Here is a 72,089-nt window from a genome sequence, read left to right as displayed (position 1 = left end):
AACTGATCAGGAACATTGTTATTTTAACTATATATATATATATATAAAAATGAATGTTAATCTTGCTGAAATTGTACCTAGAATCAGCACTTTAAAACAGACATTTTCATTTTTACTTTTGAATGAGTTACCCAAAAACATACAGCTTATTTTTTTTTTAAAGAACAAAAGCCTTGAAAAGCCAAAACTTAACTAAATATTTTATTCTTATTGTGCAAAAATGTTTCAGTTGATCTTCTATGATAGTTTAAATTTGTTTGATAAAAAATATATTTTTCAAAATTATTCATTCTAATTCAGGACCAAAAAAAATATAAAATTTATTGGTAAATCAAAAATTAATTTTGTGCCCAGATCTACTTAAATTAAGGTTATTGGGATATTCTTTTTGAATACTTATTCCCTCGTGATTCACTGGGCCAAATTAATTCTTATTAATTAGTCTGCATTGATTTCACTGTGCTTCTACTAAAGAAAGATTTTACTTTTATTTCTTTAAAATGCCAGCATATAGCATTAATATTTTTCAGCATTTAGATTAATTCTATTTGTTTAAAAATTGCTACCCAAAAAGAGGAAGAAAAAAGCCCAGACCTCTGGAAAAACATACTTTTTATTCCTAGTGAAAAGATAAAGTAGTTCAGAATCCTGTATTCAAAGCAAATCACTTTTGCTTAGTACATGGTAAAAAATAAATATTAAAATTAAATATATTTATACTTCTTTCGATTATTATAAAATTTCTATTTTAATTAATAGAAATTTTAGCCTGAAGAATCAGATCCCTCAGAGATACTCTTTTCTCAAGATCCTTTTCATCCAGTTGAGTGCAAGACCACTGTGACATGAGTAATAATGCTTTCCTACATATTAGCACAACATTAGGGCATCACATTTTACTAAGAAAATTATAAGACATATGCCATGGTCTCCTTCAATCTCAGCAAGTGAGGTTACATGTCATTCCCTGAAGGCCTTCATCACCCTGGATTTGCTCAGCTACTGTCACATTGAGGCTCTATTGGCAGCTGGAGACAAATGGCATGCTTTGCCCCTTTATACGCTTGTATAAAATGCAGCTCTGAACTGACATGCTTTACAGCATTAAAAACGATGCTGTGATGTTTAAACTCTAACCTGTCCCTCTGATGAGGGCATTGCTTTCACAAGGGTAGTAAAGTTGCTGACAGACCCATTACAGTAGGACAGTTATTAGTGTCTGGCCAGGAGATGGCTCCTCGCAGTCACGTCCAAGGGACGTGCCAAAAGCCAGGATCTTTTAGAAATTAGCCTGCTGGAAAAGTCTTAGCGACAGCTATGGCCATTAAATATTGAGTCTGTGGTACTTTGACAGTTCATTAGCAGGGCTAATTGTACTGTGTCAGCTGAGGTAGGTGGCTGAGTCACCTTTCCTTCCTTACCTAGAGAAAGGACAGCCTCTGCTTTGAGTGGGATGGATGCTGCAGATGGGGAGGAAGCAAAGGCTCAGCAAAGCACCACAGCTCCCTCCCAGGGTGGCAGGAGCCCTGTTCACAATGCTGCATCATAATTTTGTGTACATTTATATAGCTCATTCCCTTACAATGAACGGTGGATGTACCTTTTACATCGTAAAGGTATCTTTCTAATGGTGGTGTTTTCCACATGCACAAGAAACACCAAGAGCTATGTAATGATCATTCTAATCATAAAGCTAAATAATAAAAATCACATTCCTAATAATCCAAGTACACCAATAAGAAATCTGAATTTAGGTATTTTAAAAAAGTTTAACAGACAAGGTAGATGCTCCGTAAGCATGCACATCTCTCTATTATTATTCAGACATTTCATCTAGACTATAGTGAATTACTTTGAGCTGGAGATTTCTGTTGCATTAAATCCCTTGTATATAATAATATTTAAGAGCTGGTTATAGATATACAGAAATCTCATGAAAAAATTCTCTTTGTTTGATGGTTTAGTTTTTCAGAGTTACAATCTCAGAAAATCAGACTGATAGTTATGTCTATCTGCTGGTTTAGTTATATATTTGCTGCTGTAGCACTATCAAATAGAAATATAATGCTACGACGGCCCTTTGATTCACACCTATTTTACAGAGATATATGTTCTTTCCTGCCCTCATTGGCAAAGATGATACTCCAATCCTATGCAAGCATTTGACAAATGATTGCCAAGACTAAAACTGATAATGATTTAATATCAGCCTCATTTGTTCTTCATATTTTAAAAGAAAACAAAAAAAACAAAAAAAACAAAAAAAAAAAGGATTTTTTTCTCGTTGTTTGGGGCTTTTTCTGATACCTTGTGTTCTTTACATGTCTTCAGTTTCTTGAAGAGGAGGATATTGGCAATGACAGATGATCTGTCACACATGTTCAACACCATCTCTCCATGCCTCTGTTTCCACAACCTGAAAATCCATTCAGTGCAAGAAACAACAGAGAAACAAAGAACATAGGACTCCTAAGCAGTACTGAGTCTTAGAATCAAACTAGAAACAAAGATTGAACACCGAACATGTGCTAGTCTCCATTTATTGTATAAGCAAACAGAAAAATCAACATATAACAATATTACTTAACAAAAAATATTGATACTTATGGTCCTACTAGTTTCATCTTCAAAACGGAGCAGCAGTTATTGTATCAGATAGTTAAAGGCAATAAGATGAGAAAGCTCTACAGAAAGAGACATAGAAATAGTAAATCATAGAACAGCATTAAAATACTCAAAAATGGATTTCTTTGCAGTTTAAGACACGTCATACCCACAAGAGTGCAACTGTTAAATACTATTTGTGATTTAAGAAAAACGAATGTGTGCATTTTTTGCTAAACTTTTACATCATGTAGCAGGAAAAAAGCTCTGGTCTTCTACAGAGGTACCTCGGAGCTACTGCAAAATGATTAATAGATAATATCAGCACAGTTATTGGCCTAGATCTACAAAATATTATGCACTTGTGATTAGAGTAACCAATTTATGTTACTTTCAAATACACGCAGAGAATCAGGGAGTTCTGAGAATCTTATTGGAAAAATCATGCAAGTGTTACAGAAGCAAGTACATAAGACTGGACAGTAAAACAGGTGATCTTGCTTGAACTATATCAAAAATTGCCTGTAAAATAAGACCCAGAAATCAAGCACCAAGGTGACCTTTAGCTATAAAGACTTACAGAATATCTACAGTACATTTAATTCAGCACCATCAATAAAGGAACTTAGAGACTTCAAGTAGCATAAGTACTGGCAATTACATACTCTGCACTTTTGTAGGAGGAAGGATTTGTTTGCTTTTTTTTTACAATGACAAAAGAAAGAAGCGTGGCACTATTACATTAACAATCAGTAAATATGCATTTCCTTTCTCTTAATTCAAGATCAGTGTTCTAACATTTAATTGTCTAACCTTTGAGCTTTCCCACCAAAACTGCAAGCAAGCTGAAAATACAATGTCCTTAATAGAAGAAGTAGGTCAACATCATATTTCCTTCATCAAAAGTGCCAAAACCATCAGCTCTCTTTCCCTGTCCCCAGGTCACTGATTGGCAGAAACTGGAAGCAGGGAAGAATCTCTCTATACATAGTCTATTTATGGCAGTCTTTTTTAAAGTGTCTCTTGGTTGCAGCTTCAGATAGGATATTGGGCAAGATGGACCTCAGTGCTGGACTAATACAGCAGTTCTTATAAAAGTTTTCTTAGGAGTCACATGTTTGCATTTATAACATGATAAAATTCACTCTCCTATCTGCCTTTCTTAGCTATGCACTCAAAAATGGGGGTGATTAAGTCAAATGAACAAATATTCCTTTGTCTAACTCTATAATCCCAATATTCAGGCACTACCAGCAAAACTACTTCAAGAATTGTTGTTATTTACTACATGCTACTATTATTGGAATGCCTATCCAGAATTCATCAGACAGATGGAATTTTGCCTGTGACTTGATTCAGCCAGAATCTTTATACATATTTGGCATGACGCTGAGGCCAAGCTCTACTGAGAGGGTGGTCCACTGAGCTGGGCTTGCTACCACATTAGTGGAAGACACAAGAACTCTCATCACTTCAGAGGGTTTATATGTTTACCTCCAAAAATGCTATGTAGAGACACCAAACAATATGTACAATCTGTTATTCTCCTGTATGTCTTTTCACATACCTACTTGGGATTTGTTAGATCATGAAATAGACACTTATCTGATGTTAAACAAATGGGTTTTCAATCTTCAGCAGGAACCTTCCTGACTTGCAGAGATAAGTATTGATCTGTACATTTCCCCATGCATCAAACCATCAAACTATCAACACGTGTGTTGCCTTCTCAGATGTAACTGGAAATAGCAAAATATCCCAACAAATGAATACATGAATCATCTTACAGAACTTGATTCTTTTCCATCACAGACAGAAGAAAAATCCCATTGTCCTCCACGGTGCAAGATCAAGCTGCAGATGGACAGTACAATTGCAGAACAAAAATAATTAAATCTGCCTTGGAACTTCTCCCAACCATTCCCAAGGGAAATAAATTTTTCCCATCTTTTTTCTCCTGCCACACGACACTTTAAATATTGTGTATTTTGGGGCAGATGAAAGACAGACATGGAAGGCAGTATGAACAGGATGTACTTGTACCCTAGGCTTTCTGGCATTCAGCAGTGGACAAGAGACAAATGATAATAGCATGTACAGTTGTGTTATAGTCAAAGATACTCTAGCCAGCAGTTTGCACTGAAGTGGTCTGTGCAGTCCCTTGAGAAAGAAGAAGTTGCCTCACTTTGCCCAGGCACATTATTTGCATCTCAAAAGGGATGTACTTGCGATTTAGATGTAATTTTGTACATTGAAATCTGAAGCATTAAGCCATTTTGATTCTTGTTCTTTACTCCTTTTATTCTCTTTTATTATTGTGAAATCACCCAGCATTCACAAACTGTTTTTATAATAATACCTAGAGCCAGTTTTTAAAAAGTGACGCTGGTTTTGACTGGCACTGCTGGTGGTGCTGCACCAAAGAACCACACACTTCCTTTGAATTCATCTGGACTCCAAAGTGCTGGAGGAAAGCACAATGCTTGAAATCAGGCATGTATTGTTTCCAGCTGAGCACCTTGGTATGAGGCTACTCCCAAAATCGGCATAATACTGATCTAAAATTTCCTGGTTTCCTCTTCCTGGCCCCTCATGCAGTCTGTCCTGTTCATTCTTCTTTACAGCACAAGTTCCTTTAACTATTTGGAGACATATGTTTTCATCTTCTATTCCTATTTGCACATTCACTCATTTTTACTCTGGTAACCTTGCCAAAAGCAAATTTTGTCAGGTGAAGTAATTTCCATCACATTAGAGAGATTAGTTTAGTTGATATGAGTTGTACACAAGAGGCTCAAACAAGCACTAGTAGGCTTGTCTGATAAATGCAGGCTTAAATTCTTCTTTCCTTCAGCTGGATACAGGAGCAAGAGACTGCCAACTACTCACAGAACAATGCAATGAAGCAATCAATTAAAATAAACACAGCTTGTGGCAGAATAAAGACACTGAAAGGTTAATATTTTTTTCTGCTATCTGGTGCATAAATCAAATTATCAGATTTCAGAGAGGGAATTTTTTCTTTAAAGACTTATAAAAACTCCTTGTATAACTGGCATGCTTTCAGTGGCAATGATGCAAAAGCTCTTGTCGCAGCAAACACAGCCTCTCATGCCTGACAATAAAAACATTCTCTTGAACAGTGCCTCTAAAGTCAATGTTACTGAGCAGCAAGAAAACAATGAGGCTAAAAAACTCACCACTGCCTGCACTTATTTTCTTCTTGCCTGCTCCCAGACTTCAAAATATCAAAGAATAGAAGTATACAATATTTGACTTTAGTATCACTACATCTTTCAGCTAAAACCATGTGAATCAGGACATTTATTTTGAAAGCACCATTCCTAGACCATGCCAGTATGTTCTATCTATTGATCTCATTTGAAAACATGAAATGTCCTAAACTATTCTGACATCAGTAATAAAAATCAACCATGTGGACAATAATATATGAAACCATGTAAAGACACCTCCCTGTCGCTCTTTTGATTTTACAGGAATTTCAGCCACATATCCAGTTACAAGTAAAGCTGGCTCATTTTACAACCTTGGCAACAAAAGCATGTTAAATTTGCAATTTCACAAGGTTCTGAAATTTATCCAGGTGAGACTCAGTAGCCAAATTGGGTTTGCACTGTGATTTTATGTTCATGAAACCTCCAAACTCAGGTCAAACTCAGGGTCCTTGAAATCCAATGTACTGAAATCAGAGGAGGGTGGGGTGAAAGTCCGCATCACTTTAGAGTTTTGTACAGTTCTCTCCTTTGCAGATTTTTTTTCCTAGCCCCAAAGAAGCTATAAATTTCAATGATGTGTTGTACCCAGAATTCCTTTATACAATATTACAAAAAGTAAAAGAAATGGATATTTTTTTCCTTCTTATTGCACATGTTTATCTGTGATTCTTTCAGTTTGGACAACTGATATACAAGGAAGTCAGTTAAACTCTTCCCAGTTTCTAGACACTGCTACAGAAGGCTTGTAGGTTTAACTTTTAGGAATTAAATTTAATAAAATACAGAAGATGACAACCATCTGTGGGCAGCTCACTACTATTAGCTTCTTCTATCAATTCCAATACTACCATGTGGTCACTAGGTGCAAAAATTGACTGGCCCCCCAGGGAGACAGAGAAGTCTGAACCTTGGCAGGTGACTGTATCACTTTTTGGTAAATGGCGGTTACTGGCATTGTCTAGCTGGCATAGAAGACTCAATTGGCTGGACACACACCTGAGATCAGTATTTTCCTCTAGTTGGGAATCTGATGTTTCTTCCATTCCTATCACCACAATCAGAGTTCCCTACTCAAGCACTGTATGAAGTTTATGCCTGGAAATTAAGCAGCTCATTCTAATCGTTTCAGTATATAAAGCATCCTGTTACCCTATTCTAGAGTCATCTTCATGTCATCAGCCACGTTCCTGAGGAAAAAGCTATCTGACAGCGTACATGGAGTGATAATGGACGAGGGTACTTCTACTTACTTAACTTTAATTTCTAAGGCAGGAACAACAAATACAGCACTTTGCTTTTGGATTTTTAGTAACTGGATGCCTCTGTAAACAAACAAAAAAAAATTAAAACCATATTTGGAAGAAATGGAATCACCTTGCTGTTGCCCACTGAAGAATATGTTCAGAAAAGTCTCACCGAAGTCTTTCTTTGGCACAAAAAAGATGTTACTTTATTTCTTCACATCTCAAATTTATTTATTTATTCTTTAAAATCACTTTCTTATCCTGACTTAGGTACTACCAAATAATTTAAATTTTGTTTAGAATTATCCACTACAGCTACATCCGCCATCACCCTAAGGGGGCAGTTATGCCACAATCAAGTCACCAAAACAATATATTACGATTAAATGTTTTTGTATTTTCATTACATTTCAGTTTTTATCTTCTATCTCATTTTCAGCCTTCCTATTTATCTTCTGAATAGACAGTTGAGCAGCTGATGCAACTACTTAATTCTTTTCTATCCATCTATTCCATAGGGATTCGTTGGGCAGATAAGCAATTAGATATGCTACTCATGAGTGGTTATTTCTTATTTGGAAGTGGTTTCTACCCACAATTTATTCCAAGCCATTTGTCATACACTTGCACTCATGATTATGTAACTGTAGTATGATAATGCATTCTTCTTCTATAGAATAGCATTTCCCACCATTTGCTCCTAAATTATATTTACAACTATCGCTACAAAGGAATGTTCCTTTAAATGAGAAAACCTACTATTCTTAAAGGATATCTTTAATTGCTACAATTATGATAATTACATGAAACGTATAAATGAAAAAAACATGTGGGAGGTAAATATGCTGGCATATTTACAGCACTTATACATCAGGAATGGGTTAAAGCTCTGATTCATGTTTTGTACATATTGCAATCCAGCCCTTTGGCCAGATTTGCATTTTTGTAAAATACATCCAAACACAAACAGGATGAAGCTTGCTTCAAATGGAAAGAAAAGCCAATTTAAGTAGCTCTGAATCCCTTTATTTTTCCTCCCCTACTGGCATGGCACCTTCTGAATCTTAATCTTTAAATATCTCACAGTTGTTTCCTCTGGCAGCAGTTACATCTGTTGGGAATTAAGACCCTGATCCTTCAAGGAATTACATGCGTTTAAATGGCTGGTCCACTCCAATAGCAAGATAAGGCATTGTGCAAAGTTAAACCTTTGCTAGTCTTTTCAGGCATGGGGTGTGAACCCTGATGGTAAATATCCAACACGTCCTGCAGTGCTGGCTTCAGTGATTTATTCTATTACTCTCTTGGCACAGAACATCCTCCCTGGTTCTAACAACCTTCTACCTTTATGAAAGTTGCCTTCCACTCCACAGTGCCACAGTCACCACCATCACTCTGAGAGCAGTGGACTACGTTTACATTGGAGCCTTGTTAAGGCTGATATAGAAAGGAGGAGGCAGACTGTGTAAATCAGCTCTCACTTTCCAAAAATAAAGGGAAAGGGCTCAAGAACAGTCAGATTTCTATTGATCACACAAGCTCATATTGCATGTCTGCTCCACTGCAGAGAACCAGGAAAGTACTGGTGTGTATGGTAACCATTGGAAGGAAAGAGTTTTTTATTCCCAGTATCCTAGTCCCCCCTCCATAATGTTGCACACAGCTGATATGGAAGGATTTATCATTTTAGTGAAAATTGAACTGCCTTTTAGAAGTGTCTTTGCTAAAAAATAAGAAACTGCCCACAACTTGAAGTTGCATCCCTGCCCACATACTGATAACTTAAGAACTCCTTTTATTCCTACAAACAGAGCCTGAATCAGGTCAGAGACTTGTGTTGCTTTGAAAATCCAATGATTGTCACTGAAGTTGAAACACAGTCAAGGAGCTTTACTATTCCTCTGACACAGAGAAGCATCTCTCATGCTTGTTACTCAGGACATACTTTCCACAGTGCTATCCTAACTGTTGGCCCCATACATTAACACTGTTGTTATATGTTCAATTTAATTTTTGACAGTGGAACACAAAGGTCTCTGTAGTTCACAAAGATTGGCTTTATCATTAGGAATACATGCCTTAATACAAAGTGAGGTGCACTTGTGCTGTACGATATGAATGTTACCATATGCTGGGCATTGATTGTGGTATCAAAACAGCACATAAGGACAGGAATTGATGAAAACAGAAATCAGTTCTGAAAGGAAGCTTCCTGCACATATATTTGTTACTATAAAATAGATTTTAGTTTTGCTTTTTTCTCTCCCCCACCCATCTACCTACTCAAGTCTTACTGATTACAATAGATTCTCCCATTATATTACAAAGACTCTTCTGTAGTTTATCCTCAGTTGGAACTATTCTTTCTTTCCTGAGTTTTTATTTTTAATTTCCTTTTCACACTTGGGTGATATTCCTGTGTATTTGTTTATTACCAAGAATTTCTCAACTATTTTCATATCAACTGTTTTATTATATTTAGGCAGCTTTCATTTTTTTTTTTTTTAAAGCAGATACTGCTGCAGCATAAGAAAAGCTCTATAAAGACTGTAATCTGTATTTAAATTTAGAATGAAAAGTTTTCAGTTCTTTACACTGCATACTGCTGTTTTTTGCCATATAAAGAGTCCATCAATTAACTTTTTCATTTAGATGATGCTTCCTCCTCTTGGGCACTTCCCAGATGAACAGCTCAGAGATGATACAGTCTAGTGATGCACACCAGACTATATAACAAATCTTGACTCATGACTGAGGTTCATCAACTGCTATTTTCTTCCTACACTTGTTCTTCCTGTACTTTTAGTGAGAATTTTTAAAATTATTTTGGGACTTTATTGTGCTTCATTTTCTCTCTCTTCCTGAGCAGCCATATAAGACCTGCTTGGAATTTCTATATGACATAATAGGAAAAGATGCAGAAGTACAAGATGTACATCTAGTACTCCCCTTGGACTGGGGGTCCTCTCCTGTCCTTCAGCTGTTCATTGAGATAACAAGAAATATTGACATATGTTCTCCTCTCTTAGTTAGAAAGGGCATATACTTCATTTCTAAGGAGCCATCCCTTTCTCATTCATTTCCTCAATGAAACTCCAAAGAGTCAGGCAGTACATTATTTAAATCTTATCTTGCATAACAGTATAAGTGATTATTTAATTGTTTGTACCTATTATTTGAGAGCTCCTGTCTCATTCAGTTAGACATATTTAGAGTCTGATATAAAGCTCCTCAAATTTAGTGGGGCCTTTCCAAGGGACTTGTATCTGTTGTCTAATAAACAATTTCACATAATTTTTGTCCCTGTTTCTAAATGCATTCAAAAATATTTGATTTTACATTCTGTTCAGACTTCAGTACTCTTAACATTTTGTAGTGGGCATGAAAATCCCTAATTTTACTCAGGGATTGTGGGAATTGTATTATTTTTCTCTGTTTACACACATTTTTTAAAGGTTAATAATTAATTATATTGTGTTGCCCTTCAGATTGGTACCAGACCCTGACTTCACAAAAAAGTAAATAGCAATTGTTGACCTTTAGTTTGATGTACCAATTTGATGATTTGAGAAATCTTGGTACAACTTATTTTTGTTTGAGATCAGAGTCTCTCTGTTTCAGTATGAAAACTCCATTTTGAGCTTACATCTTGACTGCATTCTCTTTTGCCTTTTTATTTGTATTTTGTGCTAAACGATAGAACATTTCTTCACTTTTATGATCATTTATTTAAGGGCTAACACTCTCAAAAAAGAGCCCAGGGTAAAGCATGTTTAAATTCTGATCTTTTAGAAGATGGAATTAAACACTACTGGCTTGAAGGGAAATGTAACTACAGTGAGGCTGGTCTCAGAATCTCTCCATGAGCTGAAGTTTATAATAGGCAGGTTTCTTAGCCATTTTATGGTAGAAGAACAGGACAGAAGAGAGAAGAAGTTTGACTGTAAAAGAAACCATGCCAGAGAGAAGGGAAGGGATCCCAAAATTTTTAAAGAAAACCTCAGATCTAATTGGAAGATGCTAAAGCTGAAATAGAGAAATATGTAAAAATATTTTGTTTTCTCTAATTTCTGCTAGCTAAAGTAAAGAATAAATCAGTTTTGAAACCTTTACAAAGCTTTTATGCCTATTATTTCCCATGTTGCGTTCTTAATGAAAGTAATACGTAAGGACAGATTGCTCACAGAATTGGAGCTTTAGTAAAAGGTTTATGAGTTCTAATTTCATCACTGTTCAGGAAAATATTTAGGCACATACATAAGCCCCATAGCACCTTTTAATTGGGCTCTAATTCAACCCCTTGATTAAGTGCTTTTCTGGAAGGACTTTGTGGGAGAATCTAAGGTAAACCAATGGTCTGGAAATCAGTATCCTGCCCATTAAGCACCTTGAACAAACCTTTGTTCTAGCAGTGAGCAGCATTTTTCATGTTGTTTAGGAAATATATCATATATTAAATCTTTCAATATTAAGTCCACATAGAGATACTGTCATGACAGGCTACCTCTGCCCTCCTAATCCTCAGAGTCCTCCCTGAACCCTGCATATATGTAAATTCACAGAAAATGTGTCAACAGATACTAGAAGACAGATGATATGTTTATGGCATACCACAAATAACATCTTACGGCAACACATAAACACAAAATGTTCAAATCCTTTGCTCTCTTCAGAAGTGAAAGACACCTCTGAAATTTCTGTCTTTTCCTGCTTTTTAGTCCCAAGCCTGTGGCTGCATGAGTGAAATCTAGGATGGTATGATTAAGTAATGCATTAGTTTAGTGCAATGGTTGAGTAGACCCCAGAAATTGTGACATTTAATCTCTTTCTAGAAAATATTTAACAAATGCAGCAGATCAGTTTCCTGTGAATGGAAAACAAAGACTTATTTCTTCTATGGAACTTCTAGCTAACACCCTTCAAAGCTGAATAGCTTTGAAAACCTTTGTGTGAAGTGGCCTACATAACTCCTTTAACCATTATACATGTATAGACACTGCACATACCTTGAGATACAATCAGAACTATTCCTTTCATATTCAATAAGCCTATCTAATCACAGATGGTAAAAATATTTTTATTATTTTCCAAAATCCCCTTCAAAAACCTTAAAACTACACATTTTTGAAGTTTTCTTCTATCTTCTATCTTCTATTAATGTGTTCAGTTTCCTTGCCGGCTCTTAAATGATGCATTAAAGCTGCTTCACAACATAGAAAAGTGAAAATTGAGATACAAGACTGGTGTCCAAAACTCATGACTCTCCTCTTTTTCAGGACAGGTGGCAACACTAACCAGTAATAAAAAGAAAGAAAATACAAAGACTAAAGAAAAAGGAAATACAACCCATTCTAGATAGCAAACGGTACACCTCTCAAATTTTAAAGCACTCTTAAATAGTTTCCATGGGGACAGAAATTTGGCACAGTTATGAAAAAACTGTTAGGAGGCAGCTTCTACTAAGCCAGATGGTTAATATGTAACAGGGGAATATAACAAGAAGGAAAGTAGGTTGTATAACCTCTTAAACCTTGATAATGGGTCCAAATGGACCTAATCACAGGGCGTATCTCCAAGAAAATGTCATCACCACTACCAAGGGTGACAATATTATCAAAAGCAAGTGGAAACATTCCTGACTAGATGGATTATGAAATTCTGCACAGATCTTTCAGCAGTGCTGTTTTGGATACAGGAAAAAATGAGAGAGTAGATGTGGCCACCGAACGTGGCAATTATTCCCAGGTTGTTTCAGTTAAGTGGGAGAAAACATTTTAAATGTTTTGCTCCAAAACACATGCAGCTATTAACTCCAAAGAGTTAGAGTGGCACATGGGCAAGGAAAGTTTCCAAGTGAGCACAAGCTCCACAAGGTACTACAGTGATCCCACAGTCCAAATAAAAAAAATATTCCAAGTTGTACTGAATAGTTGCAACCAAGACATCACTTGTCATTAATCATCTTATTGATTTTATTTCTCTACCTTGAATACCTCTTGACTTCTACAGCCTTTGAGCACCTTATGATGGCTAACGCGTTTATCCTCCCCCATGTCCCAAGAGGAGGCAATGGCTGTCTCCATCTATCAGAACAAAGTCCCAAGGTGGCAAGTTCAAGATTCTCACAGATAAAATACCTTAGGCACATAACTCCCACTGAAATAAATACAAATGTTTAGATATCTTAGTATATCTGAATCTATGAATTTACCAAAGAACAATAAGGAACTGGATTAATGATGCAAATCTGAACTACAGTGCTTTGCTATGTCATGTAGCTCTAGCAAAGATTGCTTATTAGGCCATTTCCACTGGCTTTGATGAAACTGTATTGATAAGCATAATCACCTTGGTGATAGATGCCTCCCAGATGATGTTCTGAGGAGGCAAACACTCTCATCACAGAGGCATTGTTCTGGAATTTCTTCCAGCCCATACCAAAGAGCTCACCATTAGTGCCTCAACCAACTGGATATTAAAGTTGGAATCCTTTTACTTATGACAACAGCAATGTAATTTAAATTCTAATAATTTAATGCTGCAATAGAAAACATTATGACTATGATGCTGGAGGAAGATTTCTTCCTGATTACAATAATAATCAGCTATGGAAGTTGTATGAAGATTTATTAAATGCCTAGTAAATAATAACTGTAAGACACAGAACCACACATAGTACCGTGTGGTTTCCAAGCCTGCTGGCAAAACGTAACGTGATGGCTCCTGATACTCTCTTGCTCAGTCATATAAAACTTTATGAATGGGATCTAAGACACAAGCAATAACAATGTTTGTTTCATATCTGTTCTGCGTTTACATAGAGTATGAAAAGTGACTCAATGACGTACAGTCAGATAATTACAAAAAGGTACTGAATACATTTGAAAAAATATGTAGATACACAATTCTATATTTAAAACTGAACATCTGCTGTGATCAGGGTAAAAGTACATTTTTTTTTAGGTTTCTAGAACTTGCAAGATCTTCACTAAGTCATATATCTCTTTTGGAAGAGCCAACACAAAAATTCTTCCTAACATTAAACTCGCCCCTGCTCTGCAGAGTACTCATTCAAACAAGGCTCCAACATAGCACATAGTTCTATAACATTACGTGGCTATGGAATAACAATTATATTACATCCAGCATGTTATCTTTGACCTAAACAGAACCTGGAAATTTCATTAAAAGCCCTTGTGCTTCCTTCATCCTCATTGCATCTGAGGGAATACCTTCACTACTTGCAAGAGAATTTTGCATACCTACCCAAGTACTAGGATTGGAAAGGTTCCCTTTTATGTCCTGAAAGTTTTGTATCAATCATCAAGAGTTCATAATGAAACTTCAGTTCATACCTTAGTCATACGGAAGATACTACTAGTCTGTAACACTGTCTTATTTTGACTGACATTTCATTTTGGATTCAAACTAGCTGCTGCTTATCATGTTAGATAAATACATTTTTCTTCAGTCACCTGAGCACAAGTATCTCAAGAAAAATACCCAAAACAATAGAAGTCCAAAAACCTTCAACATCCCAGGTGGTCCAGAAAAATAACACAGGGCATGGAAAGACAGGCTGTTTCATGTCACAAATGCCTTTATTTATTGTGCATAAAGCAGTTTGGACTCTTGTCAGATTAGACAGATTAAGACCTTGCTTAATCAAATCTATGTGAGGCATGTCAGAAACCAGGCACCAATTTTATATGCTGGTTTTATGATCATGATCCAGTACAAAAAAAAAAAAAAAATATTATGATGGCCCTGCATAATCTATTTGGTGATCTAATGCCCATTGCTCCCCTTCTGTTTTAGCTTTTGAGGACTGCACTCTTAGCTAATGACATTTTTATCACGCTTAGAAAATGGGCAGCTATACTTAGCTCCCAAAAAAATGTCATTTCAGGCAACTGGAAATTTTTTTTTTTTCTTTGTTACATGGCAATTTAGCCCAGCTGCTTTGTCTTATTAGTTTGATAAATAACTACTGAATATTTTGGCATTTTTTTCATCTCAAGAAAATAGTAAAGGCCAGGCACATGAAAAATGACCTGTGTATATGAACTCAGGTGGTGCAACACTTCATATTTTAAGGATCTTCCTCTTACAGTAAAATCCAAATCCATAGTCTGTCTCTGGGAACTGTGAAGCCTTCAACCAGACAACAGGTATGGACACATCCCCTCTCCAAAACCTAAGGGCCTCACCTAGGGCTGCCTGCTAGTATTCCTCTCTGTTTAGGAACCTGACTCCAAAATCTTCTCTTTAGAATAAGCATCTACCTAAAATTATATGGGTTTTGATTGCTTGATTTGTTTGAGAAGCAGAAGGATCAGTCCTTTTTATTCAAGCACAGATAGTAGGAGTAAAAATGCCTGTGCTTATCTTCCACCAAAGAGCTTTCTGGCTGAAGCACGGAATCAGGAAGTGGGAAATAAGGCCTCTTTTCCTCCTCAGTTTGAAGGAAACTCTATCTCCTTCTCTCAGTTCCCAGAAGAATGCCCTAATCATCACATTTACACATGGATGCAGCAAGACAGCTTTGTCTGTTTGCAACAGTACATGGCTGCCACCTGTTTAAAAGAAATGCAGTCCCATGTGCAGTTCTTTCCTACAGTGATGACCTTTTCTTGTCTGAGTTCAGTGCCAGAGTTCACACAACGTGTAAAAAGCAGGAGAAGAGAAATGAGCCACCAGATTCTCCACTGTTTCTTTAAAAAGAAAAACAATTATGAGAGAGATAATGTATGTAGAAAATGTGTATGTTGGGTTTTCCCATGAGCTAGAAGCTAGTGAGTCATAATATCACTCCAAATTTGGGTTTCACCAAGGATATACAGTGGTTTAGCTGTTTTACAAAACTACTACTAAAGTCTTAAATGAGAGATCTGAGTGCAGAGCAAATTTTGAAAATAACAATGTATCATTATTCCAGCTGAAACTAAATATATCAGTGCTAGCATAAATTTTGAAGTATCCTTTTGAATATTATCAGGTTCCTAAGTCTCATAAGCACTTTTAAAAACTTTTCCCAATATGCCCTATAGCACCAGCTCAGAAGCCCTAACTGGTGATATAATTAGTTTCAGGTGACATGTGCTCCATTACAATCACTTTCAGAAAAATAAAATGTGATGCACCACTACGAACTAACACAAAGGAAATATTTCACTATCACTTTTTTAAAGAATACTGGAAGAGCTGTAACTTCAGCTGGTTTAAATTGGCAGAACCAAAGTCAGTGGAGCTGTGCTGATTGACACCACCTGAGTACCTTGACTTGAATATTTAAATTTACTAATAGTGGTTAGAGAAATGAAAAGGCAAATAATACATTTTAAAAAATGTATTTTTAAAAGAAAACACATTAAGATTGGAATATAATTTATTTTGATGCATGTCGTGCACATTACAGATATACACCAGGTCAGGTGCATTCATTATACATAGCTAGATGTGTGGCAAAACTTAAAGCCATGTTTGGGTATTTTTATTTTTTTTTAAAAAAAACATCATTAGATTTTGAAGAACCGACACTTTATTTTCTTACACTTTCTCAGAATAGTAATTTATAAATGTCATCAAGTTAACAGATCATATTACCTTAGCTTTTTAATAACAAATCTACAGCATACTAAGAAATACCCAATAGCAGACTAGCTGTTAGGGTTGAGGGTTGGTAACTATACTATTGCTAGTAAAAAAACATACTTATTAGTAGTTATTACAGTATGGTAAAAAATTTTATATTACAGTGCTGTGGTTTGAGCCTACTCAGCAGCTAAATGCCACACAGCCGCTCACCCACCCTCCCCCCACTTGGGAATGTGGAGGGAATAGGAGGGACAAAGGGAGACTCCCGGGTTGAGAGAAAAAACAGTTTAATAATAGTAACAGAATAATACACTGACAGCAATATCAGTAGGTAATGTACAATACAGCTGCTCGCCGACCGACACCTGCCTGCTCCCAGCCAGCAATCCCAAACACAAAGCCACCACAACAACACTCCCAGCCCTCTCCTGCCTTTAAATAGTGAGCATAATGTCACATGACATGGAATATCAGCCAATCCCAGCCCAGCCCTCCAGCTGTGCTCCCCCTGCCCCTGCTCACAGGTGAGGGCACTGGGACCTGGGGAGCCCCTGGGGTCTCAGGGTGCTGCAGCACTCCTCCAGCTACTAAAACAAACAGGAACTCTATTCCAGCCCGAACCAGGACAGTATCCATCCCTTATTCCATATCATTTTACATTATGCTCATGTTCCGTATTTCTAATACATTATTGTTATTTACAATCCTCTTCCTTGGTCAAACATACGCATACATATGTCATTCCCTCAGTCCATGGTCCATCACTGCAGGATGTATCATGAGTTGACTTGGTCCATAGCTTCAGGTTCCATCTGTCATAACAGTCCCTTCAGGCAGGAGAAGCAATGCTCAGTCAGTAGGACAGAGGTGTCCTTGGACTTGACAGGAGGATGGCATGCAGTCTCTGTTGCAGCTGGAGCTGATGCATCTGATGGTGTCTGTATTCACAGTCTGCGGCAGTCGCTGGGCATCAGTTGCTGGAACCAGTTCTATTTTCATCCACGTTCATGTTTGCCATAACAAAGCATTGGTAGGGTGGTGTGGTGACTATTCTAATACAGCTTATTGGCTATTTTCACCTAACATTAAGTCCCCTTGAGGTACACATCGGACTTCCCCATCCTTCTGCATTACCCACCAAGTGCACCCGGGTCCTTGGGCAAAGGTAATCCCACGTATGGGCTTACCTTTACCTGAAGGAGGTATAACCCAGACGATCTTCCCCAGCATGTTTTTAGGGTGCACTACCAGGACTCTGTCTCCATCTACAATATGCAGAATGTTTGACTGTGCAGGGCCAGCCTGGTTGGCATGTGTCCCAGTGCTTAAAAGTTCTGCCTCCCATTGCTCTCAGCATGGTCTTTAGTAACCCATTATACCGCTCAATTTTCCCGGAGGCCGGGTGTCCTGGGTTGAGTGAGTGGTGGAGTTTTTTGGTGGCAGGGGAGGGGGCTATCGGGGCAGCCCCCTGTGAGAAGCTTCTCGAAGCTCCCCCAGCTCCACGTCAGCTCCACTTCTGTTTGGGAAATTGAGCCAATTGGCTGCGCCTCTGCGATAACGTATTTAAGAAGGGACGTGGTGACGTGCAGTGGGACTTGTGAGGAGGAGTTGCTGCAGCTGCATGAACACCAAGGTCAGTGGAGGAACGGAGGAAGAAAGGAGGGGGGAGGCGTGCCGGAGCAGAGACCCTCCTGTATCCTGTGGTGAGATGGCAGGGCGGCCCCCCCCTGCCACCCATGAAGATCTACGGTGGAGCAGACATTGATTTACAGACTGTCGTTCCTGATTGGATGACCAAGGTTCTGTGCCCGAAGAAGGCCGGGGTCTCATGGAAAAAGGTAGCCCCGCTGCTGTAATTCAGTGCTGGGAGGATTGCAGCATGCGGGGGAGTCCCACGCCGGAGCAGCTCGGGAAGGGCTGCAGCCGTGGGAGGGAATCCAGTCGGAGGAAGTTAGTGACCCATGAGGGAGCAGTGTGGGGAACGCTGCGGCCCATGGGAGGAATTCAAGTCAGAGAAAGTTTGTGGAGGACTGTCTCCTGTGAGAGGGGGACCACGATGGAACAGGGGGTAACAAGTTTTGGACACTCCCCTCACCGAAGATGAAGGAAGTGGCAGCACTGACTGCACCCCCCATTCCCTGCCCCTGCGCCGCTGGGGGAGGAGGTAGACATATCAGGAGCAGAACTGAGCCCGGGAAGAAGGGAGGGGTGGGGGGGAAGGTGTTCTCAAGATGTGGCAATGCTTCTCACTGTCCTACTCTGTTATGTGTTGTTAGTGTCTGTAATAAATGTATGTTTTTTTTTCTTCCCCTAACGAGTCTGCCTTTTGCTCATGATCATAAAAGGGGGATTTTTCCCCATCCCAGTCCTATCTTGAACCCCAAGCCTGGCTCTCTGTCCCTTCTCATTGCCGGAGGGGAAGGGAGAGAGAGGTGCTGCATTGTGGTTGGCTGTCAATCAGGCCTAAACCACGACACCGGGGCATGATAGGGGATATGATATATCCATGTTCTTTTGCCCAGGTGTTTATAAGATTATTTCGAAAATGAGTACCATTATCTGACTCAATTCTATCTGGGGTGCCATGCCGCCACAGGACTTGTTTTTCAAGGCCCAGAATAGTGTTCCGAGCAGTGGCATGGGGCACAGCATATGTTTCCAGCCATCCGGTAGTTGCTTCTACCATTGTGAGCACATAACGCTTACCATGCCGAGTTTGTGGGAGCGTGATGTAATCAATCTGCCAGGCTTCCCCATATCTATACTTTAACCACCTCCCTCCATACCAAAGAGGTTTTAACCTCTTGGCCTGCCTGATTGCAGCACATGTCTCACATTCATGGATACCCTGTGATATAATGTCCATAGTTAGGTCCACCCCTCGGTCACGAGCCCATCTATATGTTGCGTCTCTTCCTTGATGGCCCGAGGAGTCATGGGCCCAACAAGCCATAAATTTTTGGCCCTTATGCCACCAGCCCAGATCTACTTGGGCCACCTTAATCTTTGCAGCCTGGTCCACCTGGTGGTTGTTTTCATGTTCTTCTGTTGCTCGATTTTTGGGTATATGAGCATCTACGTGGCATATTTTCACAACCAAGTTCTCTATTCGAGCAGCAATATCTTGCCACAAATCAGCAGCCCAGATGGGTTTGCCTCTACGCTGCCAGCCACTCTGTTTCTACTGCCGCAACCACCCCCACAGGGCATTTGCCACCATCCATGAATCAGTGTAGAGATAAAGGACTGGCCATTTTTCTTGCTCGGCGATACTTAAGGCCAGCTGGATGGCTTTCACTTCTGCAAATTGACTGGATTCACCCTCTTCTTAACAGCTTCTGTGACCCGTCGTGTGGGGCTCCACACAGCAGCCTTCCACTTCCGATGTTTCCCTACAGTGCGACAGGACCCATCGGTAAATAAGGCATAGCACTTTTCATTATCCAGTAGCTCATTATATGGCGGTGCCTCTTCAGCTCGGGTCACCTCTTCCTCTGGTGACATTCCAAAGTCTTTGTTCTCTGGTCAATTTGTAATTACTTCTAGTATTCCTGGGCGGTTGGCGCTTCCTATTTGAGCCCGCTGTGTGATGAGCGCGACCCACTTACTCCATGTAGCATCAGTTGCATGATGTGTTGAGGGGACCTTCCCTTTGAACATCCAGCCCAGTACTGGCAGTCGGGGTGCCAAGAGGAGCTGTGCTTCTGTACCAATCACTTCTGAAGCAGCTCGGACCCCTTCATATGCTGCCAGTATCTCTTTTTCAGTTGGAGTATAACGGGCTTCAGATCCTCTATATCCTCGACTCCAGAATCCCAGGGGTCGACCCCGGGTCTCCCCTGGTGTCCTCTGTCAAAGACTCCAGGTAGGGCCATTCTCCCCGGCTGCAGTGTAGAGCACATTTTTAACATCATGTCCTGCCTGAACTGGCCCAAGGGCTACAGCATGAATGATTTCTTGTTTAATTTGTTCAAAAGCTTGCTTTAGTTCAGGGCCCCATAAAAAGTCATTTTTCTTTCGGGTCACTTGATAAAGAGGGCTTATGATCTGACTGTAATTTGGAATATGCATTCTCCAGAAGCCTATCACACCTAAGAAAGCTTGTACTTCCTTTCTGCTGGTTGGTGGAGACATAGCCGTTATTTTATTAATCACATCCATTGGAATCTGACGACGTCCATCTTGCCATTTGACTCCTAAAAACTGAATCTCCTGTGCAGGGCCCTTGACTTTACCCCGTTTTATGGCGAAGCCAGCTCTCAAAAGAATTTTAACTATTTTCTCTCCCTTCTCAAAAACCTCTTCTGCTGTATTCCCCCATATAATGATGTCATCAATGTATTGTAAATGTTATGGAGCTTCACCCTGTTCCAGCGCAGTGTGGATCAGTCCATGGCAAATAGTGGGACTGTGTTTCCACCCCTGGGGCAGTCTGTTCCAGGTGTATTGGACACCCCTCCAGGTGAAAACAAACTGTGGCCTGCATTCTGCTGCCAGAGGGATGGAGAAAAAGGCATTGGCGATATCAGTTGTGGCGTACCACTTGGCTGCCTTTGACTCCAATTCATACTGAAGCTGTAGCATGTCTGGCACAGCAGCACTTAACAGTGGTGTGATTTCATTCAGGCCCCGATAGTGCACTGTCAGTCTCCACTCTCCATTAGACTTCCGCACTATCCATATAGGGCTGTTGAAGGGTGAGCGAGTCTTGCTGATCATCCCTTGGCTCTCGAGTTGACGAATCAGTTGGTGGATGGGAACTACAGAGTCTCTGTTGGTGCGATATTGCCGTCGGTGCACAGTCGTGGTAGCGATCGGCACCTGTTGCTCTTCAACCTTCAGTAGTCCCACAGCAGAAGGATCCTCTGAGAGCCCCGGCAGAGTGGACAGCTGTTTAATTTCTTCTGTCTCCAAGGCAGCTATGCCAAAAGCCCACCGGTACCCTTTTGGGTCCTTAAAATACTCTATTCTAGCCCAAACCAGGACATACAGGAAGGACGGAAGGACAGATGGAAGGACAGACACAAAGCATTAGGTAAAAGCTCTGTGTTTTGTAAGGCTGAAACAATTTCAATTGATTACACATCAGGTAGTGATGTCTGCAAAATCCACAATTTCAAGAAAACATAGCTAAAGTAGTTTGTAGTAAATCCATCTGGGAAATAAGTAATCAACTCCTTGCCAGTCTATAAAGTCAGCATAATATGGACTACAATAAGTAAATACTCTGGAAAACTAAATCTAGATACTAAAAGGCTCATCTTCAGGCCTACGTATTTATATTTGATAATGACTTTCAGTAATGAACTTTCTTTAGTTAAAACCTCCAGTGTCTTTCAGGCTTTCTGTAATATATTTCTGCCCCAACAACAGTACTTGAGATTTAATTTGCATTTATTAATAATTTATTTTTCCCAAGCTGCATCTGTAAAATTTTAGACTGGAGAAAGGAACAAAGGCACAAAACAGTTGGCTAATGAAGGAAAAACCCTGACTCCCTTCTGGAAGTGTGATGGGGCATAAAAAGGCTGCCCTGCTCCTTCTGCCCCCAGGCAAGGCTGCCAGCACAACCCAATGTGACAATCATGTTGTGAGCTCAATCACAGCACAAGGAGTGTTACCCAGCTGAGAGGGTAAGACAGCAGCCTGCCATTCCTTAGAGAATAACAAATACTGTACTGATAAATGTATCCAGGCATATTCTGTTTTCTGAAAAACAGGGAAGATGAATTCTGTAAGAAGGGCTTTGTTATTTCTGGGTTTATTATTTTTAATACCACAGTCTTCCAAACAGCCTACATTATCTCAGAAGGATCACTAAGGGACCTGACATCACTAATCATTCTTATATTCTAGCTAAAAAGAGTCAGATTCATAACTGCACACACACAAAAACAAAACCAGAAAGCCAGTCAGAAAGAAAACTCCAGCATGTGATGTTACAGATCCTGCAACACCACCTGGCAGGAAAAAATGGTGAGCAAGGACTATACCAGTTCATTGCATATTCAAGTAAAGGAAAGTGTATCTAAAAAAGGTAGATCTTATCCTGTTGAAACAGATCTTCTGTGTTATAAAACTATATGGTATCTACCAGGCATGCTCCAGTGCTGGAAATTACTTGCTTCAGCCCTCTGCATGATTGTTCTTATTTTTTATAGCCTGTATTGCTGTCACTTTTAAACTTTGGAGTACTACTAAAGACAAACATGTCTAAAACAAGCTAAACAGTGAATATAATGTCAGAGCTTTGAAGGATCTTGATCATGTCATTGTGTATGTGAGGCTTGACTGGTCTGTAACCTTCTCTTCTAGAGAACCTCATCCAAAGTGGTGAAGTAAGGGCCAGGTAGACAAATCTAGTCTGTCATTGTTTCTCTTTCAGAAGGGATGGTAATAACTCTAATGTTAACAATACTGGAAAATAATGGTATGATTCAGCCTGTTACAGGAGCCTCTTTCAAATCTTATCCCTGCTGAGTTGCTGCAAGTTTTCCCTACTTTAAAGAGATAGAAATGAGGTCCAAAGACATGACAAACCATATTTTAAAAGTCAATTCAGAGGGAAGAAAAAACAAAAAGCAAAAAAACCCCACATCACCACCATATTTGGCATAAGCTGATTTCTCAAATATGGACCAACATGAAAGCCAATTTCTATGTCAAGTTCACTGCACCAAAGATAAGGATGGCTCTGAAAATCTGAATCCAGAGTCTTTACAGTAGTCTAAGCTTGTCTGACCTAAGCATTCTGTAAGATTATCCCTAAGAGTGAATCTGCTCGACACTGGACAGGGGTATGATGGTGTGCTCTACCCTGCGCCCCCCACACCCCACCTGTATTTCCTGTAACCCTGCTCAAGTGACAGCTCCCAGAGGCGGTAGTAACAGACTCTGGGGAGACAGGTAACAACATAATAGCTAAGGACTAATTTGAGCAATATGCCCACCTAACCACAGTGCTGGTCAATGTCCAACTCAACCCAAATTTTAAAGAAACTCTCTGTAGTCAGTATGTAAATATGACTGTAAGTCAGTTATTTTACTCCATAAATAGTGGACTGCCCAGGGCCTATTGAGCTCTCCTGCATGGCAGCAGGCTGCACATCAGGATCTCCCCTTGAGTAGGGACGACTCTCAAGGTTATTCCTCAACATTGAGAGAGTCCTTGGTGCAATAGATTCTCAGTAAGTGATTAATAGCATGCTAAACTTTGAAATCTTAGCTAAATGATATGAAGGATTGATGGTGCACATATAATGCTTTAGACATTAACCACTGACCAAGTCTGGGACTAAGTCTGCACTTAGACTCTCCTCTGAGAAGGAGTTTAGAATGCAAAGGGGGTCCTTTCTGAATGTCATGACTCAACAAGAGGGTCTCCCTGACATCTTTGTCTGACCCTGTCCTCTGTGAAGTAAATGTCAAGTAAACCTTGCCATTTAATCTTGTTAAACCACTGTTGCATTCACTATCAAACTTTGTTAAATCGTTGTTTTATGTCAATAAAACTCTCTTATGAGTGAAGTGCATCACTCTTTCCAAGACAAAGGGTCACTGTGCAAGCCAGATCCATACTAACAGCACGTATAAACAATCATGAACCTTCAGCAGTGTAGCTCTCGCTGGGGAGGTAACTGGGGTAAAGACCCCTGGGAAAGAAAACAGGCCCGAACAATAGGCTTCAAACCAAAGTTGACTTCTGAGTGAATTCCCTGACCAGCAACCAGCATCTTATCAGCGTGAAATGCAACCCTGGGAACAATCCCTGAAAACTGTAAGTAAACAACAAGAAGTAACTATAAATCCCAGATGTAAAGAAAAACAGAAACTCCTCAGATGTGCCTGGATCTTGGCCAGATGCGGACACGCCTGAGTCTGAGGAATGTCAATCTACCAGATATCTCCCATGCATTTTGTATAGATTTGTTTGTTAAACTGTATAAAAGCCGGACCCTCTCACAGCACAGACGCAGACCTCACCTACGAGCGGATGCCCTGCGTGGGACTTCCCAGCTGCCGGGAAAGGCTCTGCGACCCTTCACTGTGATGGGGCTCCCCAGCTGATGCACGGGTCGGGGGGATGGTAAAGTATGAGGGCAATTGGTGATGTATCTTTCTTAATCACTATAGCTAGCTTTATGTAGTAATGACTAGGTGCATTACCTTGCTTATTGTTTCTGCTGCTTTAAACTAAAGTAAAATAAGCCTATTTCTTTAGCTTGGTGTCTGTGTCCTTTGTGTTAACCCCATCAATTGGCAAAACACCCTGGAGAGTAGAGCACAACATCTTAACAGTTACTGTTCCCTTTATGGAGTTCAACTCCTACCCTCCTTCTGTGGACATGGGTTTTGTCACCTGGGCTAAGGTGGGAATCAAATTCAGATACTGGTTCTCAGCCCAAAGTCTACAAACTGCCTTCCCACTATGCACCATAAAAGTTTAATGTCATAACAAATTTAATGCAAAGTATCTTGGAATGATACTTAAAAAAACCTTAGAAGTTGAAGGCACTTTCTTAGTTACTAAATTAAAATCTAATCCTTTCAGAAATAAGGCAAGATCAATCTTTCTTAGTTTCTCTGCCTTTTGTAACTTGGCTTCAGGCCATTCTATTTCTCCAGTCTAATCTGTCTGTTCTCACTAGAAAGAGGAAAGAGGATTGATTTACACAACTCTAGTCTGATATAAGTACATGCTTCACTTTCTAACAATAAACAATTTTTTCCCTGTAGCTTTGTACATTTTCTTGTAGCTAAAGTACATTAGCATACATTTCCTCTTTGTCAAGATAGTTATAATTACAAAAGCTTTTTTGAGTGAGGGGCACTGATACACACCAAACTCTGGAAGAATCTGAGCTCATTGTTCACAAGCTTAAAATACATTTCTGCAGAGTGGAAAAGGAAGCTTATTTTTTTCACTTTGGTAAAAATTTCAGGTATGTACTATAAGATATCCATAGTTATAAAATTGACTTGGGAACAACTTGTTAAAACCAAGTAATTATATTCTTCAACTGCTTTTCAGTCTGGAGGCAGTTCAGTGGAAGAGAAAGATCCATCAAACCCAGCTGCTGCCTTAAGCAATTCTGAAGTGACTCTTCCTAACATACAAACTACCAACTTGTTTGAGAGATCTGCTGCTTCAGCTAAAGGAGATGGGAATTCCTCTCCTGAATACAAAAACCAAAATCAAAGAGGGCAGAACTTCCCTTTCCATCCTTATTCTCAGTCAGAAAACTCAGAACAGAAAAATCCCAACCTGATGTCCTTTCCTGGCTTTCCTTTGAATAACAGTGTTCTGCTGCATATTCTGCTGCCCTGATATTAAAACAAACTGTTAATATTACAGTCAACGAAAATATCACATAAAATACAGATATCTTTCAGCAGATTGTTCTGATAGTAATAAAATCCCATTGCTGAAGTTTTGCTAAGGAAAAAAAAAATTAAAAAGGACTTCCTGTCAGTTTCATATCTAGTCAGAGATTCACGGAAGGAGGAGAATGGAATAGTATGGGAGTAACAAATGTATAGTATTTTCTACTTGATTTATGTGTATTTGTAATACAAACATATGTATGTTAGACAGGACTAACACTTGAACATTTTAATAATTATAATAAGTCTACTTTCATAATAGCATATGTTATTGCTGTCCATATACCACTGCCCTTGTCTACATAATATGCAGCAGCTTGATCGAATATGCTTGTCCAATTACAACAGAACACTTTGGCATAAGATTTTAGCTTTTGATAACTACTTTGTTGACTGAAGTGAGACTGAAATGTGGGAAAATCAAGTTCATAAAGAAATTTCTACAGTTTTGGGCTATTTTACTTCCCTTACAGAATCTAGACTAAGTGTATGACTGTGTATGAAGTCACAATAGATTTTGTAGTCAGCAATGTCATCTTTGCACCACTGATTAAAAAGCTGGCTTTGAAAAAGAGCCAGGGTATATATGTGATAGTGTCCTTTTGATAGGGATGCTGGTAGCTGTCAATAACAAAGCACCACTAAGTACTAGTCATCTAGAATTGTTGGTTCATTGAGACATGCCATTCTTCGCAACATTAAATCCAAATCTCATTTTCCTCCATCTCAATACACCTTTCACCTCTTAAACAAAAAAATAATAACCACAGTTGCACAAGCAATTTTTCCTCTGTCAAACAAAACCACTGAAGATTAAACTGAAAGTTTCATACCTGCGTACAAAAAGCTGCAGGAAGGATATGCCTATCTACAAACCCTTCTCATAATATTGTGAATATATTCTTTTGTTCTTGGAAACACTCTTGAAAGAGCATCTAATATGAGCCAATGAATCTCATGAAAATCTCAAGTGATAGTATAAAACCACCAGTAGGTAAATTATTTCTTTTAATTAATTAGTATGTGGTGCTACAATAAAATACAGAGAAACTAAGGAACTGAGATTTAAATCAGAGCCAAGAGTCAACTGTGGATCAATGATATATTAAGATTACCTTATATTTGGCCCATACATTAACTTCTGCACCTTCTTAGTTACAATCTGCAGAGATGCTTAACATGCATATGAACTGGTTCTATTTCTGTTTCCTTCTGCAGTTTCCATGCAGACTTTTGGAAACATGACGGAATAACTGAAAACCACTTTTCTCCGTATACAGCACAGTTCATGTGTATCTATAGGAAGCTTGCATTACAATGGACTGACAAATGATGCAGCGTGACAGGCTGCAGACTGGAGCATACTGCACATAACCACTGCCTCTAACGGACACAGCTTTTCTATCTAGAAAAATCTGTTCTTGCAGGATGCCTTTCATACACTTTGCTGTCCTAGACCCACTGCTAGCACTTACTATGTACTTTTCAATGTCAACCAATTATTTTGCTTTCAAATTCTGTTTCAAATAAAAAAAAAAAAACAAAAAACAACAACAACAACAAAAAAAAAAACAACTGAAGAAACCTGTTTTGTTTTGGTTCAATTTTTTAGAATAGAATAGACATGGGAGAAATATGTGATAATCCAATGTCTCATGTCTCCTATTCCTCTCTGTTTCCCCCTCCCCCACATGAAAACAAACAAACAAATGTTAAGAACATTTTACAGTTGAATAAATTTTTATCATGTCACGTGAGACCCCCAACAGGGAGGGGAAGAAAAAGATATTTCCTTCTGTTCGTTTTCCACATAGTGCAGATAGATACTGACTGTGGTTTAAATGCTGCATCTACTAAGAAGGCATTTAATATCAAGGGAACAGGAAAGAAAAAGTCTGTACAGTTTCAAGGACTTAAACAATGAAATATTAATGTAAATGTTTCTGCCATATGTCGTAATAGAGCATAAACAAAGATAAAGGGGACATGAACAAAAAGCAGTAAGTTAGAACATATATCTACCCAGAGATATATCTGATATAATATCTGATATGAGAAGAATACAGCTCTAGATCAGCAGTGAAATTGATTGAACGATGTTATCTGAAAACGAGATTAGCAAAAGAGGAAGGAAAATGAGGAAATATTGTAGAAAGACCCATAATATCTACCTTGTGAATCCCCAATCCTATCAATCATCTCTGCTAAGATTATACATTTTTGGAGAGAAATTGGGCTAAAATGTTAATGACCTCATGATTTACATTCTGCCAGAATCCTTTAACTTTCTTCTGCAGCATCGGAAACAGCATATAAACTCAAGAGTTCAGAAAATGTTGGAGGAGGGGAAATCACAATCTCTTAAAGCCTATCACATTTTACAACACAGGTTGTTACTGTTTGTTCCTGTAGCAGTAGTAAAGCAGGCCTCTTCTGTTGAGTACACCATAATAGCTGTTAAAATGTTTCAAGGACTTCAAATGTATTGGGGTGAAAATTTTAATTCCTTCTAGAACATAAAAACTGTGATAGCAGTAGTCAAGCTTTTAACATAAAAGCAAGCAACTAAACAAAAAAATAAACCTAAAACCAGAATTAAAAATTTCCTGCAGGGAAAATTTTAAGGCTAATCAAATTAATTTTAGGTTGCAAAATAGAACTATGTTATTTTTAATTCCAGTTAAACAATATATTAAATTATTTCTAATTACTAGATAACTCAGTCCAAGAACTGTTGAACTACCACCAGAACTGTTTAAAGCTAGGACAGCTTCTAATCTGAGAACTCATGCTCATTCATACTGAAATTTTTTGCAAGCTGTGTCATTTTGAATAAAATAATTTTAAATCATAAAAATGGTTTTATTTTCCCTGCTGAAAGGAAAAAAACTATTTATTGACATACCTGGGAAAGAAAAAAGAAAAATTGGAGATAAGGGGTATTTTATAAAAAATATATATTGTCTGCTAATATTAGTAATGAATGTAGCCTTATGATATAAAAATTAAAAAATCATAGCATTTAAAAAATAACTAGGAATAGCTACTTCTTTACATAATTCAAATGTCTTATGGTATGTTCCATGCCACACCATCCTCCATTTGTGATATAATGAAAATAGTTTTGCAGTTGAACAACAAGGGAAGCTTATTCAGCGTACTAATTAGAGGAGCAGTTGTTTAGTGCATTATATTTTTTACCTGGCGTGATTTTTTTCAAGAATACTTGAAAAAGGATCCCCTCTAATTAACATAAAATAATATTTTTGCTCCTAAAAGTATCAGCATGGGATATACAGAAACAACTGACTTAAAAAGATGAGCACAGTAATGATACAGAAGTGAGAAACGAATTGGAGAAGGTCATTGGAGAGCTAGAACAAAGGAAGAGAGGGATGAGTAAGCATCACAGGGAGTATCACAAGAGGAAAATGAAGATGGGGGAAAACTGCAGCATAATGCATATGGAAGCAGAAGGAAAGAACAAACAGCAGAACATACTGAGAAGCATAAGTTTGTATTAAAACATAGAATAATGAGAAAGAAGAGAGGGTAAACTTCCAGAGAATGGAAGAGGGACAAAAAATAAGCTAGCCTATTAGAAGATAAAAAATGAAAGTAGGAAGGAATAGTGGAATACGTTTTGTAAGTTCTCCCTTCTACCCTTCCTCACTTGAGGATGGCAACATAATTCTTTTAAAACCCCTAAAAATCCAACAAAATCAGTAACCCTCACCATCACTTAAGAATCCCTAATTAAATATGTATTCTAATAAATCTTAATATCTTCTCAAATATAGGAAATTGTTTCTTGTAGCTAATAACTTTCTCAGGAGGGCAGATGGTCAAGACTAATTTCCCACAGATGCTACAAGTATTTCCCTACATTACTTCCTTCTCCTACCCTTTTGATTCTTCAATAAAACAAATTAAACCATTGAACTCAAAAATAATGTTCTACGTTTGGAAAGCAGTCCCTCAGAGACTCTTCTTTTCATCATTAGGGAAAATCTAATGAACAAATTTTTCATGTGCAGCAGGAATTAAGCCAAATAGAAAGCATGAGTCTGCCACTTCTTAGAAAGAAAGGCAGAAAATATACTTGAGGCTTTTTAGCTGGCACTAATACATACACCATGTAAAAAAATAGAAATAAAAACTTAGTTGGAAATTTTGATCAGACATGCTCATTCTCGACCTGCTCCATGTTAATGAGGAAAGTCTACAAAATGCCAGAATGACTTTGACATACTTAATAAGCATATAAACATAGAAATTGCTAAAAATTATTTTGGAAGTCAGATTTCTGTTGAAGCAAGCAAAATTTTAATTGGGAGACCAAAAAAAACAGCCCAACTAAAAACAAATATAAGAATGAATCAGCTGCTTTTGTTAAAATGAAACAAACCTACCCCACTAAAAATATTGAGTCCTTGGCTTCTTCATTAATTAATTTATGTTTTCCAACAGAAATACACATTAGAAAATAAGTGCAAATGGTGGTATGGTATGTATATATTCCCAGTATGCATCCACCTAGTTTATACATGTCTGTAATTACATGAGTGTTCATTATTTTCCTTCATATAATTCTCTTTCTCATGGATCATACATTACTCCAAATCTGTCTTTGATCCCTTCATTTATCTTAAACTTTCACTTCTTATTCAGTGGATTAGTGAATGCATATAACTATATATACAAAGAAGAGACACCACTTTCAATGTACATGCAAAATGCTTGCATCTCTGTGCAACTGTATACAAGAAATGGAAAAAATCTGTGTCACTATGTATTTCTCTTTACATAAAAGAAGCTATATTAATTAAAAATAATTAGATATTTTAAAATAACTAGTATTGTTTAACATAACTTACATCAGCATTTAGAGAATGCCAGAAGTGGGTGTAAATTGCTATTAGATCACTTCATAGTCATTTTACACACCAAAAATGACAGTATGAAACATGGTTGAATTAATCACTCTCTTTTAAATTAGGATTTATTATCCTTTAATACTTACCTGAGGAAGAGCACATATTAAGTGTAATTGACTTCTTATTAGATAAATCAATAGTCTTTTCTTTCCCCCTCATTTTCCTTTTAACTTGCCTACACAAGCACCTGTCAAATACCAAAATACCACAGTGAAACAAGCCCTGATAGAGACAAGTAAAAACAATGTGGAAGATCTTAGAAAATAGGCCAACAGTATATCAGTACTAGAGGAAGTGCATTTGGCCAGATTTTTAAGCAACTATTTATTTATACTATAATTGCATTAGATGGATTGATCTAGTTCACATCGTGAGAGCAGGAGTGTCGATTTTGCAGGATTGAGCTCCTTTGTGGAGTAGCAGCAGACAGACAACCTGCTTTTCATGTCACATGCTTACATCTACTTACTGCAAACCTCTCAGCTCTTGCTAATTAATAAGCTGATCAATGACCACTGGGTGGGAGAAATTCTCTCTCAGATTCCTGCAAAACTGAACTGCAACCAAAATTATAAGTCTTGGTATAGAATGAGGTGTCAGTCATACCAGCACGCAACTTCTGAAAGGAAATGAGTCACCAAGCAGGAAAATCTACTGAAACGGATAATTAATGGAAGGCTCTTGAAGGGTTTGTTTGTTGGTGATTGCAGCCTGTGACTTATTGTATTTGCAGTTTCTCCCCAGGAACATGGTGTAGAAAAGGTAGGGGGAAGGAAGAGTCAGGAGACCTCATATAAACTGCATCTTCCAGAAAAGACACAGAGCCAATACATTTCTGGGTGTCAACAGAACATAATACTACTGATCCATTTTCTCAACAGAAAATACACCCTATCACTGTGTGTGGAACTGAACAAAAGAGGAAACCTCCAGAAACCTCTGCAGTGAGGACCCATGAGCAGACATGGTGAGTCAGGTGCTGTACATAGAAATGTGTGAAGGAGAGATTTCCACAATCTGAGCATCAGTGTATGATGCTTCCATAACTCTTCAGGCAAAATATTGGTTTAAAAGTAGTTTATCATTAAAGAAATAGATGTAATGCTTATGGTGTTACTATGCTTGTTAAATAGCCCAAGCTGAAAACAAAACAAACCAAAATAAGGTTGATTTCTGTAGATTTCTAGGATTTTATGTGATGGTGCCCATTCTGTCCAAGGTCATATTTCAAATGAAAATTAGTACATATTATTAGCTGAAATGAATGATAAGAAGCAAATGTTCATCGAACTGGAATATATTAGACTTCACACAGTATCTGTTTCAGTTTACCCATAACAAAGATTAAAAAAAAAAAAAAAAAAAAATGGATTGTTACATTACTTAATGGTATTCCAGTGCTTTATGCTCATCAGATGAACTTGCTCACTTACTATAAAATTGTCACAACATCAACTCAAGTAGAACTTTGCAGCAAAAAGTAGCTGCTTATGTAAATATTTGCAATGAATACAAATACAAAAATTTGCTTTTATATCAGTACAAACTATGAATTCATAGTTTGCTCATCATCAGCAAGCCAGTGTAAAGACTGTCAGAGCAAAGGCAAGAAGAATAATTTAATCCTTCCTTTCTTTTGTGAGTGCTTAAATTATGTTTTCTCAGTAATCTGGCAGGCTCATGAAGTTGGTGATGGTCCCTTTCCCTGCCTACCTGTGGTAGAAGTCAGCAGGCAGAAATGACTAAGCTTACCTCACAACAGGCAAGCTAGCAGATATTATGAAAAAAGATCCTATGAGCAATGAGAAACTGACGAGTACTTGACTTTTTTTGTATTTTGATTCTAATTATGAAACTTTGGCTGAATTAAACTGCTCTGTAATCACTGTATTCACTAGCTGCAAAGAATCTACACTTAGGGATGAATTCAAAGCTCACAGAAATTACATGACTTCAGTGTCTCTCAGTTTCTATTTTACCTACACTGCAGTAGCGCTTAGGGGCCCTAATAAAGATATGGTCTCGTCTTCCTGTAAGAAGGAAGAACTACTTCTTTCAAAAAAACCTCTGCTGCTAATAAGCAGCTTGTGGTATCCTTCTTTAATTGTTATCAGAATTCTGTAAGTGTTGCTAAATGGCTTCATAAAAGTTAACAAGTACATAAGTTTCCAAAAACATTTTAAGAACTGATAAATCATTTTCTGAAAAGTTTTGAATGTATGAAGTATCAAGCATTAAAGAAATTTGTAGTAAACAAATTCACAGACCATCATAAACTGTACTGGCTGCAATTTTCTGTGAAATTAGATGACTGCTAACCATGATTTTTTTTCATGGCATCATATTCAGTGAAATTACTTGTAAAATAATTACCATTGCCTTTATCTTTTTTGAACTACTTCTGTGACAAGTTCTTAACTACGGTTTGAGCTATTACCCTTCAAACAGCTTTTATTTGATTATGCTGACATAAAAGTAAACTGTTAGTAATTCCTTCTCTGCCAGGATTTAAATCAGGATGAACAGCCAGTGGAGTACATCAGTTTGAGTTCATCCCTGTGGCAACAGACCCCATCTACCTGTTAATCTCCATACAGTTGAGTGTATTGGTAGTGGAGTCCTCCAGCCCACAGAGACACTGGCAATATTGGGAGCTTTGGGATTTGCTATTTCTCACTAGGGTCAGGGGAGGCTCATATGTGCATGGAAGTGCTTGGTGCAAGAATGAGGCTCAGAAAAAGCCTTCACTCCCACCACTCAGTGGTTTAAACAAAAACATAGGCCTTTCTTTGGTCATTTTATACAATAACCCCAGATGATATAAATGTGGCAATTTAGGAAATTCTGGTAGGTACAGATGTTAATTTGAGACAGACTTGATTACTGCCTTTGAGGTAAAGAAGCATACAGAGAACTGTTAAAAAACCCGAAACAAACACGAAGATGCTTGATCCTACAAAATACAGCTCTGTAACAGTCCATAAGGATGGATACAAGGCTCTTCTGTTGTTCAACAAAACTAACAAGGAGGTAGCCTGCTCACATTTTTGTTTCAAAATCTTGGGGAATGTGGCAGACAGCTTTCCCATTTGTCAGCCTCCAGATACATATCCTGATTTGGATTATTAAATTCAATGCATTGAGAATAGCTGTGATCTCTAAGTATGCTGGTTTCTATAAAAGTAAGAGGAAACCATGTTTCTGCCAACCATCTACTCATTCTGTTAGATAGAATTTGCATCCCATAAAACTGATAACGGTTTTACTAGATTTCTTGTAGGTTGGCTATAATTAATGGGTTGAAACTGAAGTTTTGTCCCAACACTCAGGTCACAACACAATGTCATAAAAAAAAAAAAAAAAAAAAAAGCTTAAAAAATGAAATAAAAAACTCCAGAAGAGAGAAAAGTAAGATCAATGGTTTTCATTTTATGCTGAAAATACTTAGTCAAGACTTCTTGCTGTTTTCTGTATCTACCCCTCTTTGCAACTCTTTGCTATCGCCATCTTAGTGTACATCTTATGTTGCTAACAGGAAATTTTGATATTAACAATAAGAAGTCAAAAAATAAGTAACATTTTATATTTGGTAAACTACATGATCCCTTCCATTTCAACCAGCTCCTGGGATGCAACTGAAATGCTGCCAAACTTTGTGCTAGAAATAACCACTTTTTTAGAAAAAAATAGAGAAGGGATAATGGTTAGGTGATGGATGGCACAGAAATCATTGACAAGAACCTTATAGCTACTCTAATTTTACTCGTCATTCTAAATCAACAGTGCTAGTAGCATTTCTTGTATTATTTATCTTTTACATAACATAACCAGGAGACTATAATGACCCAGAAAATATTATGATTTTTTTCTTTCTTCTATACTATAATGGTACTGCCTCTTGCTAGAGAGTATTTTTAATTATGTTATGTTTTGGGGGTTAATAGGTAAACCACTTCTGTGTACTTCTAAAGAAGTAATCTAGTGAGGCAGTCTATAAACAGTGACAAAACCAGCTCTCTCTGTGAAGTCCAGGTAGTACAGGGGCAATATGTAACAGAAGATACTTCAGAGCACAGCAGGATTACAGAGTGACAGAAATCCAGAATCAACGTGAAATATCCTAACTGACATAGGATTACTGCACCAATCTGAGTAGGTTTGTTTACTAGTTTAACTGCTGGATGTATAATTTCTATAATTAGAGTCTGACTGGCTAAGCAACATTGCAATGTAGCTGTATGTCGTGGTTTGGGCCTGGTTGGCAGCCAACCACAACGCAGCAGCTCTCTCTCCCTTCCCCTCCGGCAATGAGAAGGGACAGAGAGCCAGGCTTGGGGTTCAAGATAGGACTGGGATGGGGAAAAATTCCCCTTTATGATCACGAGCAAAAGGCAGACTCGTTAGGGGAAGAAAAAAAAAGAACATACATTTATTACAGACACTAACAACACATAACAGAGTAGGACAGTGAGAAGCATTGCCACATCTTGAGAACACCTTCCCCTCACACGGGGCCGCCCCGATAGCCCCCTCCCCTGCCACCAAAAAACCCCACCACTCACTCAACCCAGGACATTGTAACAACTTAAAGAAGTTTTAGACAGGCTATTAAAGAATGATTTATGAAGCAGACTTTTGTTCAACCAAGTGATTAGAATTTAATAGCATTGCCTACTTAGTGTTGAACCGGACATAACCAAGCCGAGAAACAATAAAAAGCAGAGAGTAAAAAACAAAAACAAAAACAAAAACAAACCAACAAGCAAACCAAAAAAAAAAAAAACCCCACATTATAATACTTTCTGCACCAGAGCTGTGAAAAGCAGCATCATGGTAAAGTAACCAAAAAATTTCAGCCTTCCATTTTAGGCAATGTCTCACCCAAAATGTTGTGCTGAACTGCTAAAACACATTATTTTTCCATTTGAAGAAATTAAGAGCTGCAGTATAATGCCTAGCAAAAGCTTATGTTTGTCCTGGGGGCTGAGTAAAGGGAGAAGAAATACCTAAAAAAAGTGCTTTGGGAAGGGGGAATTCTTCAAATGTTATACTTTAGAAAGCCTTTTTTAATGAATTTTGGAAAAACAAAAGATAAGGGAAGCAGAAAGAAGAAAAGATTATATAAAGCATCTTAGAGCTGATGGTAACTTTTTTTTTCACTAAACAAACTTTCTTGCTAAGTGCTATCCTGTCAGTTGTCAGACAAGACTGAGACCTGATTCCCAGTAACTTTAATGAGAGTTGGATTGTGTTTGCAGGTCATTTGACCATTAGTACACATTTCTGTTGGTAAGAAAACTGTCTTATTCATATAAGCCCATGTAGCAATGAATGACAGCAAGTCCATTTAGTACATTTCTGATGGTGGTGTTTCAAAACAACTTTGCACTCAGCAAAAGAGAAATGATGGGTGTCAGAAAGAATATAAATTCAACACAAATAGGCTCTGCTCATTAGCAGATGGATTTGAAGTACAAGTTGAAAAAGAATGTACACAACTGCAAATGAACACCTACGACACCTACTTGCAGCTGTGTGTGCTAGGCAAGTGTTCAGTAATATTTTCAGAAATAAAGCAACGGCTGAGGTTTATGCAGAAGCTATGGGAACAGCCTCACTGAATCCCACAAAATGTCTCTGCAGTTATGAGCAGGTACCTGGATCACTCCAACTTTGTAGTACAATACAGAAAGTCTCTGGAGTGTCAGCAGTGGAACAAAAGATATACACAATAAGCAGGTAACATTGGGAAATCCAGGGGATAATTTGGGAAAAGTTGTCTCAAATTTTTTGTGATTCCTACACCATATGGTTCATCTAGCAGTTGTCTTCTTGATTCCTTACTCTCGTAATTCTCTCATTTCTTGTGCAAGACACAGACTTTTAGGAAGGATTTAACATTATTAGCCAAGCTGAGCTAAGAATTATTGTATACTTCATAAAATTGCTTGAAAATGGGGGTGAGGTGAGGAAAGAGAAGCTGGTAATACTTGTGTTGACAGAGATCAACGAGGTATGACATTTGTGATGCGAAGATGCATGAAAACTGTTCAGGAAAATAAAAGCTTGATAAGATGATCTTGATGAACATGTTGAACAAAATTAGAACTGTAAAGGGCAATCTGACTTGTGAATTCTGTTTCGGAGAAACAGAGAGAGGGGATGATGTTTCTAAGTCAAAACTGAGAAAAAGATGTCAGTATCCAAATTGAAGATGAAAGCCAGAGCATCTGAACAACAACAACAAAAAACTATAAAAGAAACAGCAGTGATATTAGGACTGAGGATTTACAGAGAGGAAAGGAGGGACGCTGGTTTGAAACTTTTACAGCAGTTAAAATAGTTTGCTTAATTGAAAGAAAACAGTAGTGTACTGTGGTCCAGTTTCACGAACTTTTGTGGAAAATGCAGTCAACTCATGTGGAGTGAAAACTGGAAAAGTGAATGTAATCAAACAAGAACTGGGGATGGGAGAAACATATGAGCCAGATAAAATGCTATTTATAATTTCTATAATACATCAATATGGAAATATCAGATTCATGTTTCTCCCTGCCTGTGACATCAGCATATGTTGCTGTCCCAGAGGACTCAGCCCAGGGTGTCAGCTCCTGTAGGAATCATACCAGAGCATAACTGAAGGCTACTTCACAGACTATTATTTGATTCCCAGAAGCAGCACTTTGTACCTGGAACATTTCTAGGAAGAAACTCACAACAGTGCTCAGAGTAAGTCAGGTTCTCTGTAGGGAAGAAAGGATTCTATATTCAGGTAACTAAACATGTCAATAGCACAGAGGGAAAGTAATAAAATCATTTATTTAAGGGTGGTAATGAAATAACCTGCTATTGTGGTTTTAAGTGTGTAGATGAAAGTCATTGGTAACAATTTTTAGGGAACTTAAAGAGTGAACAAACTCATCATAGAACATTTTTATGAACTGCTTTTTGGAATTGTATATCTATTTGTTATTTGTGCCTTTAAGACACACATTATTTTACCTACTGCTTTGTAGATAGCGATGCAATATTTTCCCCAACACTATTACGCTTTAAGTATATGCATGTAATATATTTTTTGCTGTCTTTTTGACTTCCTGAACATCAAATGAAACACAATTACTCCTCTTCTGAGAGCCTTTGATTATCCCTTAATATAAAGTCCTCAGTTATGCAAAACTCAAGATTATGAGCAAAAATATGGATTTATACTATATAAATTAAGAAAATTAAAATGTGATGATATTGACAGACACCCCTATGTTTGACCACAAGTTCACATAGCACAAAAAACAGGGAAAACAGCTTAGCAAACAAGAAGTTGCACTACTGGAAGATAAATTTCACTGAAAGGGAAATTTAGAAGAAATTCTTCATTTTGGATATCTTACTGCTCCATCACTAGAATTTTAACCTCTAAAGTATCTGACAGCATCTTGAGTTATAGCAATTTGTAGTTAAGTCTACACTAAAGATGACTGAAAGAATTTATTCAGATTCTTCTGTTTAGCAATGGATAATGTAATCTGAGGATGTTTTTCAAGCTTTCTGAATGCAAATATGAAACTTTAAGGCCAGAGATGGAACTCAAATAATGTCACAAGAAGAGGGTGCAATACTGCAACACATGCTTGTCACCATTCTAATGGTTTACATTAGCATAAAACAGGACAGGATGCAAAGCTAGTTTAGTTCACACAGTCCCCTTCCTCAGTCTGGGAATCATGGGTCCTGTAGATGCCACTAAAAGGAGTAGGGGTCATGAAATTTTAGGAAAAAGGTGCCTGTAATTTTTACAAAGCCATTGAAAATTGACTGGCCATTCTTTATATATATAAATACTTCATAACAGAGCCAGGTCTTCTGCATAGCAACCTATTGCCTATTAAAAAAAGAACACAGGATTCGAGGTGCGGCCTCACCAAGGCTGAGTACAGGGGGTCAATCACTTCCTGTCCTGTTTCATGCTAATGTAAACCATTATCTACAATAATAAACACAGTAGATTCAGTATTTTTTATGTTTTTAATAAGAAGGAAAAAAATTGTATAGTCCAGCACTACCTTGTAACCTTCTAACAGTATCTGAGTTGGGCAGCATTAGAATTGTTTTCTGGTAGCACTGCAGCAGCCCTTGAACATTCCCAGCAGTGCTATGACAGGGCCAGAGAGATAATTTTTAATGACTGTACAACCAGAAATGTTTTGCATGATCTACATCTTAATTACTCTTGGTCCCAAAGAACAGAAAATCAAGGTTTACAATATACAGTAGGGGACTGAAGAGTCTCTTCAGAAAACTTATGATGTAAATATAGGACAAGGACTTTGGAACTCATTCATACAATTGCCTTTCAGAGTAACACTTCTGCTTCATTTGCAGAAATAATATTTTACTACTATGATTCTTTAAATGAATTTTTAATTTATTTATTTTTAAATTATGATATACCTTCATCTAGAAGAAGGTTCCATATCGTCAATTCCACAGATTAAATCATAAAAGAGTGAATATGAATACCAGATTCTTTTACTCATTAAACCAACTGAACAACTATTAGGGAATTGTCACTGTTCTCTGAGTCCCGTTTGATTATTCTTGTTTTAAAAGCATGAAAGTAGAGGTGAAGTTTGTCAACAGCTTGAATGTGTACAGGGGAGTCACAATGAGGATACTTAAATTTTCCACGTCAAGTTCAGTCTTTTAGGCTGCCTTTTACGCTCTGATGAGTGAAAGATCCTGCTCAGTCTAGTTGGCTTACAACACTACTTTAAAAAAAGGCACATACATTTCTTCAGAGTACGGCTCCAAAGACAGTAATATTCAGCTGGTTCCTTCACAGATTACTGGCAGCCAGTTTGCAATAACATTTGGAAACCTGTTCTTAATCCTTTTAGTAGAGTTTCCAAGTAATCTGCCACTCTTTTTCTTTAGTCCAAACAAAAACCCACACCCACACAAACAACATCAAAGAAATGATGAGCAATAGACTTACTGAGGCAAGGACCTGTTAAAAAAAAAAAAAAAAAAATCTGACTTTCCAGAAGTATGGTAATGGTATTTGTTTCTGATTCAAGACAGGATACATTTAAATCTCAGTGATTTTGCAGGTTTTACTTTGCCTCTGCTGATGGTTCAAACTGATGAAAACTTACTTCAAAATAGCTTATTCTACTTTTTGTTATCCTGAGGTATTCACATCATCATTAACTGGGCATCAAATATTCTTTCTCATATTTGTTTAGTCAGGACTCATCCTGACCAAGTGCTACCCTTTCCCAAAGGGTATTGGAACAGAATGGTTAAAGCATATGTATGTTTCAGTAACTGAGAAAATAAAGTCTTTTGAAGAGGGAAATTAAGGGTTGTTTTTCCTAAAAAGATGATGTTGTTTATGCAGTGTATAGAAAGCAATCTGATTTGTGAAACTATATTGGCATTTCTTTCCTCTAACTAAAAAGCTTGGTAAATACTAAATTAGTATGTTTCCATTTAAAATATCTTTCTCTTAGTTAAAGACTTTTTCTCAAAATTTTTGGAGTTTTACCAGATTCCTGTTGTATGAAATAAATCTCCAGATAACAAAGTCTGTCTTGTGGATTTCACTGAGTTTAAATAAAGCCCGTTAACATTAATCCAGCTTTTCCTGTTCCGGGTTGGAACGTTATTATTTTTAGACTAGTTTGTCAAATTGTGTTAGATATATAATGTAAATATTTCCTTCATAAAATCTATATCCAGTCTCATTTCGGTTGCATTAATTCCCTCAAAGACAAATCTTGCTTCATTTGTGAGATTAGTGGCATTGATTTCAGAGGCTTAAGCCAGAAAAATACCAGCACTTAATGGAAAAATTGTACCAGTCCCACTTTGTCCATAAAGTATATATCAGTTGTAAAGACATCTTCTCCCACCACCACTCCCCGTCTCCCTCCCTTCCCGCTTTGGAAAATGAATTAGCTATGTTGTTCTTCAGATAAGTGCATGCTTTTCAAATAAGTGCTTAGTCTCTGACCCTTCTTAAAGGCTGATTTTATCTTTTTTTCTTAATTTGTTTCAAACTGAACTTTACTTGACCCCCACATCTACAGTTATTGAAGCCTTTATAAACCAAGTATGATGTTTAATTTTGTCTTATTTTAAAGGTTTTATTCCTGCAAAGGATACTTAAGTAAAAGTTTCAGGCATGACATGTTATCTTCCAGGTCAGTAACTTGCTGTATGTGATTCTGAATGCTCGCTGGGATGTAAGAACAAGCAGCAACTGAGATGCAATATTATCAGATACAAATAAATCCTTGTATTTCATCCATAAACCCAATGGACTGGAAGCAAGTACCATGTAGTCCTCTACAAGTTTATGCAACTGCAACAGTCCATGTTTGCAAAACATTTGCCTTGACACCAAAACCTCAAAGCACCTCAATTCCCCTTTCAGAAGCTTCCAAGCCAGTGAAACAACAAGAGCCAGAACTAATGTGCCACAGAAAGGAAACAGGAGGAATCAAGAATATTGATATCCCAGTTTGTGACAAAAATCTAGCACCTGCCAGGTAGCAATGCCAGGCTTCCCAGTCCTTTTGATCACCTTTGTGGTCTTTGTCTGGATCCTCTCCAGCCTGTCCACATCTTTTTTGTACAGTGGGGACCAAACCTGAGCACAGTATTCCAAGTGTGGCCTGACAAGCACTTCTTTATCTCTGCTGGATGCCCTTGTTAATGCAACCCAGCATCCTGCTGGCTTGCTTTGCCAACAAGATTTTTAGTATTAGCCCCCCACTTTCCCTATTTATAGTCCATATTGTAAACTGCCAATGAAGTTGAAAAAAAGAACTGAGAAGACAAGTTATATATCACAGTGAAAAATAATTCCTTGATGGCCTGAAAGCATTTGATTAATATTCTGTAACAGTGATGCAAACAAATGTCAATCCAGTTTCTTCTCAGCTCGCCTACTGGGAGACACCAGAAATCCCCAGGATACCTGAATATCAAATTTATTTTCTCTCTCCAGGAATTCCTTTCAATTGCTTATATAGAACAGAGTAAAAAAATGCAATAAACCATTCTTATGATGTTAGAAAAAATCTGAAAGAGATCATACTTATGTTTTTAAGTATTATAATGATGCATGAAACCACTCTGTTTATTGTGCTTCATTCTAACCATGAGTGTAGTCACAATAAATGAATTCCTGTGCATTTTGAGTTAAACACATTCATAGGTTATCTACAGAATTATAATCCAGGTAGCCAGGTATAATCCAGGCTAATCTCCCTGTATTAACGAATTATCTAGGTGCACTATTTTCCATATGCAGAGTGGACTGCACAATTCCCTTTGATCTATTTAAAAATAAGTACTATCTTGATAGGTTTTTAAGTTTGTTAGTGTAAACACAATATATTTAGTACTAGGTTAAGCAAATATTTGTTGCTGGCTATAGGAACTCTTGTATGAAAATAATTCCTCATATTATGTTGGAAAGAAATAAAATCTCAGTGAGATAAATTCTGACTATAAATCCATAAACAAACTGACTTTAGGATGCATTTTCAAAGAAACAAAAATGCTACTGATTTAAATAGAAATTGAGTGTTCTCAACATTTTTCAAGATGATAAAAAAGTATAAATCAATATATAGTATGACAAGCATATATAGACAAAAACAGTAGTAATAAAAGTAATTATGCAAAGTTCTAAACAGCCTAATAAAAAGATAAAATATTTGTGAAGAATGGATGCATGGACTGAAGCCATTAGAATTTCACTACTTTCTCAGTCCCTACTAACAACTGAATGGTACTAAAAGCAAGCCTGAACAATTTTGGCACCTTTTAATTAGATTTCTTGTAAGCTAATTAGATTTCTTCAGAGTAAGTAATGGAAGTAGAGTATCAGTTATATAATTGAAACATATTATGTTAAAGAAACATTACAAAGTGAGAAGGGGAAATCAGTAATCTTATACCAGCCCCTTTTCAATAGTATACAGAAAAGGGTTTACGGAATCTGTGCAAAACCTATCTTGGATTGTGTATATGCTTCATCTCAGCTGGAAGTTATGACCAATTCAGATTTTTTTTATGTTGGTATGAGACATGACAGAAAAGTGTTCATTAAAAAATTAGTTTATTTTATGAACTAATTACACATGAGCTAGATCTATTTATTTGTCACTGACTATAGAATGGCATTACTAGTTACAAATTAACTTCACAAATTCTATGCATCATCATCTTCAACCTCACAGTAAGAAATAGTTGGCTGTGGCATAACCTCAGCTAATTCAAGTATTACAGAGATACCATCTGGGCTTGACAAAAACAAAACCTGAAAAGTTACAGCAAATAAGAACCCGCAAGGAAGGGGACATATGTAACAGTACAAAACCATTTTCAATGAATGCTTAAAATATTCTGCCATACTTGTTTACTTCTAAAAGGCCAGAGAATGAATCCTTCAGCTACATTACAGAGCACTCACACAAAGAGTTTCCCAGCTTGAGTGATTTTGCAACATCACTGCTTGCTGCAACGAATAAACAGTTTGCAGCTGCCAGTGTTGGTGGAAGAGATGCTTCCACAAAAATTTATATATGGTCATCATGTCCTCACTACAAAATTCTAGACAGATAGAAGCTGCTTAGCAAAACTATTATAATCTACTCTATGCCCTAGGGTTTAACAATAAGGTAATGCTCTTCAGGCTCAATTATTCTACTATTGTTTTCTGTAGTTTATCTCCATTAAGCAAATCTGCCATGCTGCTCAAATTCTGGTTAGATGAACTCACAGTATACTACCCTTGTATTGATTAATAAACAAGATTCTCACTGGATCTCCTGCAGACGCATCCTAAAACATAATATTCAACTCTTACAGTCTCTCTCTTTCCTTGTTTATTCACATACTTTTTAATGTATTAAAGATGTGGTGCAGTCACAGACCAGTGACTGCTCATCCAATGCTCTAATTCTTAACTTTTGGCATTGACAGATGTTACAGGACCTTCACCTCTCCTGAACCTCCGTTTCTCCATAAGAAAACACACATGCCCTGTAAGTTTTTCTGAGATACATTCATGAAACTGCTAGGTATGTCCTTAAATAGATACTAAATACTAAATCAATAGCAATTGTCACAAGTTATCCATAAGCTATAGTCTTGATTCTACTGCAATACAAACAAGAATTTCTCACAAATAATCTTCTTGAAGAGTTACATCTGACACAATAGTTGCTCCTTCCAAAATGAAAGGCTTATTTAGTATTAAAAGTAATTATTTTGAAATGAAAAAAAAAAACAGTTATTTCCACAATGCTTTTGAAAGTCAAATAAAATTCTGGCTTCTTAGATGCTTTGGTTTTTGTCATGTAAAAGCAAAACACCTACTTTATTTCCAACCTGTCTCTATGCAGACCTACTGTGCCTGTTACTAGGCTAACAGGGTTTGGGGTTTTTATTTTTGGTGTTTGTTTTTTTTTTTTTAATCTAATATTTAAATTTGGAATTTACATAGGAAACATTGAAGAGACTCTTGCATTCAGTGCTATAAATAGCAATGAAGTGAAGCTAATGACTAGATAGGTCACTATTAAAGAGAAACTAAGACACAGGTTATATAAATAAATGCATCTATTGTTGAGGAGGAGTATTAATGATAGAATAATGGCAAAACTGTCACTGCACCCCCAGCTAAAAATGAGCAAAGGCCAGTTATATATTTTAATTGAATCATTTCTTAAAAATGTAAATGCACTGACAGGTTATGTCTGTAAAGAAGTGAAATGCTTCCCCATCTTACTCCCCTCCAAAGGGAACAGGAATAATAAAGTCTGGCAGTCGGAAGGGGTGCAGAAGATTTTTCTGACCTGTCTTCCTCTACTTGTATACATTTGTGACATCATCCTTCCCTTCAAATACTGGGAGACACACAAATCAGCTGTTAGAGTTGTCAGCATGACAGATAAAAGAAAATTTCCTAGTCATTCAGGAAAGATCAGAGCCACTGGACAGTAAGAAAACGTTCCCACATTGCAAGAGCTCGGGAAAAAACAGTTAATATGTATAGGGAAAAGAACTGTTGTATCGCTATTTGTCTTTTTGATTCTGCTGCAATGTTATTTCAGTGCATTTGAGGAGAAAAAAATAGTCTTTCAAGAACACTGCTGTTTAAGAAAACATGACTGAATGGTTGAAAAAAAAAGGAGAGATACCAATTCCATCTGAAGAAGAAATCATAGAAAATAACATTCAAATCTTCTGAAGTGTCAGTCCTTTATTGCTACTGGCAGGCTCATGCACAGCTGTGGATCTTGGAAAATTCAGAACCTAATAGTGTCAAGATATGTATGGGTGGGGGTGCATGTCTGTTTTTTTGTTCTGTTTTGTTTTGTTTGTTTGCTTTTGTTGGTTTGTTTTTTGTTTGCTGTTTTTTCCTGTGGGCGGGGGGGAGGTTGGTTTGTTTGTTTGTTGTTTTTTGGGTTTTCATTTTGTTTTCTTTTTTTAATAAAGTAAGTGTATATATAATGGTCCCAAGCAATCTGGACAGAGACCAAAGGTGATATTTAGCATCATTTCCCATGCTCAGGTAGCAGTGCTATCACAGTGGTCTGAAACCTCTCTGCTGACAGTATGGGAAAGGGGCCTGTTACAAGCTCCACCATGCTACTGTGCCAATAGCTACAGCTAGTCGTCACTTTCCTGGACTGAATCTCTGCCTTACACTTCTGCTGATACCATGCAGACATACTGTAAAAAAGGGGGGTTTGTAATAAAACAGTTCTTTATTAAGTACAGATTTGCTTCCTCTCTGTTATACATCAGTTGTGGATTTTCCTGAGTGATTACATACATTTATAAGATCTATTGGTTCACTTGTAACTGGATGGGTCCAACCCTGCCCTTTCTAATATTATTTCTGTCTTAGTTCGCACTTATTAAGTGAACTATGAAGAGACTAATTATAGTCTACCCAACATTTTCAATCTCCTCTGTTCCCTTTGCTACCATTTCCCATTTTTATGAACTGGATATCCCTGAAATACAAACAGACTCATTGCTGTGATTTTGTCTATTCAAATGTCAGAAACTGTGGCTGAAATGGTATTTGTCTTCCCCAGTCTTTTTTGCTATGTGACTTTCCAGCCATGTATTTGCATTCCTTGTTTCTATGCCTTGTAAAGTCCTCTTTTCCCTCCAACTTCTCTGGCTTTTTGTTTGCCTCCCCCTCTACCAACTTTCAGATACAATAACTGACACAGCGGGACTGGCAGTCTTCATGCATCATCTCGAATTGCTTTTGAGTCCAAATTTTCCACCTAAGTCCCATACATGCCAGAATGCAGCTTGTATTAAAAATATATCATATCTGAATAGAGTAACAGCTTCTTCTTTACAGATAAAACCTATAAGGATCCATAGGAGGACTGTGGGAAAATTACTTTGAGTTGAGAAAGTAAAAGACTTTTTTTTCTGACTCGTAAATACTACGTTCCTAGTAAATATAAAAATGGGTTTTCAGCTCCCACTGGTTTTGTTTTTTTTGTTTGAGGATTTGTTTTTTGTTTGTTTGAGGCAATCAATCAGTACAGTTGGAAAAATCAATCAGTGATTTACTAAGGTTTGTTTTAACTTCCTCAGCTATTAGTGCCACAGAATTTATGACAAAATAAGGAAGGAGGAGGGAAAGTCCTGGATAGAGTGAAAATAATTGGATGGGGGAGGGGGAACAAATGTGCACCTGACAAGTTGGCTAAAGAATTTCTCAATGTGACCAAATTTATGCAAAATGCTCTCCTAAGATTAATAGAAAAAGGTGACTGATTTCATGTTCTACATTTTTTGAAAGAGACTGTAATATAACATGTCAACTATCAAAATAGCAGAGATTAAATTTTCCTATTATTAGATTTTACAAGAATTTCATAAACTTTGCCTCCTTATAAGTTAAAAAAGAAAAATGTCTTAAAAAATTTTTCAGTCATAAAAAAGCAAACATTTTGGTTCACATTCAATTAGTTATAATTCTGAATGTTTTTCATTTTAAAGCATCACTTTGAACTGAAAATATGTATCACTGATTAAAAAAAAAATCATCATATTATCTTTACTCTTCATTAGAAAGCGGAAAAAAGCTCTAAAAAGATGAAAAATAAAATTTAAAAATGGTTTCAATACAGTAGTTCTGTCTGATGAAAAGAAAGACTTTTGTCCAGTAATTCTTGATTACCTCTAGAATAAAGGATGCTACTTGTTTAAAGTTTTGAATAATTACTTTAAAAAAATATTCTTTGATTCAGAATAAAGAACAAACAGCAGTCTGCCACTCTAAAAGATAATTACAGTCATACAATTAATAGTACCAATTTTCAGTAGCATGTCTAAGGAAAACAACGAAGAAACTGAAAAGGGAGGAAGATTTCTTGGGAATGAGATGCTGAACAGCAAGCTATAACAAAAAAAAAAAAAAATATATATATATATATTCAGGACACTGAGGTCACTGACTGGAACTGGCCAACATTTCCAAATGCACAAATCTGGGTAATACCACTTGCATACAATAGTAATAAGAGTGTGTACACACACACAAATGTATCCACATTACATTTGCATTCTATACGGAAATGTAATAGTTTCAGAGATGTTTTTCCCAATTCTATACCTTTCCACAGAGTAAACCTATGTAGATAAACTGCAGACAAACACATTTTCTTTTTTTTTTTTTTTTTTTAAATGATAAAGCTTACATTACCCTTAAGAGAAATCTAGTAAAATATAGTAAACTTCCATAATTCTAAAAATGGCCTTTTATGGGGAAAAATACAATTGCTATTTCTACTTTCTACAGGAATCTTTTTCAACAGATGAAAAGGAGTAACTGTGCATATTACCTGGGTAGCTGCTAATTCAGTTACACAAAGTAATTACGTTTGTCAGGAATATACTCTGAAATACTGAAACAAGGTTTTAATTAAGTGTATTTTAAAAGGATATTGATTTAATATGTATCAGCTGAACCAAACTAATTTACTGGTATGTGTAAAATAACAAACTCCAGTGTAAAATAATTAACACTGTAACTATCTTAAATATGGTCGTTATTTATTCTGGATTAAAAAGTACAGTAATTTTATGCTAATAAAATATACAGTAACTTGCTTGCTTTAAATATTATGTTAAATACCAATTAAAATCAGAACATGCCTCACAAAATTAAATGTATTTATAATCAAATGAACCACTAAAAAAATAGAGGAAAATAAAAAGGAACCATGATGTTGGCTATAAAGACACCAACAAATACATACTCCTGAAAGTCTTCCATTTCTGTTCTGTTTAGGAATATTTTTAGCTACAGCTACCACTTCTAGAATAAGATAACAACACTGCTTAGTTTGAGACTTAGTAAGATTCTTTCTAAGTGTTTCAAATACCGTATTGGTTTCAAAGGTACTATCATGGAACCTTGATTACCTTAGTTCATAAGCCTTTTACTGAATCAAAATTTTTAATTTTTTCCATGAAATAGGCTTACATATAAGTTCCCATGTTTAAGTCTGCCATCTTGAAGGTTCTAGGATGTCTTCGGCTAACAAGACATTTATCTCAAATAAGAATTAAATTTAAAAATATATTTTCCATTCTATTTTGAAGGGTTTCATCCATGTCATCACTAATCTAAAATATAAATCATCTCTTAGAACACTCTTTCTTCTTTATGCCCATAAAAAGAGACATATTAGTCTCCAAGGAAGTTTGGCACAAAGAATATATGACTATTAAATAAGTTATTTCTGTAGGATTTTTTTGTCATTTTATGTCATCTAGGTGTACAATGAAAAACTGGCAAACACTGATTTTTTTTTTTATTTCAGTATTAAAAAATAAAATCTAATTTCATCAGCTCCTGGCTCAGCATTCCAGAATGTGAGGATGACTATGTTTCTAAAGGCTGTGGGCATCTTACAACAAAATGAAGGTGCCAGACACCCCAACTTGCCAGTGTGTATTAGTGTCAAACACTCACAACAAACATATTTTGAACAGCAGTGGCCCTATCAAACACTGTTTATGTTGCAGACTATTCTACATGATACATTTTTAATGCAACTGGCAATATAAAATGTAAAGAAATTTAGATTTATACTAATAAACATTTACTATTGTAAATTCCTTTCTATACTTTATTTTCTCAGGCTTTATGCTCCCTGGGACAGAGATTCATGATCTTTGTTCATACAGTAGTTAAAACATGGCCCTGAATCTCACCAATTCTGGCTGAGCCTGTTTTGCCATATATAACAATAAGTGTGGAATGTCCTTGTCTCTGCTTCCCCACTCTCCTAAGATTTCACCTGATCTCGAAAACCAGACTTCACTTTATTCTTCTCTATAACAAAGTTAAGGTAAATCAAAGCAAAACAATCAAACTGTCCTGTAAAGACAGACATTAAAGATTTCTTTTGCATATGGATTCTGAAACATGTAGAGAGAGGAACAAATGTGAAATTCTAGTACTACCAATCATAATCCTGAATATTTTCATGAATCAGAGGCACTTCAAATTGAAACTGTTAATATACTGATGGCAAAGATAGATACTACTGAACCCAAAGATGAAAATCTTCCAATATCCATGAGAATGACAGTCTGTCTGGATCTTTAAGAGACAAAAAGGCAACCTTGGGGCCAACAGTCAGATAAAGCTCATCCAACTGTCCAGAACACTTTTTCTATTGTCTGTTTCTACTTTTTGTTTCTTTGCTTCATTCCAAAATTCAGTATAAAATTGAAGTTTATTGAATTCAAAGTTGTTTTAAAATGGATAATTAAATACTTTTTTTTTTTTTTTCCCAGAGAATGTAAATTGAATCATATGCATATTATTTATATATTTTACGTATCAAAAGTCATCTGGACATGGTGTTGGACAACCTGTTCTAGGTGGCCCTGCTTAAGCAGGGGGTTGGACAAGATGACCTCCAAAAGTCTCTTCCAGCTTCAACCATTCCGTAATTCTGTTGTGCACAGTGTATGACAAGGACAGAAAGAATATCATAAAAGTCAAGAAATCTCCTAAAGGAACATGGTCTAAGAATAAAAATATACTGTAAACTTAATACAATTACATTTTAGATAATTTCCATAAGTGTCTGCTCTTAATTACTGTCATATACATTACACCTTTTCTTGTAATGGACATTGCCTTACACCTATTTTTAACCCCCCTCTTATTTATTACCATATAACATTGCATCATGTAGGTGTTTTCAACTACTAGCTAATAGCATTTTGTTAAACTTAACAAAACTTTCATTAAGCTTAACTTTATTAAACATTATTGATTATGTAATAGCTAATAAACAAGATTTTCAAGGGGACTTGTTTAAAAAAAAAAAAAAAAAAAGTTTTATTGTCAACTTTTCTCAAATGCACAAGCAAGGAGTTAGACACCCAGCTCCATAATGTGTTTAACATGAACTCCAAGTACCAAATGATTAACATGGTCCAGTCTGGTCAGGATAGCATAACATCTATCTGATTCTATCAAGTCTTACTTCAAAGAAATAACAGTTCAGTATTAAAACATCTTTGTGATCTAGGCTTTTGCCATTAGGAGAGAGAAAAGGCAAGTGAAAGCTCAAGAGTGAACAAAGCGAGAGAGAGAGAGAGAAAGAAAGAGCATTCACTGAGATCTCAATGTGGATATAGAAAAGTAGAAAAAACTGGACTGAGACAAATCAGAAACGATAAGCTGCAGCTTCCTGGCAGTGTGCCAAACCTAAGAAACTCCACAACAGTAAGAAAAAGATGCCTGCTGCAAATCCTCTGGGAGACTGGGATGGAGAAAAAAGGTTGTGAAGCTGGCAAAAATATCTGATTATGATAAAAAAAAATGGTTAAAGTGCCTGTAAATGCTACATGCCTTAAGTCCCTCAGGTAGCAACCCTTATTCGTACCTGCAAAAAGTGAATTTACTCCAGAGATATCTGGCATGCCAGTCACTGTGAAGACCTAAAGACACAGCTCCCTCAACAACAGCTTCTATTTTCCCTTTTGTAAAAGCAGTTTTATTTGGTCTCTCAAAGAAAGATCACTGACCACAAAAGCAGTAGGAAAAAAAAATAACCACTAACAAACAAACAAAAAACCCCATTGAATTGAAGTGCTTATCCACTTATACTGGTGGGATGAATACAAAGGATCTCACTAAAGATGAACAAGATATATATTTAACAGTCCCATATAAAAATATGCTCTTTCTTCATGTCTAAGAGGAAAAGGGCTGAAATTCAATAGTATTTACAAGAGTAACCAGTCTAACCAAATATTTGTGTTCAAGAAGTACTTTGTTTAGTTACGTACCAATGTCATGTACTCACTGAAGACAGATACACAACATGCTTCCTTCCTTTCAGTGCTTGTTAATTTCCTTGTTGTTACATTAAAGGCTCTTTAAAGTTACCTGGTCTGATCCAGAGTTGTACATAATTGTTACCTAAGAACATGGCAGTAACTGCCCACCTGCAATTCCTGTTCCCACTGAAGGATTTCTGTTCATGGCAGAAAATCAACATGTTCCTCAACTAGTCAGCAGAGCTACTATAATGTTGCCTCTCCATCAGAGACCAAAGGTAGTTGCATGGTTATCATGTCAGCTAGCTATGAATAAAATCAGGACCCCAACGACATTGAACTGTGATTAGTTACACTTATGTTGAGCAGATTTTTTCATCTCTGTCCTGATGATGTGTCAGCATCATGACAACCATCCCAACTTCTTACTTATGTGACAAAACAAACTACTGACTTCCACTTCTGCTGTGAAAACTCACTTTAGTGCCTGTCCAGCACAAACTCAGAGTGTTTCAAATCCTAGTGACCACAAAATATTTGCTAACAATTTATTTAACTGTTGAACCAGTGACACATTGATATCTAAACATTAAGCCTTCCAATGTACTTAATGCCATCACAATGAAACAGGACAAGTGTTATAAAATGTCTTCTATTCACATTTTATTTTGATATATTATAGTACACTGGGACAATTCCACAGACCTCGTTAACATAATCTACACATATTGTGTTTGGTAATAATGGATACTAGTGCTAGAATTTTCAGAGTTGGCTTGGTTTAGTTTCTTACTATTTCGTTTCTGAACTCTTTGGATCTTTTGTTTTCCCTCAGTCTAGACATTGGCTTTGAATGTTAGAGATTGCTATTTAGGAAACTCATCTAATTATTGTTAAATCTCAGTACACAAAGTCATTAATGCAAATGAAGAAACCAGACTAAAAAAAAATAATTCAGCAGTTTTGTTTATATGTGGCATATTTGTAGACACCTGCAATAAGATGTTTCTTTCCGTTATTTTACTTTGTTATTATTTGTAATTATAGGTACATAACTATATACATACTCTTGAGTAGAAAAGAATTAGACATTGCAAAAGCAAACAAGTAGGGTCAGCATTATCGTCAGAAGGGATGTATTTGTACTTTCCATCAGCCCTTATAAGGATAACCTAAAGCTTTAATGGAAAATTATTCTACGTGGATTCTCACATAGGTTTACAGTATTGACAGTAATAAAGATTTTCAGTTGACATTCATGTTGGCCTTATACACTCCCACTTGCTGTCAGAGTCCACTTTACTGTGATACAGCAATTTTCTTAAATGGCATAAGAAAATTCAAAAAGTAGCCATCAATTATCAACTGTTGAGAATCCACAACCACTTTATTCCTTTCAAAACCAATCATATTGTCCATATTTGCTCTGAATTTCAGGTTACGCTGAAATCTTTTCTCTTCATACATCTGTGTGTAAATGTTTTAATCCAAGAGCAGATGTAGGTGTGCTGTTGATCAGTATGCAAATTTTTCCATTACTGATGATGACGCACGTGATTTTTTTTTTTTTAATTTCTAAGAAGCAAGATTAATAATGGACCTCTAAAACACATCAGATTTCTGTACTATCATTTTGGAAAAGTATTTTTCAGAGCAAGATACACTGTACATTTATTCTCACAAAGACTTCACTGAAGCACTATAAATAATCAAAAAATAAAGCTATAAAAATCATGATGTGCCTCAACATAAAAGGCTTAAATTTGGCCAATGAGTTATGCACAATGAATAATTCAAGCAGCTCTATTCATATGCACAGTACTGTATAAAATTTAATTTAAGAATTTAAGTATTTGCCTCTTGTGTGATTTTTATGCCTCTAATTTAATACAATTTCCTTACTCATAGAAATTACTACAGCACATTTTGACATCTGTTCTTCAAAGAATTACAGAGAGAGTTCTTAAAAAAATATACTTTGCACTGTTTTATGTAAACCTGCCCATTTCTATCAGACTCTACAATAATTATTTTAAGTTATGAGGGATTGCTCTTCATTTCCTTCATATTCATTAATGGTGGGCAAATATCAGAAGTGTGTGGATGACTGAAAGAAGCTCCAAAATTGAGAATTAATGTCTACTATAAAGTGCTGCAGGGAACAGAAATGGAAAAAGTAGAAACACTCTGATTACCAAATAAGTTTAGGAGAGGAAACATAGCTACTAGACATCTTGGAGATGACTGTTCATTTTAGAAAATGTCATAATGCAGCCTTCAGTACTAAATGTGGAAACAAAATTAAATATTCTCTTTGCTAACAGAAGCAAAGAAAAATACATAAATAATTGTGTTAGCAATTATTAATTCTATTCACTAATACTGGTCATCAGTATTTCATAAAGCACTTCACAAGCAAGGTAATTAGTCTCCATTTGACCAAAAGATCAGCTGAGGTACAGGAACTAAAATAGGCAAACAGAAATTAAAACATATTTCCTCTTCATATCCACTAATGAACAGTAAACTGGAGCAGTGAGCCACACATAAGAAGTGTGTATATACCTCAATAATGCTAGTACTTTAAAAGTTGGAAATCCAAACTGTCAGAGAAAATATGAAACATAATTCAAAAGAAAAGCAACACATCCATGAAGTGCTTCTAAAGAAAAAAAGTGTCTAACAAATCAAATAGAAAGAAAAAAATAAAATAAAATTTTATTATGTTGTTCACTACCCATAATATGATGTAGCACATGTGAAAAGTAGTAATTTGAATTGTCAATATATTTCAAAATTACTTTTTTAGGACCTGCAATGTAGTATCATCTCAGATCAATGCATCTGAGAAAAATCTCTTCTGCAAGAAATAAGCACTTAGAGATGAGCTTTAACCCTAATTATCTGGTATTTTTGGAGTCAAAAAATATTAAATGGCATTGCTTATTATGTGTACATTGTATTTACTAAATGCAGTAATCACTCTTTACTTTTACACAATTACAAACACTGCCAAATATTTTGGAAGTGAATGCAAAAAGAATGCCACCTAGACTAAAAGTCTATTTGGTTTATTATCTATCCTTCTCAGTAAGTTTATTTCATTTGATAATAGCTGTAACTGAGGCTTACATGTCCAGGAGAATAAGCTTTTCTAATTGAAATACAGAAGCACATTTATGAAAGTACCTCGGTTCTTCATTGGAAAAAACATGTATTTTTGAAAAAAAAAAAAAAAAAGGCACATAAAAAAAGCTACATTTTTAAAACAAGGCATTGTACTTCACCTACAAAAATATTGTTTTTCAATGACCAAGGGAAAATCTCAGCACTGTGAGAAAATTATACTGTACCACTAAATAATTCTGTCAAGTCCAAAACCATCATGACCTCAGAGGATGCTTTTATTCTGTATGAAGCCTGATATTACCAACTTATTTTCTGAATATCCTTGACTGTCAAACTCTATACACAGATTCAGATACCTCTTCAGTAAATTCCTGATATAGACTCCTTAGTATCATTACCAGATATCAAAGTTGCCTTTATTCTAAAAAACAACTCAACCCCATTCACACACAAAAATGGGAGCATCTTCTGTAGACAATAAAATAAACAATTTATGACACAGTAATAATTACTGGTATGGTAACATATACTTCAAATCTCATGAAAGCATTACAGATGTAGAGAGACCAGATTATACACTAAGCAATCTCTGAACAAGGATATTTTTGCTTAAGGAAAAATGAGTAATGATCCAGAAATTAGAGATAGTTTGCAATAACTGACTTTTTAGCACAAAAAAAAAAGAAAAAACAGAGGCACAAAGTTCTTCTGCAAAACCAGGTGTCTGCAATATTTTAGGGCAGTTCTACTTACATATATGTTATTTTGGGAAGGAGTATTCAAAATATGCTCATTAGGTATACAGTCCAGTTCAGCATATTCATCAAATTCACACTCTACATCATTTCAGTAAGACACCAAAAGGCCACATTCTGCATTCAAGGCCAAGTCCTGCAAAATGTTAAGAAGCACAAAAGATTTTCTTCCAACTCCTGAAGGAATGGATGGGAAAGTATGTAGTGTATTGATTTTATCTATTTCTGCTTTTTAAGGAGATGACCGGTTTTACAAGACTCAAGCAGAACTTGCCAGATTGAGAGTAGCAGATGCAAAGTTTCAGCATTATATATGCTCCCATTTAGCTGAACAAGGCTGACCCTATCTCAAGAATCATGTGGCAGCCCAGCACCTTTCAATCAACTACTATGACTTCCACTAGCTTCTGAGGTATTCTTTGGATTTGAGCTAAATCATTGAGGTGCAAAACTTCAACATCATCTTCTTTTTCCAGTGGAGCTAAAACCGGTAATACTACATTTTGTTTGTTTGTCTTTTGTATTCATAGCACAGTCTCACTCACAGTGTTGAAAGTAATTAGACCTTTTGGTTAGAACTTGCATACTAATAAATTATTTTTCAACATGTCCCTGAATAAAAGGAATTAAAGAAGCTAGGTCATCACAAAATTCAGAAGATAATATTTTTTCACCCAAGTTATAATTTTATTTTATTCTTATTACATTATTTTGCAGCATAGTAAATACTTATTAAGTATTTATTGATGAAAACAAAAAGAAAATGGAATTTGGCCAGTGATTAGGGGACATTCCTGTGCAACATGTCAGATCATGGTTCAAATATCCTCTTTATCACAGATTAGTTCACAATAATAATCCAGTTTATAGGTATTTCTATCTGTCTCAATCCATAGTCCACACTTACAGTTAGAGCATTTCTGTGAAGGGAAGAACGAGGCATTCAGGTAAAGTAAGGAGACTGAATATATTATACATTATATAATATATATATATATATATATATATATATATATATATATGTCTTCCACATTCTGGGCAATGCCTCAGCCATTAGGTTCTGGAAAAAGGGAAAAAGTCAGTACAGGAATTACATTGCCTTCTCCTGCAGCAGTATTTATACTCCCTTATTTTCTCTACTTTTATTAAATTCACCCCACTGTTTCAAGTATACATAGTCATTTAAAAAAATATATATTAAAAAAAAAAAACACAACTCAATTATTGGACTCAAGTTCAAAATATTTTCAGCTGCCCTCCTATAGCTGTGTTCTTACATGAACTGTACTTAAAAATATATTGCCCAAGTCTATTTTGAAACATTTTTCCTATGTAATAGTAGAAAATTCTATAATTTAACCCTAACTTTATTTCCCTGTATTGCATCTTGAATGATCTTTAAACATGAAATCTTGTTGAAAGTGAAGAAAAATACTTGCCACAAAACTAGGAAAGAAACCATTTTCTGAACAAGCACTACAGTTAAATGGAAGAAATTCCAACTGTTTCACATATAGATGAGGAATGCAGTCATAAATATATGCAGCCATATAAGACTGTCCTAGGAGAACAGGCAAAAATGTCTGAGTTTTACTTCAATTTTGTTAAGCAAAATTGCCAAAATGTATTTTAATTGAATAGAAGCAAAACTGCACAATAGAATCCCCTTTTTTCCCTGAAGGACACAGATGTGTACATATTTTTCAATGATAGATTTATATTTTTTTGCTGCTTTGCAAACTATCTTAGATAGAGACTTCCTGTGCCTATGTATGACCTTCTGTGAAATTAAATATTGATCTCATGCCTATTTTTTTTAATCTTCCTTCAGGCTTTACTCATATTAAGGGAAAATATGTTTCAAAATCAGTCTAGGTGGGCTCTGGTTTTCCCTTTAATTATTTACTGCCTTATATATTTTCACCACATGGGTATTTGGGGGGGGGTTGCATTTTTAAGGTTTCCCCTCCTTCTGATCTGTTCCTTTTTATGTTGTAGTTTTCCTTCTGAGTATATATCTTCATGCTGCAGAGGATTGCTCTGGAGATGTAGTATCAGGAAACTACCTGACACAGAAGATTAATGTAGAGACTGTTTAAACTGTTATTGCATACCAAGCAGAGTTTCTTGCCCTCTTTTCATCACTAATACCAAGGCACAAAACTCTTTTACTCTTGGGCATTTTTAATCTTCATATAAATGTCTCCTTTTGCTTTCCTTCAAGAGATCTGCCTCAGTAGATTTTGCTTGGATTCTTATGGTAGTTAGGAATTCTTTTCTTTTAATCTATCTTTTCAACATTCATTCTCTTTTAATACATTTTCCTCCAGCCACTTATTTTAATTCCACTTAATATTTCTTTTTCTGACCTAATTTGCATGTAATAAAGGGCTCCCAGTTAGACAAGAGAGAAATAATAATTACAAAAATCTGGAATGGAAAGCACTTAGTATCCCATTTTGCCATGGTATTTTATTTATCAACAGAAAGATGAAAAATCCTGACCATACTGGAATAGAAAATTGTTGATATAAGTTCATTATTAAAATCATGTCAATATCAGAACATCAGCCTGGTGATGAGAATACCTACACTGCTTTACTTCAAATCAATGGGTCATTAAATTTCCCTTTTAATCAACCATTTTCACTCTTAGCTCTCTTGAATTTATCCAAAACATATTCTTTCAATTCCCATTAAGTTTCTTCACATTTAGACATATTTATTACTTTCATTGTTCTATATCTGTTGGTTAGTACTTGACATCAGAGAGCTCCAGACAAAATTAAAATAATTTTAGTGAATGCAGATATACAATAGGCTTTTCCTACTTATTTTATTCTAATCGAGATACATCTTCTATCCCTAAAGAGAAAACTGAATCCCTCTTACTTGGTCATCTCTTTTAGTTTCTCAAGGTCATACTAAAATAAGTAATATCCATTCCAAAAGATAGCAAACATTTAAATTAATTATATGAAAAATGTTACCTTTAACAAAAGGAGTTTCCAATAAAATTTTGTAGAGTGTTATACTTAATACACTGCAAAAAATTACTTTTGATATGGTTAATGATGCTATTCTCTATCTATATCAAGTAGAGATCTGCAATGCTTTATGTGTCCCAATACAACCTCCTATAATTTTTTTTTTACCAAATAAGTTTGGAATCAGAGCTGTCTCGTGTGAGAGATTAGCCCCTATACTATTAGGATACCTATCCCCCACTCTTTGCAGCTGTTCTGAGCTTCAAAACTTGTCCATAGCCTACATGTCCCCATCTGAATATCTGGCCTAGTTACAAAATCTACTCCTCATTAGTGTCTTTGTATGATCACCTCTAATCTCTAATCTAATTAATTTATTTTCTGGCCCAAATTTACTAGTCTCAGATCTTTTCAAATATCATTTCAGATTGTCCAAAATGCAAATTTCTAGGCTTCCCAAAAAGCATGGCACTTACTTATAATTTTTTTTTCTTGTTTCTGTAGTCTAAATTAAATTCCTCAATATTTCATTGCGATACTTTTGCTATCATTTAAATTAGCCACAGCATCATTAATCTGTTATTGTCCTTATATACCTGTATTTTACACTTTGGGCCCTCTAATATCTCAGTGAAGAAAAATCTCTTAAATTTTACCTATAAGAAAGCCATGTCCACTTCTAAATTACTAGAAATGTAGTGACTGAGGGTTGTTACTTTTTTCTTCCTTTAGAGAAGGGTAAGTTCTTACATTCCTAGGAAATCAATGCAGCTGGCAATTATAAGTATTTTTGCTGACTCAGTCTGTGTTCTTTAAAAAATAACCATTGCATGAGTTTAATAAGATTTATGACTCAGAAGATCTGAAATGTAGAAAGAAAAAAATTTAATACTGATAACAATCTATTAATATTAGAACAATAGGGATTGCAAAGCAACAAAACCCTTCTAACAAGGAATCACAAGTATCAGGACAATTAGATTCAATAAGAGACTTGTAAGAGCTGAAATATTAGCATCAATATCACACCATGAGAAAAAAAAAAAGCTAAATGGTCAAAGAACCAGGATCCAGCTAGAAATCTTTGTAACATACCAGTTGTCTTAATATTTTCTCTAAAACACCTGCATTCTGTCTGTTTATGATTAGTGAATCTTGATCTAAACCAGGAAGAACATTTAGTTTGTCAGATCAGTGGCTGAGAGTACCAGTAGTTGGTTCTAATGCAGTGTGGGATATTTAAACCTAAAAAAAACAAAACAAAACAAAAAAAAAAAAAAAAAAAAAAAAAACCAAAAAAACCCTACACAGGAAGGCTTGGAAACTTGATAAGCATACAAAGTACATTTGAAAGTGCAGATTTGTTTCCTTTGTTACGATTTTCTCTTCCCACCAGTGATGTCCTCCAGCCTGATGGCAGAGAAATTAAGATATCCTGTTAGAGATTTGGACAAATGACTTTAAGTTATGCTCTTTACTCATGCAGAAGCCTACTCAGTACATCCAATTGAAAGAAGACCAAATTAGTTACAGTTGTAGGCATATAATTTTGTTTAGTAATACCAATAAATGTGGTTTATTTAAGCTAACTAGATGAAGCACCTTTAATCTTTATGATCCATCAATCTGATTTTCACTCAGAAAAAAAATTGATGAGAAATTTGCATGTTAACTTTCATTGCATTCCTGACCAGCACATGCATGCTTTTGGTTGGAGGCTGGGGGAATACACAGAAGAACTGTACTGTGACTAGTATTGTTTAATATCTTCATCAGTGACACACAGTGGGATAGAGTGCACCCTCATCAAGTTTGCAGACAACATCAAGCTGAGTGGTGCAGTTGACACGCCTGAGGGACAGGATGCCATCCAGAGGGACCTGGACAAGCTCAAGAAGTGGGCTCATGTGAACCTCATGAGGTTTAACAAGGCCAAGTTGAAGGTCCTGCACCTGGGTTGGGGCAACCCCCAGGTATTAATACAGTCTGGGGGATGAAGGGATTGAGACCAGCCCTGTGGAGAGGGACTTAGGGGTGGGTACTGGTGGATGAAAAGCTGGATGTGAGCCAACAATGTGCACCCACAGCCCAGAAAGCCAACTGTATCCTGGGCTGCATCAAAAGAAACATGGCCAGCAGGTCAAGGGAGGTGATTCTGTCCTTCTGGTCTGCTCTTGTGAGACACCACCTGCAGTACTGTGTCTAGCTCTGGGGCCCAAACATAAAACAGACATAGACCTACTCAAGTGGGTCCAGAGGAGGGCCACAAAGATGATCAGAGGGATGAAACACCAACTCTCCTATGAGGAAATGAAGATACAGTTGGGGTTGTTCAGCCTGAAGAAGAGAAGGCTCTGGGGACATCTAATTGTGGTCTTTCAATACTTTAAAGGGGCTTATAAGAAAGATAGGGACAGACTTTTTAGTAGGGCCTGTCACAACAAGTAAAGAAATAGCTAATGGTTTTAAACTAGAAGAGGTTAGATTCAGGTTAAATATAAGGAAGAAATTTTTTGCAATGACGGTGGTGAAACACTGGAACAGGTTGCCCACATAGGTTATAGATGCCCCATCTGTATTTACAAAAGGCCCATGGTTATCTGCCTTATTTAAATATTGTTTTATTTACAAAGTAGAGTGCTTCACATTTGTCTCAACATCTTAAATCTTTAAAATGAGCTAAAAATAGCACTTAAACTTTGCTTTTCAGATAAAACACATCTTGCTGAATATTATGAACTTAACTAGTACATATTGCTTAACAGTAATCTTGTAGTGTGGGTTTTTTTCTTTCCAGTTTTAAACTCTTGGAGAATTTCAGTTGTGGTGCACAAAACCCAAGACTCAAGAATATCAGATTCTGAAGAAATTTACCCAAGTTAAAAAATTCCACATATTCAGATTCATTCCATTAAGAATTTTTTGTGTGACACCTAGATTTCAATCCACCTAAAAGTTCTGTGTGCTCTACTTTGAGTCCAACTCAGATACACCTAGTTCCAAAATAAACACTGTTCACAGTTGTTCATGTCTAAAAAAATGGAAAGATAGGACTACTTCATCTTTACCATGAAGACAGCATTTCTATACTGAGCTCAGACACTTGTTCAAACAACCTTGTAAGTCATCTCTGAGAATATCCTCTCCTTAAAATCCTGATCCTTCTGCAAGTGAAGAATGCAAATACAATCAAAGTAAAGCTACTTAAAAATTCAAAGAAATGTTGACAGATAAATATTTCCCCAGGTCTAATATTTACTCATAATGAAAGCTATTGTTATTGGCTGTATTTCTTTTTCCCAGCACTCAAACAACAATCTACATGGAGAATCAGAAGTTAGCACAAAGAAACACAGGGCAATGTCACTAATATAGCAATACTGAAGTTCTGTTTTGTATATGTCTTCTTGCCCACTACTCTAGGGAATGGGTGTTTATTATTACCACACCTGTGGTTTTTTTTCTCTATTAGTCATGTTGGCAAAGAACAGCTGGCTGTATTTTGTGATTTGGGTGTTTTGCAGTACTCACATAATGTCTGAAGAAACTCAACATATATGATATCATCTTTTTCAGGATACCACCTCCAGCTGATCAATAAAGTGACTGAAATTAATAATTCCAGTCTGCAACACTTCAATCTATTCACGACTGATAAATATCTGTACAGTATGTCTGCCTCCCTCCTGCTACCCCCAAGTCATTCATTAGTTAAACATTCCCTGTATGGTCACTACATCTTCTTGATCATTGAATCATCTGGCACATACTTGTTTTCCCTCCTTTATCTGATACTGTTCTTCCAATTTGTGGAGACAAATTAGAATGAGGGAGTAAAAAAAAAAAACAAAAAAAAAAAACAAAAAAAAAAACAAAAAAAAAACAACCCAAACCTCTGAAAATTGTAACTTTTCTTAGCCATGAGCTTCCAAAACATCAATATACCTTACGATGTTATTTTTCAAGTTGTTCTCAAACACTTCACAAATATGATAACAAATGTTGCCACTATGGTCAAATTTCAGTTGAACAATTACCTCTTACCCACACTGCAAACCACTATTGGTAAGTTGGGGTAAGAACAACTAGAAGCAAATCAAATCTAGCTGAATACCTCCTCATTTCCAGATGGAGGATATGTTCATTTAGTCACACTTCAAGCCTGACAGAACCCTATCATCTATTCAATTGTTACCTCTTCTGTTACTTTATTGTGGGGTAAAGAAAACCCTCATAATTTGGAGGGGGGCTGGCAGGAAGGGGAAGAAAGAAGGAAAGAAAGCATTTTATTTCATATTTGTTTTAAACCTCTAAAATAATAAACTTGATTACCATACTAAAAATGCAAACCCTTTAAAGAATCATGAAAAAAAATATATAAATACTTTTTCCCCCTAGGGTATTTGTACGAGGTCTTGTTGTTCAGAATGAGGATACAAATATTGAAGATTATAGAGCAGACTATTTCAGTTCAAAGGGACCTACAACAATCATCTAGTCCAACTGCTTGACCAATTCAAGGCTGACCAAATTAAATCATGTTCTTAAGGGCATTGTCCAAATGCCTCTTAAACACTGACAGGCTTGGGGCATCGACCACCTCTCTAGGAATCCTGTTCCAGTGGTTATCCACCTTCTCAGTAACAAAATGCTTCCTAATACCCAGTCTGAACCTCTCCTGGCACAGCTTTGAACCATTCCCGTGCATCCTGGCACTGGGTGCCAGGAAGAAGAGATCAGCGCCTCCCTCTCCACGTCCCCTCCTCAGGAAGCTGTAGAGAGCAATGAGGTCGCCCATCAGCCTCCTTTTCTCCAAACTAGACAAACCCAAAGTCCTTAGCCGCTCCTCACAGGACGTGCCTTCCAGCCCTTTCGTCAGCTTTGTTGCCCTCCTCTGGATGCGTTCAAGGACCTTTGCATCCTTCTGAAATTGTGGGGCCCAGAAATGCACACAGTATTCAAGGCGAGGCTACATCAAGGTCCAACTTCTACCAGGTTAACAAAGAAAGCAAGTAGGATCAGTGTTACAGTTTTCCATGCAAGGGGGAACATGTTAATTCACCAAACTGGTCACTATTTTAATTAAGCACAGAACAGCAACAGCCTCAGAACTACTCTTGCGTGCAGTTGTAGCATTCACACAGAAGTTTTCCAGAACCAGAAACTGGAGTTTAATGTCTAAAGGAGCTCGTATAAAGTTTTACATTCAGAGCAGAGCTGCTGGCTTTCAACGTGTACTACTCTCCCCTGGTCAACCTCTGGCAGAGCTGCACCTTCCACTGAGACCTGCTCTCTCTGGGGCACACAGTCTGTGTGTGATCTGCTACTGTTAGCCAAAGGAGAAACTGCAGTAGGCTTAAGAAATCTAGGCCAGCCAGGAAAAGCATGCGAAAGGAGGGCATGATACACCTACACAACTCTCATGAGGTACTTCGGTGCCTCCTCATTAGGCAGGCACTAATTAGGTTTAGACAGATCCATAATGAAATGCTTCTTGACTTGGTTCAATTAATTGTTTCATTTGTTATGATTTGACCTGAAAATACAATATATTGTTTACATCTCATCAAAAGGAAAAGCAAAGAATTTCAGTTTTACCCCTACATGGCCACATTTTTCAATGGGGGAGGGGGAAAAATTCTAGTGATAATTCTTTTAATTTAATTATAGTATAATGCATAACAATTTAAGTTTAAAAGCACATTCAAGAATATGAGTGCCTTCTAATGAGGTATAAAGTAAAAGCTTCACATGAAATACTACTTCATATTTCACCAGTCCATGTTAACATTTTCAATGGTATCAAATTTGAATAGAGAAATCCAGATTGTGCTGGAGAGTGGAGTAAGAATCCAATTCAGTTTTCAACTCTGAATTTTATCAGAGTTTTATATTGGTTGATGTACTTTTAAATCCCAGATCTTGAAATCATATAATTATGACAGAATGCCATTTACTTTTAATTAAAAATGCCCAATCATAAGGAAAGATCTTGAGAATGTGAACCATTATGTTTAAAATAATTTCTACACTTTGAGCTTTATTTTTAGATCAGTTATCACCTTTAAGCAATTATCACTGATAGTATTACTGCAAGAGGAAAGACTTTTTTAAAAGGCGTTCTATTAAACATAGCATCACTTAGCTTAAAATGAGGAAGAGACTGAAAAGAACTTCAGTCAAATAGAAGTATTTTTTAATATATACATATAATTAAATAAATTTCTCCGGCCTCTTTTATACTGACAGTTACTGATTTGCTTTCTTCCTTTCTTTGAAGTTGTATGTCTGAAATAAAGCATGCTTTTCCTAGCTTCACTACCAATTATTTCCAATACTAAAAAAACCCCTGCTAATATAGTCAGATATTTCATGAACCATCTCTATTAAAATAAATAATTTTTATAGCGATCATGTAAGAGATCCCTAAGGAAAAAAAAAAAAAAAACTTTTTTCCCATAGGTGGATTAGAATATGCCTTTTGTTTTACCTGTCCTGATATAGAAAAAAGAAGTCACCTACTGTTTTATGCAAAACACATCTGTGCAGTGATATAAAGACTATTTCATTAGACACCTAAATACACCTAGGAACTCAATTCTCAAGACCTTTGGGCTAGTAAATCTATACAGAGTGCCAAGATGTCTTATACTATTAGTATAAGCCACCACAGGTATATATTTTCCTGTACTTTTACGTTGTACCTTTATGCTGTACTTAAAAGTTGGAGCTATACTTTTGTGCTTATCAGATTTAAATTCAATGTATGTGCAAAGAAATTGACAGGTTGAGAACTCATAAGATCTACAGAATTTGCAAATACAATGTCTTGGCAGACAGAATTCATCTCAATAAAAATAATATTCCTTGCAAATACTGCTTTTGATCAGAAAAAAAGAAAAAGAACTAGAACTAGATACAAGGTAACACAAACTTGTTAAATATATGACCCGCAGTACACACACTAATAAAATAAACAGTATGAGAGACATAACTGTACAGAAGATTCTGATCAGTGCTATCAGCCAAGTGATCATTTACTTATCACAGGGAGTATTTTGAACATTTGCCAGGCATACCTCTTGTCAAATTCACACAGGTAACATTTCTTCAGCACTAAGGAGTTATGAATCTAAGGAAAATATTAAAAAGTGTTTCATCCAAACACAATTCTACTTCCTCTGGACGTGGTAATGAGATCTCTGAAGGAAACTTTCACCAATAAGATATACAAAAACTCTGCTCAGGGCCCTGAAATAGCAGATGAGAAACTCAGCTAAGAGTGAAAAAGGATCAACAAGCGAAACATGTCCCACACAAGAAAATTGATTACTGAGCGGGGATTGCACATGTTGCAGAGCAGCTACGCCTGTAGATTATGCTTCTTTTGAAGATTGTACTGTCTCTTTGTGCTCTATCCATATAAAAATCAGAAACAAAAGTTTCTGATACCAAAATTGCTTTAGAAGTGTTGTAGAAATTATATATTAATCTTAATGTTGCTAAATACTTGTGGAGAAGAAACAGTAGCCCTTCTAAAGGATGACTCTCTTGCCAATTAGGACCACCAGAGCAAGGAATTTATTCTGGGAAGATTTGATCCAAATAGGTGACTATTTAATAAGGTTTATGTAGGCAACAAAGGAAGCATTAAAAGGAGTAGTAGTTTTTCTGTTTGACAAAGCATGGAATTATGACACCAGAAGTAGATATACTCCTTTTAAAAGTCAAGACACCTTAGATCTTGAAGGTATGTGATTCCCTAATTTTATGCTTTCAAACATAAGCTGCCCAAGGGGAATAGATGTTTTCTCAGTTATGTTTCTTTTCAGCAAAATTCTATCATGTGTACCATGTGGTGACGTCCTGTTTCACCTGGGATATAGTTTATTTTCTTCCTAGTAGCTGGAATAATGTTGTGGTTTGTATTTAGTATGAGAATAATGCTGATATGACACAGATGGTTTTAGTTGTTGCTAAGTAGTGTTTATACTATGTCAAGGATTTTTCAGCTTCTCATGCCTTACCAGTGAGAAGGCTGGAGGGACACAAGAAGTTGGGAGGCGACACAGGAAGGACAGCTGACCCAAACTGGACAAAGGGATATTCCATACTATATGACATCATGCCCAGTATATAAACTGGAGGTAGTTGGCCAGGAGGTGTGGATCACTGCCTGGGGACTGGCTAGGCATTCATCGGTGAGCAAGTGCATTGTGCATCACTTGTGTTTCTTGGATTTTATTTCATTATATTTCTATTATTTTAATTAGTATTATTATTGTATTTTATTTTTACTTCAATTACTAAACTGTTTTTATCTCAACCCATGATTTTCACTTGTTCTCAATTCTCCTCCCCATCCCACCAGGGAGGCAGGGAAGGAGTGAGCAAGAGGCTTCATGGTGCTTAGTTGCTGGCTGGGGTTAAACCAGAACATGATGCTAATGAATCTGCATTTAAGGTCTGCTCCTGTTTAATCAACTAATGTTATTAAGACCAACACAAAAATATTGCTCCTTTTATACACTTCACTGTAACTTAGTTCTTAGACATTTACTTTTACAAAGTGTATCATATAATCCTGTCATACTTGATGAGACAAAATTTCTATATGCTTGAAAGGAAAAAACTAAGAGACAATACTTTGGGGTCCAGTAAAGTAACTGGCTAACATTATATCTCATATTAGCACTGAGCAGCAGTACAGTCTGCAGTACAGTTACTCATTTTCATATTTTCCCATTAACATCTACAATATGCCTAGAATATCTATTTAACTCAAAATTGTGATTATTTTACCTAATTAACTGATACATTAAATCAAAGGCCAACTCTGCAAAGTAAGTTAAACCATACCACTTATGGATTGTGATGTGTATTTTCATTCCTACAATTGTCAACAGATTTTCTCTCTGACTATGATTAATGCAAACTGCTTTTTATAGTTTTAATCTTCCTAAAATGTGTAAATATATTCTAGTATTAGCAGAAGGTCTTGAAATTACAGCTAAGGGAATTAATTTTTACTTTATTTACTGAATGCAATCACCATTATCTCAACCTCATCAATGCTTTATAAACCCCTAAACTGTGTATGCGATGATTAAAAAATACCTGTCTACTGTTGTTCTGTTTTTCAGGCTTACTTTACTGAAAAATACTTAACCACATAGTCTTTTCATGATCTGCAGTTTGAATGTTTGACCAGCAGCCTAAACAAATTGGTTATAATGCCTAGGATCCCAGTCTGCATTTACAGTCATATTGCAGATGGTCAGTGTCCCTTTGCACTCCCTAAATGCACACTGTGTCAACTACCTATGCATTAATGAGTTATTTTAATGCAGAATACACACAGATATGTACAGTGATGAATAAAAGAGGTATGGAGCAAACATTATAACTTTATCATTTACTTCCTTGCTCATTTGCATTTGACCATACCACACTGAGTTGGTCCTTTTTATTCCCTCTGATGCTATTTCTTCAAATCTCAGAGTTTTCAACAAAGAAACTGTTTTAAAGAAGCAAATTCCCAGTTCTGTTACAATTTCATTCATCTCCAGCAACATTACCAGTAGAGTTGTTTTCCTTTTGCCTGCTTGCCTGTCATCTTTATTGCTCTCTTTCTCTCCACCATCCTATAGGCTCACTGCTTAGATAGAGGATAGGAGGGAATTTAAGAATTCATCTAGGAGAAACTGTCATGCAAGAGATAAAAGCTGTCCTCAGGCTCCTACAAACTCAGTACCAAGTTACAGCTTTCCTTCCCCTAATGAGTTAGCAAAATCTTCGACATCACTTAATAGATTAGTGGTGGTCTTCCATGTATTCAGCCTCCATGTATCTGTACTAATTACTCTGCACTCAGTACCAAAGATATACACTTTTATTGGAAAAATCAGGATGTGAACACAGGCAAGGATTTTGTTTTACTAGTATGCCTCTTTGCTGTAGAAGTACAATATATAAGTAGCAAACACTTTCCCTGGATCACTTCTACAAGTTGAGCTAATCCACAAAACAAAAGCTACACTGTACAAGCCTAAACTGCATCAGTGTTGTAACCACTATATCACTTCTATAACCTTCCCTAATCCAAGATAAAACTAAAATTAAAATTGCTACCAAAGAAAAAAAAATTACTCCATGGCATTTGCTGACTTAAATTGAAATGTCACATGAAATAGTTTAATTTTGGCAGTGTTCAACAATCCAAAGCAACTTTTCCAGATTCACATGACAAACCATGTTTCTATGGGAAACCTTTTTCTGTTCCTCTCACTAGCTTGCTTGTTTAGCTCCTGGCAGCTCACCTGGTGGGCTCAAAGCCTGGATAATCTGGAAGACTAAGCATGATCTCCTGACGTAGACAGCTCCTAGGCAGGCTGCCAGGTGAACAGTTTCAAACCAGAACACCATTTTCTTTCCCAGAGAGTTTCAAAATACTTGGGTCTCTTAAAGAAAATACATTTAGAAAGAATTTTCCACAAAACAGAGCTACTGTTTTCCCATCAACTCTGTCTAATATCATTTTTTTTCCTTTATTAAAGATTGGTTGCACATTTCAAAATTTGTGTGTGTTCTCTCCCACTCACTGTACTTCAAGGAGGTATCACAACAAACTCATATTTGAAGTACTGTCCTTGTAGAGGACAGCAGATTTGTCTTAGATTATGAACCAGCACCTTATTGTGGCATGAGTTTTAGTAAATATGAATAAAATATTAACTAAATTGCAGGTTTACCCAGAGGCACTGCAAGACATATATGCCAATTCAGAAGGTTTTTCAGGTGTAGCTGAGACTGCTACAACAATTACTAGGTAAGATTTGATTCTCATAAAAATGTAAAATAGAAGAAACTATTCTGAAATGAAGAGAGATAACCAAGAGAAACATGTATTTTATAAAAAGAGTATCTTACTAACAAGATTCAAAATGAAGTGTTTTAAAGAAAGCAGTGTATGTGCAGATATTTGACCACTAAAAGTTTTAGATCATTTCTCACTTAAAATAGTAAAAAATTTCATATACTTCCTTTTCCTATTTGTCAGGTTAAGTTAAAACATAATTACCCTGAGAGATATGTAGGTGTGATCAATAAGATGACCAATATTCAGCAGCATTGAACAATTTGAACAATTGCATCAAGGTAAATCAGCAAATAATTCATATCATCCAGTGTTAAATGTTCTGCCAAAAAAAACAAGCACAAGTGTGTTATCTGTTCTTGTATCACAGAAATGAGCCTACAGGTAGGAAATTCCTAAACATTCACCTGAAGAAACTCTAGGAAGTACAGGAAGAAACTCTAAATTGCATAGATACTATATGAGCAATAGATTTTCTAGCCAATTTTCTTCCCTTTAAAACTAAGCTAAGCACTTCACTCAACAGGGCAAATATCATGGTTTCTACCACTTTCATTCAAAAGAATCTGCAACTCTCTGTTCTTAGACTTTTAAGCCTTTTTAAATACATAAGTAGCTCTCACAGTGCTGTTATTAGGGCCAGTTTTTCAAAGCAGTTTAACTCTTATTTTAGCACCTAAATAAATTAGCAGATTATGAAGTAAACTCAGCTTGTTGTCATTAAGCATCTTAAGAGTAGGAGGGAAACAGAGAATGGATGTCTTGAGCACTTTTAGAAGTATGAACCTTTAATTTTCTCTCTCCAAAGAATACTGGAAATTATTATTCTAATTCCAGGTGCCGTGTAATTAAATCACTAGACATTAGGGCCTTAACAATCTTACCCTTAAGAAACAGCATATCAACAATCCCACACTTATAGTAAATGGGACAGAGATCATGCTAAGCTAACCTTATCCTTATCTGATTACATCACAGTAGCTACCTTAGGTCTGTATGTTATGATCATGCCTTTCCCACTCTAAGGTGAGCAAAAAGCTCACCTTCCAGGCTTGGGTTTTGACAGGAATCCTTCTATTTGGGCCATCCAGTACAGCCGTTCACTACATTGCATGCATCAGACCAGGATCTTTTGCCTGCTCAAAAAGGGGCTTTTATGCTTTCCCAGCATTTTCACACAGCACAAGGAATATAGGTTGAGAGGACACTTCACCCATAAGCACAGAAAAAAAACAGCAGAAAATGTTAAAAATGCCAATGAAAATTCACCTTTAGTAGAAATTCTGACCAACAACAACTGCAAATAATTTATGGCATGGCATGTGACTCAGCAGAAAAGTTTCTTGCTTTTTTTATTAAGAAGAAATATAAGGTATAACAATGTGACAAAAAGATGTAACACTGACTGCGCACTGAAAACATTTGGCCTTGCACAGTAAACTGATAAAACTGGAGGTGGGACAAGAAAGAGGGAATAGGGAATTATGCGATGCAGATTGCTAAAGAATGGAACATTAAAATAAGAAACTAAAATGCCATAATTTGGTCAAACTTCTTTCACTTACCACCTCTCTATACTGTATACTCCTGTGCTTTATAAAGGAGCTTACATGGCTTTTTATTGGCAATTCTGAGTTTTTGACTTTGGGATTTCTCCACAAACTTGGCATTTTTCCAGCTGCTGACATGCTCGACAGTGAAAGGTTGCATGGAGAGGGCATTTCTTTGTCCCCAAGTCAATTCATAAGATACATACTAGAGGGCTTTTTTCAGGTCATGATATGTGTTACTGATTTATGGTAACTGACAGCTTCTACAAGGAGAAGTGTAGGAAATGTTTTCTTGCTTTCTGAAATAAACTGTTCCTGATAAGTGATTTTCATCACTTATTTGGTCAAGAGATTATTACTGATGATGAACCAGCATACTTTTCTTTTTTTTTCTTTTCAGCAATTGTATTCAAACTGTTCTAAATCATTTTTCTATAGGAGAGGTTATAACTTGTAATGAAATACACTGATCATACTTAAGGCTAAATATTTATTGTCAGACTGGAAATTAAAACTTGCTCACATATATATTCAATAGGGATATATATTGATATTATTATATCAATATTCAACTGTTGATCAACTCATTACAGAAATAATCAGGTAAATGTACCTATATAGCCAAACAGAACTATGTTAGCATAACAACAGAGTAGTACTTTACTATTTTATGAAATGCAAATTGCATAGATACAAACATATCAACCCTTATTTTGTTACCATTCTTCTAGTTTTAATACTAAATATGTTCCAAATAATGTTGTTCATTTACAAAATGTTGGCCATTTCACCAGTTTGCTACTGCTTTTAATTTCTCAGCTATTCCTTACCACAGCCATTAAAAATGAGTCTTAATTAAAGATTTCATAATTGATAACAACATGAATTTGAATGGTTCTATTACTATAATAAAAAAATTTCTCATTTGATGCTTAACCAGAATCTGTTTAATCAGATAAGTATATCAATTTAAAAGAATTATCTGAAGAATCTCTCTTGTACTTGCAGATTTTGGTTGTATTAGACAGAAAAATATTGCAAGACTTCTATTCTGGAAAGACTAGAAATTAACTATATAGTATTCAGAGACCTAAAGCAACAGGACAAATAATCAACAAAGCCCACACAGTTAGATGCTGGGAAAGCAGAATTGTGAGAACTATTGAGGAAACTAAGTTGCCCAAATGCTGAATTTCTCTTAGTGATGTTAACCACAAGGTTCACTGCCTGAAATAAACATCCTAGGTAGGTAACGTAGGACACTTGACTCTAAACACAGCCACAAAACACTGACCTGTTCTGAAATATGGGATACAAATATGAAGACACATGTAAAGAAACAAAGACCAACACTAGAGAAGCAGTATCCTCAAGATTTTCTGAAATGCTTAGTGACAAATAATTTGTTGAGATCCAAATTGCTCCA

The sequence above is a fragment of the Tyto alba genome, unplaced genomic scaffold, assembly GCF_018691265.1.
Source record: "Tyto alba isolate M040663 unplaced genomic scaffold, T.alba_DEE_v4.0 Super-Scaffold_5, whole genome shotgun sequence".
In the NCBI taxonomy this organism is placed as follows: Eukaryota; Metazoa; Chordata; class Aves; order Strigiformes; family Tytonidae; genus Tyto; species Tyto alba.
Note: the sequence above shows the minus strand (reverse complement) of the source record.